Source organism: Uranotaenia lowii, chromosome 3 (genome assembly GCF_029784155.1).
Source record: "Uranotaenia lowii strain MFRU-FL chromosome 3, ASM2978415v1, whole genome shotgun sequence".
In the NCBI taxonomy this organism is placed as follows: Eukaryota; Metazoa; Arthropoda; class Insecta; order Diptera; family Culicidae; genus Uranotaenia; species Uranotaenia lowii.
In genome coordinates, this window is record NC_073693.1 from 153,881,982 (window position 1) to 153,954,070 (window position 72,089).

The following is a 72,089-nucleotide window of genomic DNA, read 5'->3' on the forward strand; positions in this document are numbered from 1 at the left end:
CACAACGAACCGACCCTACTCAGTTTTAAACTTGATTGTTGGATCTCTGAACTGCATTGGTAACTTTATTATGACATCCTATATCATCCTTCTTCAATCCTCCTCTCTACAAATTAAATTTAGAAACCTATTCCATTTTACAAATGTTAACTTTTTACCTAGGAACAGTATTCAGATTAATTTATGAGCAATACTTTCATATTTCTTTGGTAGCAAGTAACAAATATTACATCAAACAAAGAATGGTTCTCTGAATTATTAAGCGGTAATACAATGACATACAACAACAACAACAAAAATTGTGAAAGCCTTCAGCGCACTCATTCAGTTCATACATACACCATCATTCATCAGCGATCAATTATAAATATTATTCTTCAGAAAATGTTGAATACGTTATCAAACAATTGAAAAAAGGAATACTTAGCTTGGGACTGACGCAGCATACTGGGAATCCTTGATGGTTCAAAATTCCAATTGGAAACACTATTTGTCATCTTACTGGACCTAAATACAACACAAGCTTTTCATAATAGCTTTAGAGCTTTTTAAACCATTATGATGTCGAAGCTTCATCCCAGTTACAAAGCGTTACATCACGAACAGGGAGCTTTTGTTGCACAGCATGAGCTTTTAGAACAGAAACTTTTAGTACACAAACCGCACTTTTTCATATTACGATGTTTTTCTTTTTCTGTTCAGATTCAAGCGTCAATGTTTTTAAAATAACACCAAATGTAATGTTTTTTTCATCACAACTTCACATTACACATAAAGAATAACACACTGCGCGTTCGAATCACTATAAGAAACATTCAAATATTGTAAATTACACCGAAATTCAATGAATTAATAACAGCGATCGGAGGAAAGAAGCTGCACTCGACAGGGTTGCCAGTCTCCTCAGACTTGAAATTGGTTTTTTTTTTTTTTTTTTTTTTTTTTTTTTTTTCAAAAATTCATTTGACAGTTAGAAAATATTACTTTTTGCCTATTTGTTACTGGAATGGGTGATTTAAAAAAAAGAAATAGCATTACCTGATAGAGTAATTTTAAAAATTTTAAATTTCTAAGTAATCATATTTATAACTTGGTTTCAAGTGGTTTTTAATTGTTTAAACTAAAACTGGAAAGCTTTGTAATTTTAAGATTCAAACAGTAAGTATGTCCACGTGGACATAACCCAAACCCCTACCCCCTCTCCGTGGACAAGCGTGGACATTTCCATACTCCCCCCCTCCCCCTAAGTTGTCCACGTGGTATGTGAACGGCCCCTTACCTGATATTAAATAATTTTTTTTTTATTTCTTAATTATCATATTTATTACTCGCTTTCAAGTGGTTTCTAATTGTTTGAACTTCAACTGGAAAGCTTTGTAGTTTTAAAATTCAAACAGTAAGTATGTCCACGTGGACATGACCCAAACCCCTACCCCCCTCTCCGTGGACAAGCGTGGACATTTCCATACAGCCCCACCCCCCCCCCCCTCCCCCTAAGTTGTCCACGTGGTATGTGAACGGCCCCTTTGAGAACCGGAGGGATACTTTTCGTCACATTTTTTCACCTCTTCTCAGAAACGGTATCAGAGCGATAAGAGCTATGAACCACCATAACACTTTTTCATGAGAATGAACTTCATACATGGGAGAGCGGTTCTCTCGCTCATTTGAGTTCATCCTTACGATGATTCAAATTATCATGGTAGCACTGTAGCATGCGTCGAATATCTTGGGAATAATATAATACTATATTCCTTTCAAAAGAACACAACTTTAAAACCTACGTTATGTGCAACTTAAACTGCGATTTCGGCTGCTGAAACTGTTTACATATTGAACTAAACGAAGAGATCCATGTCTCAAGTCTCCCGAAAAGTATGGGAGATATTCAGCAACCAAAATGTAAACATAAACAAGTCTCGTCAAACGAAATCGCACTTCAAGTTGCCGAGTGTGGACGAAGCTTTAAAATCCCAGAAAAATTAAACGTTATGTTTAAAAAGAACATTATTCACTTCCTTTAACCTATTGAATGGGAATAGTATAATACGTCGACACGATGTTACACTGATCGTTATAACGAGGACACAACTCCGCCAAGCTTTCAAAACGAACCATAACTTGCCTTCACACGGATCAAATTTATGTTGATTCAGGAAAGTTAAATTGAGCGGTACCGCACGCGCTCTTTCTCTTCACGGACAGCCGACAGAACGAAGCACCGGACCGGAACAAAACATTCTCTATTTAGGACATTTAGGATGGGCGCGCTCGCAATCTCGGTATACAATTTTACCTGGACCAATTCAAAAACTTCATCACGGACATGAAGTATGTCAGCCAGAAGAAGATTATCGTGTTCCTGAGCAGCTTTACGAAAGCCAACTTACTAGTCGATGAAGTAAGCAAAACCGGATCCGTTTACAAAGCTTACATCCCCAGCCACTTGGTATGTATTACGGGTGTCATTGCGGGAGTACCAACTGATATTGACTTGGAAGAGGTAAAGTGCGACATCCAGAGCGATGTTCCGATAGTTAACATTAGTCGAATGTTTAAGGGGAAAGAAAAAGAACCCATAAATCGACTTCGCATCACCTTCCGATCACAACAGTTACCCGAATCAATAAAATTATTTTGCTGCTCGGCAAAAGTGAGACCGTTTACCCCGTCGATAATGGTATGCGGACAGTGCCTGAGATTTGGTCATAAGACGACAAACTGCAGGGGAACAAAACGCTGTGAAAACTGCTCCGAACGACACGAAGAAGCCGAAGACTTTGCAAACTGCAAAAATCAACAAAAGTGCGCACATTGCCGGAGTAACGATCACAACTCTCTTGATGGAAAGTGCCCGGAGAGAAAACGCCAGCAGGATATAAAATTCCTTATGTCCAAACGAAATTGGACGTACACGGAAGCAAAAGAACAAATCGCAGTATCAAATCAGAATCTCTATGCCCCATTATTGAACGCGGAAGACTACCCGACACCTAGTGAAAGTTTTGCCCAAATGACAAAAGGTAGCTATACATGGAAGGACCCTATGCGAGAAGCTTGGACGAAGACTAACATGGAACGCAAACCAATGCAGGCGGCAGTAAAAACTTATCAGGATCACCCGAAGCAGAACAACACGAACTATAAAAGGGCCAGATTAGAAGAGGCTAGCACATCGAAAGTCAAGGAAACATACGATAAGCGCGATGAAATCATTGCCAAACTATCAGGTAATAACCGTGGAACAGCAATGTACAACTCCAGGAAGGTCGAAGAACAAGAGAGATGGCAAAATGCGGTAAGTCAAGCCAAATTAACTTTAGATCGAGACTATCAAGAAAGAATGATGACTTTCTACGCAGATTTTATAAGTCTGCTAGGACCACAGGAAGAAGTAAAAGCTTTGTTCAAAAATTGTACGAAAAAACATTTCAATTTAGCAAACTCTGTAATTTTAAACAAAAAATGAGCCCCTGCAATATTATCGCATTTACCCCTGAATAACAACCCATCTAACCAGAAATGGCTACGACAAACGAACTTAAAATTTTACAAGCAAATGTACAAAGCATTCATAAGAATAAAGCTGAAGTTCAACGAATACTTTCAGCAGGAGGTTATTGTGCGGCAATACTGTCAGAAACTTGGACGAGTAAAGATCTAGAAAACACGAACAGATACAACATTTCAAATTATCATTTTATCCCACATTCACGAAACGACAACTACGGAGGAGCAGGAATTTTCCTTCAAAATACAATGAATTACATTAGATTACTAACACCTTCAAACCTCTCTCCACTTACACAAACAGTAACCATCCAGATTGCCCAGTTAGATCTAACTATTTGCTCGGTTTATGTGAGCCCATCGATCAGCATACAAGATTTTGAGGCAGATATTCAGGCTATTTTTACCAACATTGAGCGTCATTCAAAAATTATATTGGGTGGCGACTTCAACGCACACCACACGGATTGGGGTGATGAGACATGTGACACAAGAGGAGAAAAATTTATGGAAATTATTAACAACAGCAATCTTTTGATACTCAACGATGGTAGCAAAACATTTGTGCCTTTACAGCTAAACAAACGTTCTTCAGCTATTGATGTAACGCTGTGCTCCACAAGTTTAATAGATGAGGTTTGCTGGACCGTTCTAGACTACGGGGTAGGAAGTCATCACATGGGTATGTCGATAACATGGAAAACCGACTCTTACCGAAACAATAAATTTTATTTCAACAAAAAACTCATTTGCAAAGAAATTGCTAGCTTAGAATGCTATGAGTTTGACAATATCTCTGAGTTTTCGTCTAAAATTAAAACAATACATAAAGCCAACAGAATGAAAAGCAAATACACGCCGAAGTTTTGGTGGTCCGAAAATGTAGATGAAGCGTGGAGGGACAAAACAGCTGCTAGGAAAAAATTTAATCAAGTTTCAACTGCAGCTAATCTGTTAGAGTTCAAACGAAAAGCTGCTATCTTTCAAAGGAAGAAGAGGGAGGAAATCCGCAAAAAGTTCGAAGACTTCTCCAACGAAGTTAACCCCTTCACTAGTTCGAAGGAACTATGGCAGAAGGTGGGACGCTTAACTGGTAAACGTTTCTATAAAAAAGAGAACAGCTTGTTACACGACGATGAAGCTATGGCAGAGGATTTCTTGGACACGCATTTTGGTAAGCACGACCCACAACCAGTTGAAAATCCTCTAAGTACATTTACTGGAAGTTTGTTGGACAGAGAGTCCTGGTATAGGATATTAGCCTCTAAAAAGAAAACATCGGCTCCTGGGGAAGATAATCTTTCCTATGAGCTTTTGACTCATCTAAATCCAATTGTAACTGAAAAAATAATTTGCCTTCTAAATGGCATGTGGATGCGAAGCGCTCTTGAAGAAAGTTTAAAAGTAATTAAAATAATAGCTATACCAAAGCCTGGCCGAGACCAGAGCACTGCAGCAGGTAAACGTCCTATTTCTTTAGTACCTACTCTCACAAAAATGGCAAACACAGCGGTACTAGAACGTTTACAAGATTTTCTCGATGCTAATAAAATCCTCCCTGAAACATCATTTGGCTTCCGCAAACACACTTCGACGAATACATGTGTAACCTTTGTTACCAATTGGTTGAAACACAGCAAAAGAAATAAATTCCTGACTGCCATGATCTGTATCGACTTATCGAACGCCTTTAACGCTATAAATGTTGATAAGCTGGAAGAAATATTAAAACAAATAAACACTCCACATGAAGTGCTCGGTTGGATAACATCCTTCCTGAGAAACAGAAAGATCAATTTTCATATGAAGCATAAAACTTTATCGAGAGTAATCAATAATGGGCTTCCTCAGGGTGACGTACTCTCGCCTACCCTTTTTAACATCTACACTATAGATCTACACAAGAACGAACATCCTGACGTAGTTCTGGTACAATATGCAGATGATTTTGGAATTCTGATAAGAGCAAAACAGCTGCACACACTCAACGAAGTCGGAGAAGCTTATTTAAGCAGATTTGCTGAAACAGCCAGAAATTTAAATTTCTCGATAAACCCAGAAACAACGAAAACATTACTTTTTCAACATGGCGTTAAACAGCTCACTATCTTTCTAAACGGTACTCTTCTAGAGTCGGTAAGATGTCATAAGTATTTAGGCATAGTATTCGACCGTTACCTTAGCTTTGGTGTTCATATAAAAGAAGTTAGATCAAAGGTACAAGATCGTTTAAATATGATCAAAGTACTTTGTGGGACAAAATATGGAGCTCACCCAGAGTCTATGATAAAAATACAAAAAGGACTCTTCCGAAGCAAAATGGACTATGGAAGCTCAATATATAATAACGCCTGCAAAACAAATCGGAATATCCTAGCAGTACTGAACAATCTATGCCTAAGAAAGGTGACGGGAACTACAAGAACAACGCCTAGAAATGTATTAGTAGCTCTAAGTGGACAGGAGCCCGTTGATCTTAGACACACATACATCGCCTCCAGAGAAATTTGCCGGCATATATCCAGAAATAACTTAATTGCTCGTCAACTCAAAGAAATCCAACTACCTGAGGATACGAATCAATGGAACCAGTACACTTACTTAGAACGAACATACTGGATGAACAGAGAGGTGTTTGATCGTATTCAAATTATCGAACGCTCCGGCAATGTGCAAAACGTTGAAATATTCCCGAACTTGGAAGGTTTGACCAGCTCGAAACAAAACTCAAATCCGTTTAGACTGAAACAATTGGCACTCTTCGTGATGAATGGCAAATATCGGAGTCGTGGTCGCGTTTTTACGGATGCTTCCAAGGAAGGCGCGATTTGCGGCATAGGAATTTTTGTTGAACGATCAAGAACACGGCTATCACTAAGGCTTTCAAAGGAAACTAGCATCACCTCTGCAGAGCTGATCGCTATCCACAAAGCAACTGAAATAATTGAGCAACAGTGTCTAGAAGACTCAGTCATTTACACTGATTCACAAGCCTCGTGTATGATGCTTTTAAATGCACAGGAATCCAAGGAGGATGAAGGAATTCTGGTAAAAATTCTCCAAAGCTGCTCTCAACATCGAATCACCATCCAATGGATTCCGAGTCATGTGTCCATTGGTGGTAACGAAATAGCTGACGCACTAGCCAAACACGGGCTCCAGTCGGATCATGTGATAGAAAATATGTTCATGCTAACGGATGGTTTTAACGCACTTAAGAAAACTCTGGCTAGAAGCACTACGGAATGGTATCAACAGTACTCACTAGAAAAGGGGAAAACCTTTCACTCCATCCAACCGGTTTTTTCTACATCGCCTTGGTTCGTGGGAAAGAATTTGAACGGAAAAGATGTGCGCCTCTTAAATCGCTTGATGGCTGGCCATGATTTTTCAAGGTACTGGCTGGCTAAGATCAAGGTAATCGATGATGCTGACTGCGACCTTTGTAACGAACCCGAAACCTCCAACCACGTCATTCTTTCTTGCCCACGATTCACCTCTACAAGAGTAAAATATGACTTTAATGGAAAGTACACAGAATTGAAGGATCTATTCAAAGCAAAGAATTTAACTCATTATGAGGAAATAGTTAAATTTATTAAGGAAATCAAAATCGATTTATAATACCATGAACCGAAGAAACAGGGCATATAGTCTTAGCCACTGGCCCTTACAACCCGAACTGCGATGCAGTTCAAGTAGAGAAAGAAGAAGAAGAAGTAAGTTTCTTTTAAATGCTATCAATAAATCGTCTTTGGTAAGAAGAAAGTGTTCAATATTCGTTCGAGTTGTTCCAAGTTTTGCTGCTATATCAGCTCTTTCATTTCCCAGATGTCCCGTGTGTCCTGGGATCCATTGGATGGTAACTTTGTTAATTGTACTACTCTCTATAATTTGTTTAATATTTGCAGCTATATGGTTGTTTGTTACGTGTTTCTTCAGCAGTGTACAGGCGCTTTGAGAATCAGTAAAAATCACGATTTCATTAATATTTTTATTGATAAGATGTTTAAGTACTTCTTGTATGGCAATTAACTCCGCATTCATGATAGTGTATTCTGGCTTAAGTCGACCGCTATAGGACACCTTTTCTTGAGGATCGTAGTATCCGTAGCCTACCTTTTCTTCTATTATTGAGCCGTCAGTGAAAACTTTATATTGGTTTTTATATTTATTATTGTTAAGTTCTGTTATCATAATTTTCTGTTTTTCTTTCGATGAATCCTTTTTAGTGATATTTTCTATTTTATTTTTAATTATTATTTTATTGCTAGTCGTTTCTTTTACTTCAGAGGCTAACTGTCTGAAAAGATAACTGTTCTCTGATGCTACTTTTTCAAGATAACTATAGTGTTTATATGTTGTATTCGTTAACATCAGATCTGAGAGATGTTCTATGATAGGATTATTTTTATAATATAATATTTTTGTTATTTCTTTAGATGCTAGCCACTCCGCTCTCAGTTTAAGCGGAATTTCTCCTGTTTGTTGGAAAACTACATGATTTGGAGTTGTATGTAATAGTCTCGTTGAAAGTCTAAGTGCTAAGAGCAAGACTGGTTCTAGTCTTTGGAAATTAGTCTTTGCGGTGGCTGCATACACAGTTATTCCGTAGTCTAATATAGATTTGATTAAAGCTTTTGTTATTTGCAACATTTGTGCTGGGTGAGCTCCACTTTTTCTTCTACTAATCATTTTTAAAATGTTGATTTTGCGTTTGGCTCTAATTATTGTTTCTTGAATGTGGGTTTTAAATTTGAGTTTATGATCTAATATTATACCTAGGAATCTGTGATTTTGTACTAGTTCTACTACTTGTTGTTCTATTTTTATATTGATTGTCTGTGGAATTTTATTTGTAAATATAATGGAAGCTGATTTGGATGGATTAATTTCTAAATTTAAATCTTTGAATGCCTGTATTAATTTGTTGAGAATAGTGTTTGTATTTCTAGCTGCTATTGTTGCATTTATTGCTCTAACTAATATTGTGAAATCATCTGCAAACTGTATCAAGATATCATTTCCCATCAGATTATGTAATTTCTTCGTGTATATGTTAAATAATATGGGGCTCAAGGGACATCCTTGGGGTAGACCCTTGTTCGTTTTATTGATTATTTTTTCTCCATTTTGGAGTGTCAAAATAGTGGTTCTAGTTTTTAAATAGTGGTAGATCCAATTTGTAATTTGATCTGGTATGTTTTCGTTCTCAAGTATCCCTAGAAGTTTTTCTATATTAACGTTATCGAAAGCTTTAGTGAGATCTAGAAAAGTGGCAATGATAACTCCACCGTCTCTTTTTGTTTCTTGTATTTCGGATACTACCGTGTTAATGCAGTTGACTGCTGAAGTATTTTTCTTAAATCCAAAAGATGTTTGCGGAATGATTTTGTTTTCGGTAAGGTAGTCTACTAATTTATTTTTAACTGTAAAATTGTTGAGCTTTAATAGAACCGACATCATAGATAAAGGACGATATGATGTTGGAATCAATGGATCTTTATTTAATTTTAAAATTGGTACAATTCTTGTTTCTCGCCAATCTTCAGGAATGTTGCCTGTTTCTAATACTTTTGTCAGTAACTCTGCAATTCTTATTAAGAGATCAACTTTTAGATTTTTTAATATATAAAACGATATGTTGTCTGGACCTGGAGTGGAATGATCCTTTTTTGCTCTCAGGATTTTTTTAATTTCTTCTAAACTTATGCTGAGTTGTTCATTTGTTGTTTTATTTCGATATTGGATTGATTTCTCTATTCTAGGAAAGTTCAGGTTCATGAAATTGTTACTTAAATTTGAGTCATTAAGCAGCCATATATTGTTTTTAGCAGGTCTGCCTCCACTTATTATTTTGACTGTGTTCCAGAGTTGTTTACTATTCATGTCATTGTTAATACTTTCAATTGTTTCTTTCCAACATTTTCTTTTTTCCGTCCTTATTTGTTTTTTTTAATTTTGCTCTCGCCTCTTTGTATTCTATAAAATTTCTATCGTTTTGGTTTCTTAAGAAAAATTTTAATTTATTGTTTTTCTTCGCTAACAAAAACTCAATTTCTTTCGTCCACCACTTTTTGGGATTTTTTTTTGAATTTTCTGAAATTTCAAAAGAACATTTATCCATTTGCTCCTTGAATATTGACGTTATATCTTCCGGTTCATGAAACATTTCCGGTTGAAGATTGTTTAAATTTATTAAAAGTTGATTTTTATTTACGATCTTTCTATTGATTGGAATTGTCTTCGTTGAATTCTGGATGATAATTTTAATGACTCTATGGTTGCTAAAAAAATCTTCGTTCAATACACTCCATTCCGATTTTGAAGCTATCGTGGGGGTTGTGAACGTTAAATCTATTGCCGAAGGTGTGGTATTTGGGGGTTTAATTAATGTTGGTGTTCCATCGTTTAGTATTATCAAATTAGTATTTTCGGTTAAATGGCTGATTAATTCTCCTCTAGGACAGTTGACGTGATAAGGATTCCACATTTGGTGGTGCGCATTGAAATCACCAGCCAGAATTGTTTCACAACCTATGGTTTCTATTTGTTGGATTAATTTAACTAGGGGTGTTCTAATATTATTATTGTTGACTGGATATGGAGGTATATAAATTGATATTAATAGTATGGGAAAAGATGTATTAATTGTTCTGATAGCTACCACTTCTACTGGGTTTGATTTATCTATTTTAATATTTTCAAAAATTATATTCTTTTTAATTAGGATGCCTACTCCACCGTAACCTGATTGTCTCGATTGAGTGACTAAATTATATCCTGGAAAATTATATTTTTCATTTGGTTTCAACCAAGTTTCTGATAATAAAACTATATCTACGTCATGTTTTTTAAGGTACTGTTTTAGAAGCTCTCGTGTGTCCATGGGTCTGATACTATTGATATTACTTTGTAATATTATTAAATCCTTATAATTTTCACAATCCATTTTGGTTACCTGTATCATTAATACTATTATCTAGCTTCTAATTGTTAGATTTTAATAATTTTTTTTTTTGTATTTTTTTTAATATTTTATTTTTAAAAAATTAATCAGCATCCATTGTAATCTCAACATTTGAAGATGAAATTTCAGGATTTATAATAGCATTTAAATCTTTACTGACTTTGATGAGTAAAATATCTCTCTCTATTGAGTCTTTGCATTTAACACCATCAATCAAATTGTCGTGGATAGTTTTAATTTTATTCATGAGATTACGTAAATCTAATTGCTTGATTATTTCATTTTTAATTTGTTCTATCATATTGCTCATTTCATTAGTTTTATTTGCCGTTTCCAAAATCGTTGGTTGTTGCTTATTAGATGTTTTTTTTAATTGGAGAATTCAAAATTTGTGTAGCATATGTGCTATTGTTATTTGATTCCAAATTTGTGTTCGATCTATTTGGTAGAGTTGGAAAGTCTCTTTCTATAACTAATCTTTGCTGTACACTTGAGTATTTGGGATATAATTTATTTGCTTCGAAGTAAGTGAGTTTATTTAATGTCATTTCTTTTTGGATTCGTGTTTGTCTTAGTCTTTCTTTACAGTTTCTATCGTCTGCCCTATGTTGCTCTTTGCAATTCCTACAAAGTGGGAGAGATATACAACTATCTTCGTTATGGTTTTCATTACAATTAACACAAGAACTTTCTTTAGCCTTGCAAACTTTGTCCTTATGGCCGAAACGCCAACATTTTTTACATTGCTTAAGCGGGTAGTAGTATGGTTCCACCCTAGCATTTATTCCATAAATTTTAATAGTTTGTGGCAAAACTTGCCCTTTAGCATAAATTTTAATTGAATGAGTATCTATTAATGATTTTTGTTTTTTGTTTTCTCTGTCTATTCTCTTGATTCTCTCGATTTTAAAAATATTTATGTTACCACTTTCTAGGTTCTCAAATATTTCTTTTTCTGTCAAAGTTGGTGGAATACTTTTTACGACACCAATTGTTTCCTTGTATATATTAGGAACATAAACTTTGTATTTGAATTCTTCTTTAAGAAGTTTAGAGTTTAGAAGCATTTCAGCTTCTTTTGGTTTTTGAAAAGTTATTTTAAATTTAGCCCCACCGTTTGATTTTAAATCCAGGTAATTTTTAATGCCAATGCTGTGTAACATTTTTGCTACCATCATAGGATGCGGAAAATTATTTTTGGTGTTCTTGGGATCTTGTGATTCGCTTATTTCTTTTTCTATGAACAATGTGGTATAGTGTGTATTTTTAATCCAACCTTCTGTGTTTTGTGTTTGCTGTTTTTGTTTTATCATTTTTGTGTTCATTTTATGTGTAGGTTCCGATTTTTCGTGTATTGTGTTTTCTTTTCGAATAATTTCCAAATTTTCATTGTCGTTCTCTTCTTCCATAATATTGAGTTCTGATTCCTGAGATGCAATCTCCGAATCCTGTGATGTGAAATCCGAGTCCATTAATGTAATGTCCGAATCTTGTTTACTCAGATTTATGTCAGTTTTTGCTTGTTTTTTTCTGTTTTTTCTATTTCTTTTTCTTTTTTTGTTGTTAGTCGTGTTTTCTTGTTCATTGTCATTAGATTGTTCTAATTTACGTCTCAGAAATTTAACTTTTTCTCTGGGATCATCAAATCCCCTAAAATCTTCTTCCATGGTAGTATTCGTTTACGATCACCAAGGAAGAACAAAAAATTAACATATTAGGCAATCAAAAGGAAATATCTATTTAAACTAATAATTTTATGTGTTTGTGAGATAATTATTTTCTATAATAATAAAATTCAATAGTAAAATGTGGTAAAACGTATATCATTGAAGGTGAATTATTCTAAATGAAAGAAAGATACTGTTTAAATCAGTATCAATAATTAGTTAATATAACTGTTTTTAAATATAATATTAAAGTAAATCAACCGTTAAATTGTAATTATTATTAATGAATTGAGTACAACATCAATCATATAAAGCCGTATTTTAAACCAAAAAGTATTTTTAATCATATGAGCACATGGCTTGTGCCCGCCATCTTGATAGACAAATTTAGATTCTAACCTATATTTTTGTTATCCGACTACTGTAGAATATTTCAAAGAAACATATTTTATACTCATCTGATTATCCAGGTTTTTGGTATTTTTAGTCTTCCTCACTACACTGACGAGATACACCCTTTGTACACCATAAGGGATGAAATTTCACAATGTAAAAATTTTCCATTAATTGACGCTATCGATATCCGCGAACAAAACCGTATCCACAAGAGCCTAGCAGGAAACGATGTTGTCTTGACGGTGGCTTAGGTGAGAGTGGGTTGTGCACAGTTTTCTTGAAAATCCATTGTTGTCGGCATCGAAGCTAGCTAAACAGCTTAAAATGCCCAGAAATACCGTATGGCGTGTTATCAAGCAGTACAAGGAAACATTGACGACGGCTCGGAAGCCGCATTCGAAGCGTCGGAGTGGAACTGTCGACCGGAAACTGCGTGGGAAAGTCATCAAGGCCGTCAAGAGGAATCCCAATCTTTCAGACCGCGATTTGGCCAATAAGTTCCAGGCCGCTCACAGTAGGGTGCGACGAATTCGTCTCCGGGAAGGAATAAGGTCATTCCGAGCCAGCAAACAGCCAAATCGGACGCTGAAGCAGAACAATGTGGCCAGAATCCGTGCTCGAAAGCTGTACGACCAAGTGCTGACCAAGTTCGACGGATGTATTCTGATGGACGATGAGACCTACGTGAAGGCGGACTTTGGGCAAATCCCAGGTCAAAAATTTTATTTGACGACGGCTCGGGGGAATGTACCTGCAAAATTTAAGTTCGTGTTTGCGGATAAATTCGCCCGCAAGTACATGATTTGGCAGGGGATATGCAGTTGTGGACAGAAAACCAAAGTCTTTCTCACTGACAAGACAATGACATCAGAAGTCTACAAAAAAGAGTGCCTACAGAAACGGATTCTGCCGTTTATTCGTGCCCACGACCGTCCAGTAATGTTTTGGCCGGACCTCGCAAGCTGCCATTACAGCAAAATGGTTATGGAATGGTACGCAACGAACGGGGTCAGCGTAATACCGAAGGACCTCAACCCCCCAAACTGCCCCCAGTTCCGGCCGATAGAGAAATACTGGGCAATCACGAATCGGAGGCTTAAGGCAAAGGGAAAACTTGTTAGGAACATGACTCAAATGAAGAACTGGTGGAATTAAATCGCCAAAACGGTGGACGAAAAGGGTGTGCGCCGCCTAATGTGCCGTATTACGGGAAAAGTACGAGAATTTCTTCGAAACAGCAATGAATAATTTTTTAATGTTTTTTTATGAAAGAGTAAAGAAAATGCTACATTTGTATGAAAAACAAATTATGAATTCGTTAATAAATGACTGAACTACACGCAATTGTTTGTGTTCCAATATTAAATGAAGCAGACTTTAGAATTTTATCCTTTTTTCTGTTGATCAAAGTAACAAATTTGAAGGTTTTTTCTGAAATCAATGGACTGTTTGAGTTTTTTGTACTGGAAGAAGATTTAAAATGATTTAGATTTTTTATAGATTTATTTATAAGTGCAGGTATTTCATTTATGAAAAATGCACTTCTGGAATGTCTGCTCTTATGCGAGAGCTTTTTGAATTTTTTTGTAAAATAATCGAATGTATTTCTGTAGGCATGTCTTGCAAGTACCTTTTCATGACAAAATTTTGCCCAATAATTATTAAAAAATAACATTAGGAGCTAATTCCCTGTTCCTAAAAGCTTCCCAAATTCCCTAAACTCTTGTACACCCAAAATTCAGCCTCTGTGCCAATGGCGTGTAGTCAATTACATAGCATCATTGGTACAAGAAGATAACGCGATCGGTGCTGATTCGATTTGCTCCCACCGGCATTAATCTCCCAAGTTAACCGAATTGCGTATGTCTGAAAGAAACAAAATAAAAACGATTTCACGTCCCTCCCTATCGCATCACAAGACGAAGAAGGATGGAAATAAATACCGGCCAACACCAGGCAGCCAGCGAACCGAGCACTGTGCGTGTGAATGTACACCCAAAATTCAGCCTCTGTGCCAATGGCGTGTAGTCAATTACATAGCATCATTGGTACAAGAAGATAACGCGACCGGTGCTGATTCGATTTGCTCCCACTGGCATTAATCTCCCAAGTTAACCGAATTGCGTATGTCTGAAAGAAACAAAATAAAAACGTTTGCACGTCCCTCCCTATCGCATCACAAGTCGAAGAAGGATGGAAACAAATACCGGCCAACAACAGGCAGCCAGCGAACTGTGCGTGTGAATGTAGCAAAAGCAACAACAAAAATATCTTTCCAATTCAATCCACCGGCGCCGGCAAACCACGGCCAAGCTGTGCGTGTGTATGCAGTAAAAGCAACAAAAAAAAACATAGCTTCAATTCAATCCACCGGCAAACAACCACGGCTAAGCTTGCGTGTGTATGTAGCAAAAGCAACAACAAAAACATTCCTTCAATTCACCGGCAAACAATCACCGGTCAAGCTGCCCGGCTTTAGCAGCTGTGTATATGTAGCGTGTGTATGTAATAGCAGGCAGTAAGCACAGTTCTCATTCAATGGGTTTCCCGTTTCCTTCACTCCCGTTCCCTTTCCCGTTTCCATCACAAAACAAAGGAATACTTTGAAAGCCGGGAAGCCGCCGTCGTACGTTTTTTTGTGATTGATCGGTGGCAGAAAGCCTATGACAAACAGCCCTCGTCCTGTATGAAGCTCAAATAGTACACTGGTTAAGATGTCGGACTGGCAAGACGATTTGAATGGTGGTTTAAGTTCGAATCTCCCCACGGCGCTGTGGTTATTATTTTTATTTTCTTGTTTCTGGGATGGATTATCCAATAGGAACGAAATCCCATAAAATGTTTTTCTTGTTTCGCTTGAATGTAGTGGTCATGCATAATTTTGGTTGGAAGCCGAGTCCTTATGCCAGTTACGGTTTTTCAAACATACCGTCTTCGGCACAGTGCACATTTCAGAGCATTATCGGCACAGAGATTTGCTAAAAAGGCATTGGATTTCTGTTACCTCTTCTATGGGTGTAGCAAAAGCAACAACAAAAACATCCTTCTAATTCAATCCCTTCAATCCACCAGCAAACAACCACGGCCGAGCTGTGCGTGTGTATGCAGTAAAAGCAACAACAAAAAAAAACATTCCTTCAATTCTATTCGCCGGCAAACAACCACGGCTAAGCTGTGCGTGTGTATGTAGCAAAAGCAACAAGAATATATTCCTTCAATTCACCGGCAAACAAGCACCGGCCAAGCTGCCCGGCTTTAGCAGCTGTGTATATGTAGCGTGTGTATGTAATAGCAGGCAGTAAGCGAAGCACAGTTCTCATTCAATGGGTTTCCCGTTCCTTCACTCCCGTTCCCTTTCCCGTTTCCATCGCAAGACAAATGAATACCTTGAAAGGCGGCCAAACGCCGGGAAGCCACTGTCGTGCGTTTCTTTTGTGATTGATCTGTGGCAGAATGCCTATGACAAATATCCCTCTTCCTGCATGAAGCCCAAATAGTACACTGGTTAAGATGTCGGTCTGGCAAGACCAATTAGTTAGTGATTTGAGTTCGATTCTCCCTACGGGCGCTGTGGTTATATTTTTATTTTCTTGTTTCTGGGATGAATTATCCAATAGGAACGAAATCCCATAAAATGTTTTTCTTGTTTGGCTTGAATGTAGTGGTAATGCAGCATTTTAGTTGGGAGCCAAGTCCTTATGCCAGTTACGGTTTTTCAAACATATCATCTTCGGCACAGTGCACATTTCAGCGCATTATCGGCACAGAGATGGGCTAAATAGGCATTGGATTTTTGCAACCTCTTCTATGGGTGTATGGAGCACTTTGTAGCGCTACTGTTTGGTTAATATCTCTTCTTCTTCTTCTTCTTCTTCTATTCATGGTTTCTCTGAAACCACTTTTGGATCGGCGGCTATGACCATATATCCGGTTAATATCTCGGATTGGCAAACTTGCATGCCAACCAACGACGATGCATCAAACACCTTGGCAATCGGTAACCCTTCCTTTGTTTAGTTCCGACACTTGGAAGATGTTTGATAGATGTCTGGTCAACATGAAATGTCATCAGTGATGTCGCCGTCGCTGATGTTGACGAAAACTCCAGTTTGGGGATTCAGCGACAATATATGTTCGGTTTTCGATATTCGACCGCCCTATCCCGCCACCCTATATTATAGTGGTACAAGATCGCATGTCAAATTTGGGCCAGATTGGATCACGGGAAGGGGTCGCTCAACGAGCCTGAAGTTTGTATGGGATTTTAAGACATTTTGTTCGGGACAAACATGAAAAACCAGTTTTATATCAATAACTTTCGTCCCGTCTTTTAAAAACAGGTTTTCTTAAAGCCTAAATTATGAAAAATATTTCATCCGAAGACTGCATTTGTATTAGATTTAAGATAAGAAAGTTATTAGGCTTCAAAAATGGGCTAACTTTTGTAAGGATGGTATTCATCACTGTTAATTAGTCCAAGCGTTCGAACATATTGACGCCTCATTAACAGTGATGAATACCACCGTTAAAAAAGTTAGCCCATTTTTGAAGCCTAATAACTTTTTTATCTTAACTGTTATCGAAATGCAGTATTCGGATGAAATATTTTTCATAATTTAGGCTTTAAGAAAACCCGTTTTTGAAAGAAATCGGCCGATAGGAACCAAAGTTATTGATGAAAAACTGGTTTTTCATGTTTTTCCCGAACAAAATGTCTCAGAATCCCATACAAACTTTAGGCTCGTTGAGCGACCGCTTCCCGTGATCCGGGAATTTTTGTCAATTTTAGTCTGCAGCGCATAACTTTTTCAAAAGTCGGGTCATTCGGGGTAGTCTACTCTACATGTTGATCTTGTTTGGTAAGAATATTTTGGGTTATACTAAAACAAGAATAATTTTTGATGGCTATGCTTGATAATCTTTAAAATGTATTGTCTCCAAAAATCTGCAAAACAGAAAATACCTTCGAAAAAATCTGTATTAAAAGGCTTGATTAAGTGATAGATTTTTTTGAAAGAAAATTTGTTCGAATTATTTTAGATTAGAGAATTTTTATTTTAAGTTCTTATTTGTTCATCTCTATTTCAATCGATTCAAAAAATCAATTGTGCCATTTACCATGCATTAACTTTTTATCTTTTCGGTTATCACTAACATTGCCTGGATTTAGTTATTAGTAGAGATGTACCGAATATTCGGTTGGCCGAATATTCGGCGCCGAATACCGCCAAAAAACCGTTAAGCCGAATATTCGGCCCACCGAATAGTTGAGCTAAGTATTCGGCCGAATAGGCCGAATAGGCCGAATATTTATTTTTTAAATCTATACAATAATATAATTGTCAAATTTTTCAAATGAATTTGGATAATTTATAGAATAGCCAAAAGTAATGTTGAAACAGCTACACAATCATCAGAAACTTATGGTTTCAGTTAAGCATCTTAGGTGTATCCGTGTATCTTTCACAGTAGATCGTACAGGAGAATGCTGATAAATAATGCTTTATACTTTGATTATAGTTTATTCCAAATTTTTTTGAAATACTCAGGCTTTCCCATAAATCCAATAAAGAATTCATGATAAGTCAAATCTGGCCAGGAAGCTCAGATGTTCAAATGTTCAAATAATTTGCTAAATCAAATAAAGAATTCTGATTTTTCTTTGAAAATTTCAAGATTTTATGTTCAAACACGATTTTTAAACAATTCCAAAATGAACATTATTTTCGTTTAATCCATACGATACGATTTTAATACTGCTCCTGCTATTCAATGAAAATATTTAATTTCAAGTTATTTTCTTTCATTTTCCTATTGTATGTTTTTGGCGTTGATTTTGTTCACATTTGCCGTTTTCAATTTTTTTTCCTAAAATTGTCCTGATTTAACCGAGGTTAATGCACAGACTGCTAAAAATCATCGTACTTTTTTCAACTATTAGACTTTCATCTAATTCGATATCAAATAAGCAATTTCAAATTGCTTGTCATCAGTTTCGACGTGTTTTTGCCAGAATTCAGAGGAACCCATCTCTTTGATCCTCTGATGTCATTTCAGTTATTGGTGATTTTTTTTTTTAAATTAGAGAGACCCTTACTTGAAAATGATTTTGTAATACATCATCTGGTTGAAATCAATCGACTCAAAAACATGAAAAGCATTAAGATGGAAGAAATAGAAGGAAAATGAAATAATCGCTTTTGTATTTTCATTAAAAACCCAACAGTAAATTCAACCGAATATTCGGTCGAATATTCGGCCGAATATTCGTTTGGCCGAATAGTTGAAAAGGTCAATATTCGGTATTCGGCCGTTCGCCGAATACCACTATTCGGTACATCTCTAGTTATTAGAGTCTTTAATTTAATTTTAATTAATTTTAATTTTAATTTTAATTTTAATTTTAAAACCCGTGAATGCTGCATAACTTTGAACAGGACTTAAATTCAGATATCAAGAAGTAATACTATTCTTATGTTATTTTACCGGCTTGACAGTATGTGTATTCAATAAAGCAATTTATTTTTCAACAGTAATGCAAATTAGTGATAAATAGAAAATTTTGTTTTCCAAAATTTAAGATATAAGATTTGATATCAAACTTATTAATTAGTTCAAGTAAGTGTCCAGAAAACTTTACATAGAATCAAGTGTTTAGTGGAGGTTTGAAGCAATATGAGGCCCTTGGAACCAAATGGGTATAAGTTAAGGTTGCCAGATTTCCCGGTTTTATCCGGATTTGCCCAGTATGGCCCGGTTGCCCGGATTTAATTGAAAAAAGCCCGGATTTTGCCTTGAACTACTCACTTTATTTGCCAAAACAAACAAAATGTGTTGTTAACATTTTTATTTATGCGCCAAAAAAGAAATTTTTTAAGCAAATTTTATAAAAATAATTATGAAAAGTTTTTTCAAGTTTTTATTCTTGATTTTTTGTTAAGAAATTTCTGGGTTTTGACAAAATTTGTCTGGATATTATCCGGGTTTTTGGTTGACAATTTTTTTTATCAAATGCCCGGATTTTGCCAGATAAAGTATCTTGGATTTGTCCGACTCGGGTACATGCTGGGAAAATTCTGGCAACCTTAGAATAAGTGAATAAAAGCAAATTTCGAGAAAACACGCTTTTAATTTGTTATGTTTGGCAATTTTCCATGTACTTTTTTTTTAAAGCATTTTTATTTTGACCAAAATAGTAGGTAAATAAAATTCTAAAAATCGGAAAAATCATGAAATGTTGTTCGAAATATAAGAATCATTTGACATTATTAAATCAAAATCGACCATTTTTACACTTAGCCAAAAGTTAATGGTTTTTTACCGATCAAAATTTATTTTTTTCAATAGATTTTATGACAATTTGCTTAGGGGGGCGTTGAGTTCGAAAATTTTGCTAAAGGGGGCGATGAGTGAAAAAAGATTGAAAACCACTGGACTAGAGTATCGAACTTATTTTGGACCAGGTGACTATTTTGGACCACCTTGTTTATATCTTCATTATTAAAATGAAAAATTAGGAGAAATATATTTTGATCCCGGAGTTCAATAATATCTGCTCAAATTTTTCACGATTTATTGATTAGATATAAATTCGTTGTGCCTAAAGTTCCAAAAAGTTCCTCAAATAGCCTTTTTTGTGATATGTCAATCGCATCCATTCAGTATAAAAGTTACAAATTGGGTCTCAAATAGCCTTCTAGGACTTAAAGTTCCAAAAAGTTCCTCAAATAACAGTTATGAACATGGAATTCCATTTTTTTTTAAACCGATATTATTTTAACGGATGTTTGATTTGTATGCCGTTTCGTTATGTTTCTGAGCCTAATTAACATGCGTCTTCGCTGCTGGCCGCTGGCTGCCCTTGCGGGGTTTCTAGGAAAACTTATTACCACTTCGAATTTTAGCTACCGGTGAGGCAACATCTAGGCGTGGCGTCGTGGCAGAGTGTTTGGCTATCATCTCGAAGGGTCGCGGTTCAAATCTGGTATCAGGACTGATGGACTAATATGGATGCCGAGAAACCGGCAGCAAGACTTGGGCTGGTGGTGACCAAAGTAAGAAAGGAGAGTCGAATTTGTTTTTGTTTTTGCTGATGAAACAATTACTTGTAGGCTGAACAGAAGGCCGTTCAAATCTGTAATAGAACTCTAAAGTTTCAATAAGAACTTAAATTTTGGGCTGAATAAAACGAACTTCGTTGATTATGCTGATTAGGCTGTGTTTTGACCTTTTTTAACAAGACTTTTGGTTGCTTGGGTTGTTATCGTAAATTGGGAGTCAGAAAATAAAAAAGAAATTTAATTTTGTTTAAAAATTCGGGTTTTCTCAAAACTTAGCAGCATTATAAATTTGAGCGTAGAACACGTGGTTTTGTGCACATGGGCATTCTGCCTCATTTTTTACACGATTGATTTTTGTTTAAATTTGTGGAAACACCCACAATTCAGCCTCTGTGCCAATGGCGGCATCATTGGTACAAGGCATCATTGGTGCAAGAAGATAACGCGACCGGTGCTGATTCGATTTGCTCCCACCGGCATTAACCTCCCATGTTAACCGAATTGCGTATGTCTGAAAGAAACAAAATAAAAACGAATTCACGTCCCTCCCTATCGCATCACAAGACGAAGAACACGCAGAGAAAACTTGGATTTTGAAACAAAACAAAACTGACTTTGAATCAAAAAATTCATTTTTTCGATTCAATCTCCTGTTTTCTTTGAATCAATGAATTACTGTTTTGTTTCAAACGAATAATTTTTGAAAGAAAGAATTATTTTTTTGAATCGAAGAATTTTGGACTTTGGTTTTAAACAAATTCTTTGATTCAAAAGACATTTGTTCAATTGCATATTTATTTGGAAACAAAGTAAATTTTCTTTCAAACAAAGAAAAATGTATTCAATGCAAAGGAATAATATCTTAAAATAAAAACTTCAAACTTAGAAGGTTTTTTGCATTGGGCAAGAAGAATTTAAAACGAAAAATCGGTTCAAGTTTTGCTGATCGTGTGAAAATGTGGATCAGAGTTAGCTTAGTTAGCATGATTCAGGATAAAGTATGGTAATTGTATGTTAATTAAATAATAAATATTGAAGAATTTCAATGAGTGCTTGCAATTTTACAGGACCACGGCCGATGGATGATTTTCTAAGTCCCTGGATGCCTCAACCGAGGTGACACCGCTCCAAACCAGCGATCAGGTCAACGAAAATTGACTCCAGATGATCCGATTAAAGTAAATCAGTTTGTGACCTAGTGTTTAATTTATTTGTGAATAAAAATAAATTTTATTTTTAAAACTGTTTCTTTTTATTATTTGAAATTCCTAATAGGAATTTCAAAACAACAGCAAATATTTCTTCCAATTCTAATAAATAGAAAATGGTTCAATGAATAAATGCAGTTAAATCTAAATTAAATTACCTTGTGGCAAAACAAAGCAACTTTGAAACAAAAGAAACTGTTCTTTGTATCAAAGTACTAGTATTTAAAATCAAAGATTTTTCAAAAGAAAAATTCTTTGAAACAAACGAAAATTCATTTGAAACAAAGAAATTTTTATTTATCCCAAAATCAAAGGAAAAAATCCTTTGTTTTTGCGGCACTTTCCTTCGAAATAAAAAATCTTTTCGCTGCGTGAAGGATAGAAATAAATACCGGGCAACACCATGCAGCCAGCGAACCGAGCACTGTGCGTGTGAATGTAGCAAAAGCAACAACAAAAACATCCTTCTAATTCAATCCCTTCAATCTACCGGCAAACAACCACGGCTAAGCTGTGCGTGTGTATGTAGCAAAAGCAACAACAAAAACATTCCTTCGATTTACCGGAAAACAACACCGGCCAAGCTGCCCGGCTTTAGCAGCTGTGTATATGTAGCGTGTGTATGTAATAGCAGGCAGTAAGCAAAGCACAGCTCTCATTCAATGGGTTTCCCGTTCCTTCACTCCCGTTCCCTTTCCCGTTTCCATCATAAGACAAAGGAATGCATTGAAAGGAGGCCAAACGCCGGGAAGCCGCCGTTGTACGTTTTATTGTGATTGATCGGTAACAGAAAGCCTATGACAAATATACCTCGTCCTGCAAGAAGCTCGAATAGTACACTGGTTAGAATGTCGGACTGGCAAGACGTTACAATTGGTGATTTGAGTTCGATTCTCACTACAGCGCTGTGGTTTTAATTTTTATTTTCTTGTTTCTGGGATGAATTATCCAATAGGAAGGAAATCCCATAAAACGTTTTTCTTGTTTCGCTTGAATGTAGTGGTCATCATTTTGGTTGGGAGCCGAGTCCTTATGCCAGTTACGGTTTTTCAAACATACCGTCTTCGGCACAGTGCACATTTCAGGGCATTATCGGCACAGAGATATGCTAAATAGGCATTGGATTTTTGCAACCTCTTCTATGGGTGAAGTAATTAAAATACAACAAAATATTTATAGTAGCAAAATAGCAAATTTATAGTAGTATTTATGGTAGCAAAAGAGCATACGAGTGGAAAAACGATAAGCTGTGATTTCATTAGATTGCGCAGACTGCATGGTTAACCATAAAACCTTAAATGTTACCCATGAAAAATAACAATTTTCACGCTGAGTTCATTTAATCCTTCTGTTTCTAAGAACTAAACTCGTTTTTGTGGAATTTTCATCCGACCAATGATGGAAAAGCTTGATTGCTACAATAAAAATGAAATAAAACATTATTCGAAACCCGAGGTAAGTGTATTTTTGAGAAAGAATGGCATGGGCCATCTTACCTCGCTGGTGCGTCTTGTACAGTTTTCCCCTATATTTACATAATTCAAAACAGGAATCGCGAAATGTCAAAAACAGTGAGGCCAGGCAGTGCATGAATCGACCTATAATGTACTAAGACTAGGATCAATTTTAGCCTGCAGCGCATAACATTTCACAAGTTTTGAATTTCCCATACTAATTTGGGGCAGTCAAATGTAGAGCGTATACAAAATCAGTGACAATATAAAACAAAATATTTTAGTTACATTAAAAAATAATGATTGAGATACTGGAACGAAAATTTTCTTGCAGGCCTGTGAAATCATATATATTTTAGTCTTCAACCTGATGTCTAGTTTTGTAACGTTATTTCATTTTTTGCATCGAACTAACTCGTTGTCATTCCAAATCTACTTCCAAATCTACTTTCGAGATTTGTGAAAATGTGAATTACGACCTCACCGCCCCCCTAAGCCCTTCCAACGCCCCCCAAATTTCAACATTGAGCTCACAGCCCCCTGGAAGCTCTCAACGCTCCCGAGGGGGCTCTAGTCGTTCTAACATCTTTGTGTCATTCGCGATTAATTAAAAAAATTGAACATTGTAAAATTGAAAAAAAATTGAATAACCTTTTGCGTAAAAGAGATTCGGAAAAGTCAGGTGAAATTGATGCCATCATTTGCATAAAATGCCTATTTGTTTTTTATGCATACATGTATCCTAAGTGCGAATATATGCGATCCAAACAGTAAATGCTTGTCAGTAAAGAAAAAAAAACAGTGAACGACCGCCGCAGATTTCACGTTATGCTCTACTCTCTATGTGGAACTTCAAATGGAACTTCATTTTATTCCACGATGAATGATTATTGTAGGTAAAAAAATGTACACTCCAATTCGAAAGCGCCTGAGAAATGAGAACGATAAGATGATCAGTTCAACTGGTATCTCGTGAGTCAATTATCACGCCTGCCTGTATCTTGTGGCGGGCCAAGATGATGGGATCATCGTACAGATAACCGGTTTTTTTTTGTATCTTGTCTTCAAGAAGAGAAATTTCATCGAAAGAATTTTTCTGACGTTCGTCCTTCACACCAAATGCAAACAACAACAGAAAAAAAAACTTTCTATTTGGGATTGTACGTGTCTAAGCGCTTCCTAAAACTGACCATTTCCATTAGAAAAGAAGTGGATCGTTCTTAGCTTAATAACTGTGAATCTTTCTTACCGCGCGTACAAAGCATGGCGAGAGGAAGACTTAATGCTATGTACCGTCAATTATCAGAACAACTTTTTTAAAATTATTTATTCTCAACATAACGTTTAGAAACATTAGCATTATTCGGCCACTGAATTTGAAAAAAGATTGTTTATTGAATCACAGCTTTTGATGTTTCATATTTTAGCAGGTGACCGTTATATACACTTGTCATCTTGTTTGGCACACACACGCTCGGCAATGCATGACCTAAATCAAACACCAAATCGGCATCCCACAAAGTCGAGTTGAGGTGGAATAGTAACCAAATCACCGATACCAGTTGTTGACTGGTATCGAGAAGAAAATAGTATCTATACCTACTTACAAACGTCGTTGTGAAAAACGAAGTTGCAACATAAAAAATGAACTGTGATAAAGTGAAGTTTTGGAAACCTAATTACTTCCTGAGTAATTTCAACGCTGGTTAATCATCGAAACTCTATAATCCAATAAAGATTTTTTTGGAGGTAGTTTTCCGAGCAAGAAAAAGCTCGCGTAACATAATTTTATGACCATCGATTTTAAACGGCAGAACAAGATAGAGTTTTTTTTATAAGTATGACACATACAACAATTGAAACGATGCTAATGGTAGTTTAAGTATTGTACTAAAAAAACTTGGAATCGAAATTAGTAATATTATGCATCGGAAAATAGTTCGTTTCATGAGTTTTATGGCTAACAATTTTGCGAGGTTTTCCATTCCACACCATAAAAACCAATGTTGCTACTTTCTCCCTAACGTTGTCGGATGAAACTTGTCCCAAATCAGACCGTGGCATGGGAAGCAACGAGTTCAACAATAGCCGTTTGTTATTCGTTACGGCTGTTTCAAAGTCCGCGGTCCGTCTTCAATTTAGTCAGACGGACACATTCTGAGACCGGAATCGGCTTTTGACTCCGGCTGGGTGACCCGTACTAGATCACACTCCGAAAACTGTACGGAAATGCAACTGACCGAGTATAGCTCTATCATGTTTCATTTCCCTTGGTTTCCTGCCCACAGGTTTCGATTCGATTCAACAGGTGCTGGTGCTGGCTGGTGGGTGCCGTCTATCTTATACACCCTGAATCGTTGCTGGATAAGAGATGAGTTGTATAATGAGACCACAGTTCTTGTCAGAAACCATGGGCGTCAGAATACCCAGCATGAAATTCGTTTGTTTGATTTATATATAACCAACGTGGTTCTAATTTTATATTTTAAGTAGAATACCTGAAGTACAATTTTTTGTTTATAGATGATGAAATTATCTTACTTCAAGTATTTTTTTTAAATTGATTAAAGCATGGATCATCTTAAATCTGAACGCACTGTTTATTATACCACAGCGCTACTAGTTGTTGGATCTGGAATGATTTGACAGTACTTTGTCTTGGAATGTTTCCTCTATCAGTGCTGAAAATTTCATTACGATTTGTTTCGTTTTAAAAAAGTTACACGTGATGGAAGCCGCGAGACGGAAATTAATATTGAACACCCACGTCAAAAACCCGACGGGATCGGGTTAAAAAAAAAACGCGTAAGCATCGGCATCGGCAGGCTCATACCAAGTGTCATAGTGGAACTGAGGATCGGAAACTGCATTTGAAGGTGTTGAGAACGATCAAGGCAAACCCAGGGCAGTCGGACTATGACATCGCTAAAAAAAATCAACCGGTCAGAAGGATTCATCTGCACGAAGGAATACGATCTTATCGGGCCAGTAAGCAATCAAACCGGGCATTGAAGCAAAATGTAGCCAAAGGACGTGCCCGGAAGTTATATTACAAGGTTCTAACGAAGTACGACGGATGCATCCTCATGGATGACGAGACGTACGTGAAGATGGATTTGGGCAGCTTCCTGGTCAAAAATTTCATAAAACCAATGGTCGGGCTGATGGACTCCAAGATGTACAAGGAGGAGTGCCTGAGAAAACGTATTCTTCCGTACATTAGATCTCACAAAGGACTAGTAAAGTTTTCGCCAGATTTGACAAGCTGCCACTACAGCAAAGAGGTACAACAGTGGTATCGGGACAACGGGTGGATTTTGCCGAAAAGGAAATCAACCCACCCAACTGCCCTCAATTCTGCTCTTTTGAAAAATATTGGGCAATTGTCAAGCAGAAGATGAAGAAGAATGGTGGGACGACTCGTGATGCAACAGAGATAAAGAGATGGTGGAACAAAATAACCACTGAGGTCAGCGAACAGGGTGTCCAAACTATGAACAGTGGTATTCCGTAGCTGATCTACAGTCTTTTTCGAAGCATGTTTTTTCGGAATTTTTTTTTCCAAATTTTGAATAAGGGAAAACTGAAGATTTATTTGTCTGGTTTTTCGTCTCACGCCAAAACCTACACACAAAATTTCCGAGGCCGAAAATTAGCAAAATTTTGCTCAAATTTGACCAGCTAAAAACTTAGCAATCAATTTAGCAATTTTTTTTTACTAAAATTTTAGCAAAATTGAAAAGAAGGTGTCCGGACTAAATTTTTGCTAATTTTTCAGTAAAAAAAAATTATTTGCTAAAATTTAAGCAAAAATGATTTTCCAATTAAATTTACTAGAATTTAAGTAAATTTTAATTTTTAAAGATACCGTTGGTTTTCTTTTATAAAAAAGTAAACTTAAATTGGATTTTAATTGTTTTTAATTTATTTAATCAGGAAAGGTAGAAACGTCTTGTTTCATTTATTCACGCCGGGAAAATTATATTCCAACAGTTTATGGTATCCGGAGTCCGGAGCCTGAAATACCATGCGAGTTTCCATGCCGGTAGGAACGACGCTACTGAGGACGTTATCAATACGTCGGCAGATTCTGGGTATAAGGGCGATGCTGTTCTGTAAAAAATAAATGGTTTGAACAAAATTTAACTAATCATTAACGAATTTCGAACTTACACCATTTCGCTAGCCCGCTTGATTCGACGGTTTCTGGTTTCATCCAAAGCATGACCGTGACCAAAACTTTGATAAAAGCGGAATACAGTCATTACAGGCCAGACCAATAAGCTTACCTGAAATTTTGTAAAAGAGTAAATTTTAATATTGTGTTAGACACCTTCCTTAAGTTTATAAAATGGAATTTTAAAGTTTGCCGGTACTCCCGGATTCCTAGCTACGCTGATTTTAATTAAGTATGAATCATATGAATGGCATATTTCTGATTCAGAAAAAAATTTGTGTGACTCAGCATTCAACCTAGAATTATATGATAATCAATTTAGGATCATACTTTATTTTTCGATTATCCATTCCAGAACTGTAGGGATGAATCATTCGGGATGAAAATCCCGAGAAAAAGGAAAAAAATCCAGAACTGTAAATAGTTTTTGAGTTTTGAAGATGAAGAATTATGAGACTACGAATCTCAGTTCAAAGTTCATGCTGAAATTCTTAACTTTTTTTTTCTTTCTGATAGACCTACATGAACTGGAAATTCATTGCTTAAATTTAATTCTAAGTTCTGAATCTGAGTACTTAAAATTTGAATTCTAAATTTTAAAACTGCGTAGAAAATATGTATTTCAATTATCACTTTTTTAAAAAGAACCATTTACAAATAATTTGAAAACAAAGGTTTGATTTTTTTATCCTTGTGATTTAATCTCAATAGTTTTCTTTTTTTTTTTTTTTTTTTTGTTTCGATTATAGTCGTTTTACCATCTTTATGGCATTCGCGACTTTATCAACGTTGCAGTTGGCGGATTGTTATTGAAAAACTATCCGGTACAACTGTGTTCGATGTTTACTCTTGGGCTCGAACTCGCGGACATATAGTTTTCTATATTCTGACTTTGGTACATAGAAATTTGGAATCCAATTTTTTATTTTAAATGTTTAAGTGAACTGACTTAATTTTGACTATTTCTTTAAGATTGCAAGAAGTTTGGAATCTGAAGCTCTACCAAATTATGACGACGCAGATTTAAAATTAGGCATACGTACCATACTCGTACCACTGTGGTAGAATTTTCGTATGAGTTTAACTAATTCCCACCTGGAAGAGCTTTTTCCGGTGACTTCCGGGGGAAGGTAATTAGGCGTCACCAGTAGTCGTATGTTCGGGAGCAGCAGTAAGCTAGGGAAAATTATGTTTAGTAAAATATTTTTTTAATTAAGGTTAACTGAGGATTGGTACCTGTCAGCTTCCGATGTCAACTAGACCGGTCGTCCAATGGACACATTAAGCACAATCATAATCGTTTCCTTTTCCGGAACCAAACAGGAAATTAACCATGGAAACCGCCAATGCAGCTGCATTGTTACATTCTTCGGATGTGCATTTTGTTCGGCATCTTTCCATCCAACCCGCTCAATGCAGTTCCGTACTTTCGATTTCAGATGAAGTTCCATGCATGGATGACGAGTCAACTAAAAATAATAAAACAGTTATCATCGCTGAAAATTTCAAATCTGAAATAAAATTTAAAATGTTTCTTTCAAATTCAATGTTTCGATTTATTTGTTTCGTTGAATTTATTTGTGATACACATTTCATTTATTTCGAAACAGACTTACCTTTCCGTCTGACGACATATAGAAAAGCGCTGGTTGGCCTGGAAGATTAGCCAGATTAGCAATTCGAAAATACAGCTCGGAAAAGGATCTGGTCATTGGCTAAGTTCGAACAGCAACTTTAGAAAGTCACCCTTTTATGCGCTATCTACCGTCAATACCAGCCGTTTCCGAATCGCCACACACCTACTTTTCACTGTCACTTTCATTCTAACATCCCGGTGGAAATAGCGACCCGGGCCGAAATTTAACTGGAAACGAATAGGTACCGGGATCAATAACAAATTAAAATTTTCTCGCGACCGAATGGATGAAACACAACCGGTTTGGTAAACAAAACAAAAAGACGACCGTGGGTTGAGTACAGACTAAACGTTTGTGTCCATGCTGCTATAAATGCTGAAGTTGGTAGCAACTGAGTTATTTTAACTCAAATTGAGCAAATCACTCGATGGAATGGGGAATTGCTAACCCATCAGTAAAAAAATATTTATGCTAACGGAAAGTAACAGCGAAATTTTGCTAAGTGGAGCCCCGAAAGTTTTGTGTGTAATGAATAATATTTCTTCAATTTACTCGGTTCATGGCAACCAACTTCTCAGGCACCCTACTTACGCTCCACTTGGTCTAACCACCTCGCTCATTGCGCTTCTGCTCGTCTCGTTCCTACCGGATTGATAGCGAACACCTGTTTTGCAGGACAAGCATTTGTAAGATGCTAGCCATCATATCCTCGAAAGATGTACGCTTAGAGTTAAGAAAAAAAGAATCTCTTCGAGGAAACATCATGTTTCATTGAGATCCTGTATGTGTTTGTGTTCGTTTTAAAAAAAAGTATCAGGCATTCTTGCAACATGTCCTGCCCAGCGTATCTGTACAGCCTTCACCACCTTTTGGATATTGGGCTCACCGTAGAGTCGCGCGAGCTCGTGGTCCTTTGCCTCCACACTCCGTTCTCCTGCACGCCCCCAAAGATGGTTCTTAACCCTCGTCGCTCGAATACTCCGAGTGTACGCAGGTCCTCCTCGAGCAATATCCATGAGTCGTGCCAGTAGAGGACAACCGGTCTAATGAGCGTCATATACAGGTTACACTTCCTGAGAGGGCTAAGTCTTCACGACCGCAGTTGCTTGTTGAGTCCATAGGTCCATAGGTGGTTTCACTGTCTGCAGTCAACAGTGAGCCGAGATAGACAAAGTCTTCCACTGTGTCCAGCTCGTCGCCGTCGACCTTGAAAATCTGTAAATTTGGTAAAAATCGATTGGGAAACGAGGGAGCTATAGGTTTTTCAGCGAAGAGTCTTAAATTGACATTCAAGGTCTGATTAGGGAGTTTTTTTGTCTGGTCTTTTCGAATGCGTACATTAAAACAATAATGATGCAAAATTAAAGATTTTAAGGATTAATTAGGGTCCCCTCAATAAAGTTACAAGCCGCCATACTTCCAATAGTGTTTTATTGACACAAGAGCGGATTACATTGGGGTTGAGAGAGGTTCTAAATATTTGTTTCAAGGCATTCACCGGGAGAGGTGAAACGTCGATTTCAAAGCAGATCAGTGTTTTTGGACTCAAATTTATGGACCGTTGCTGGTAGCTGGACACCTAGATTATCGTTAACATCATCTATCATGCGGCCACCAAATTGAAATAGAAACAGTTCCCCGGGTGATGTTCCCCCGTGATACAGGACGATTGTTCGAGTACCTGTGCATTCGTGGAAATTTCGTCCCAGATTTCAGAAGAAGTGGAGCGTCTCGAGATTCAGGAGGGTTCCCATTCGAACCTCGTATAGATTCAGAAATTTCCTGGTGGTTCGGAGAGTCAATATCCCGAGGAGAATCATTGCATTCTTAGTGTGTGTGTATAATCCATAGACGGATTGAGAAACATGCTACAGAAGCCAACACCATGAAAAATTCGAATAAGTTTAGTCGAAAGTGGCACTTAAGGTCACCATCAAAGTTATGCAAAATTTTACAAAACTTTACAAAATCAAATTTTACACTAAGGTTTTGGAAGTCAAAATGCATCAATTGATGTCGTGGAGTTGATGATGTCAGACTTTCTTAACTCATCATTGGGCCGCCTGAAGAGGAGATACGATAAAAAATTGATCCTTAAAATAAGCCAACTGGGCAGTATTTAACATTGCAGAACAAATTTCGTCGAGATTGCAGTGTGCTGTCGAAACTTTTAAAACATTTAAAACACACTATATAACGGAGGAGTTTTTCTGTTTTCACTCAATTCTTGGGCATAACCTGAATTTTGTTAGCGGCATACCACTCCAAGGCGTTTTTTTTCATAATGGCAGAATCCATAATCCGGCTAAAACAGCACAGAAAAGTCATGTTTCTTCAGGAAATGCAGCAAACGCTTTTGAAGACACTCTTTCAAGTGAATTTCCTGGTTGAAGGTCCTGGTTGCAACAAAAATGTAGCTTTACAAGCAACTGGTACAGATAGCATGCATGCCAAACCAATGTTCCGAAAATCAATCATTTTCGATCAGCCGTGCTTTACTGCATTCAGAGCCAAAAAATCGAAGCAGTCAATTTTTCCTTCTCTTACCAAATCATATAAACAATCATGCATGACAACGACGCTTCTGTATTTGAAACATTCCCGCAAAACATGATGTAGTAAAGAAGGACGCAGACTATCAGCAACGAACGTCTCGATGGTGATTGCCTTCCTTGATGACTTTCAACCTTTTAGGATCATTGCTGATATACATATATCAGTTTTGAGCGATCTATGTAGGCTATCAGATGATTTTTTATTTTTCGCTTTGCGTAGAAGGACAAAATCATGACTAGTTAACCGCAAAGAACTGTCCAGCATGTGCTACGGCTTTTTTGAACATGTGGTCCTGGTATTTCTTCAGATTTTTCCTTTTGAAACATTCATGATCGTATGGAAATACGTGAAACACATCAAATATATGCTTGTTGTGTTTAAATACGAGCACGTGGAGACAAAAGGAACCAACACCAATTTGTTGCACTTAGTTCAAGCTTCAATGTGGTTTATTAGTTTTAAAAATCCACTTGCACGTTTTTGCAATAAACGCTCGTGAAGTTGAGTAAAAATAAAACTGAAAGTTGCAATAACTTGGTTAGAAAACGTCGTAAAAAGCTAAAATCTTGTGCAAAACGTGTGATTTAAATGCCTCAACAAATGTTCAGAACATCTTATTCATGTAAATCCTCATCTAACTATAGTTAAGTTTAAAAAACTAACTTTTAAATAACTTTCAAAATAAAACCTTTATAACTCTGCTCTGAAAAGAGATAGAGTTTTGATGTATTCAACAAAGTTTCGTATTTTCACGTATTCTACAACTTTGTAGTATAAAATAAAGCTATATCTATTGAAATAAAAAAGTTAGAATTTTCAATTTTTTTATAGTGGACTTTGACTAACTTTTGATGCTTTCAAGTTATGAAGCATGTTTGAAGAAGCAAATGTTCTGAAAACACTTAAGAGATAAGATGAAAGACAGAGGCGCTACGAAAAAAGTTCCACTTTTAGCCCTTTCGGACCACTGTGAGCACTCGGAGGTATATGTATTCTAGCTTGAAACGAATCCTGATTGCTTTTCTTGAGCGATTTTCCGAACATTGTGCCAAACGATATATTTCTTAGCACACTTTGATAATTTAATATGCTAGAAAATGTCTGCAACCTTTCTCCTTCCGGTTGCTATAAAATACTCTTGTCCCGGAAGCTGTCTGAAGTCTGCCTGGGCTAAGGTTTCGTCGTCCATTATTACGCAATCTTACTTTGTCAACAATGTCGTATACAGCTTCCGAGAGCTTGTTTTTGCCGTAAGGTTTTGATTTTCATTGCGATTAGCAGTCACTATCTTCTTATAAGTTGATAGTCCGGTTTTTAAGCTTCATCCAGGGTTGTAGACGATATTCCCTACTCATTGGCGACATCTCGAACGGAAAGATTGGAGTTTAGCTTGAAAGTGCTAGCCACTCTCTTGTTCGTCACTGCGGCTCCCGGATTTCGATTTCTCCCAGATCCCGGCTTTCTAGTAGTCGAAATACTTTCTCCGAACACTTTTATTACTTTGGTAACGGTTGATATCGCCACATTCAATAATTTTGATATTTTTGCGTGCGTGTAGTTTGGATTTTCACGACGCATGTACAAAATTTTGTCGAAATACTTTCTCCGAACATTTTTATTACTTTGGTGACGGTTGATTTCGCCACATTCAATGATTTTGATATTTCTGCGTGCGTGTAGTTTGGATTTGGAGTTTTCACGACGCATGTACAAAATTTTGATTCGTAGTTCCTCTTGCTTTGACGCCATTTTGAAAACTAAAGAACTATGTCAAAAGCTCAAAAGAAACATCATTCAACACACACATACACACCTACAAAACGAAGGGTGTCCAGGTTTTTTGAATGAATGAATAAAAAAAACGGCGAATTTAAGTTGACCACTTTTTTATCCGAACACCCTTTAAATAGAGGCTGGGGAAGCGATGATAAAAGTTTGTTCAAGAATAAATTCACGTGAACAAACAAAACTTGACTACAGGAATAAGACAGGAAAATATTTACTGAATTATTCGCCTAATTGTGCATCAACCACTGCAATTGTACATCAACTAAATAAAGCAAAATTTAGGAAACAAACTTATTTAATTTAAGGGTGGTCCAAAATAGAAACCTGGTGGTCCAATATACCGACCAGAGAAAAAGCCTTGATCTTCGTAATGAACGGATAAAGCAGTCGAAAATTGTAACATGTACTTTTTTATTTCAGAAAACAACATAGCCAGTTCCCAAAGCGGTCCAAAATAGGTCCGTTACCCTATGCTTTGTTAAAATAGATAATTCCATTTTTAAGAAGTAACATTCTGATTGAGTTGTGGTCTGACTTCAAATTTGCGTGTCATCTCCATTAAGGACGCCCGCATAAATGAGGATTGTAAACAAATGTTTTCTGGAACATAATAACAGCACAAGAACAGGTTGATATTTCATGGTCAGCTTAATAAGCTTAGTGACAGCAAAAGAAATTTGAAGTATTTTCGGAAGATGTTTGCTAAGATGATGATGATTTGATGGACACGTTTTCTATAGTAAAAGTTCAAGGTTACCTTTTCCGGTACACGCCCATGGCTTTGAAGATAGCCGAGAAGCGCGAATGAGAGCGCTAAACAAAGGTGAACAGCCTTGGCGTGGCGCGGCGGGTTAGACCAGGAGAAAATTTCTTCTTTCACCAAATTGGCTTCTGGCACGGCAATCAGACGGTCGGGAAAAACAGTACTCTTTCAGGTCTCGAACGGTCCACACCGATTAAACTTGGTTGCGCGTGTTCCGTACTTATTTATTTGTGCCCGTTGCTGGAAGCCGATTTCTTGCGTGGAAATCGAAGAGTCGCGTTTTATTCGAAAAAACTATTTAAATCGAAATTATCAGGATGAAATATGTCGTATTTTTGGTAAGAATCCGTTTTCGTTACAATAAGCTACGATTAGTATTCCCGAGCATATGTGGCATCGCTGCTAGAAGAAGTGCTTTTTACAACAAAAAAATAATCTTCAAGACAACTTAGCGGGTTTTCCATTCAGCGGTCTGTTAGGTGCAGCAAATGAATCGTTGAACACATGTCTTGTTTTGCGAAATGAGTTAAGAGACTGGGTGAGGTTTTCGATTTGTGGAAAGTGAACAGCAAACGGGACTTCCGATGCGGACAAACTTGTCTAAGTGAAATGTGTTTGTGGGTCAAGTTGCGGCTCGGCTTGGCTTCGTTAGTTTTTTTTCATGTAGGTACCTACATGTGTGATACGGAACATTGTTTCTGGTTCATTTGGGTGGATCGAATCGATAGCCATCTCAACATCACCTATTTGAAAATAATGCCCACGATCGCCTCAATCAGCATAATCCTGAATCGAAAGCACTGCACTGGATTCGGGGCTTTCGTTGGACATTCTCGAAATTGTTCAGTAAAAGTGAAATTTGGTTTATGCCACTCCATTGGAACCTGTTCTTCGGCTCCCAGCACAGCGGGTTCGTAGCTGTGAATGTATCGAGGTCTCCTCCTGTCGCATATTCATTCTTGTTTTTCCGCTGCATTCATGAGGAAGCCTTCACTTTCTTCGGTTTGGGATTTGGGTGACGTGATATCCGAACGTTTGGACGACCATCCCACCAGCCCTATTGAGTGAGACATGTGTTGCATTCAATGGGTTGAGCCGTTGATGGATATAAATCGAATTTTGGGTCGTAGAAAGTTGAGTTTTTATAGTAATCTTACAAGATTACGAAAAAAAATGCAACACAAATTATTCTTCTTATGATTCTGATTTCTATGTTAAGAAACATTTTGAATTTTTAACCTCAGTTTCAACTCGTACAGAAATGATCTTGTTTGATATTGGTTAATGAAAAAGTTTAGAAAGAAACTCTTTAAAACTTCCATCACCAGCATCAGCACCATCAACAACATTCTCTTAAATTTAAACACAATTTTGCGGAAAAATAGTGTTATTTAATTTTAGAAAGCAGGAAGTTTGAATTTGTTATTTCCATGTTACGGTAATAATATTCAACTAGTACCTTGAACTTAAAAAATGCTAAAAAAATGATAAGCAATGTGAAGATAGTCAATCACCTTGGTAATTTATTTCTTCTAAACTTCGATCCGTCTAAAACTTCCGAAGCTTGAAATTTACGTACTGAAAGAAACATTAACCAATAAGTTTGTAAACTTAATTCTCTAACGTACTACGTACAGTACTTGGAATATTTTCGCTCAAAAAAAAAAGTGTTGATTCGCGAGAGCCGTGAAGAAGAACCGTACCCATGACAAAAAAAATCGTGTAAAAAGAAGCCGTGTTAGAAAAACTGAGAAAACGAATATCTAGCTAGTAATCGCAATATTAAACGTCAAAACCGATAAAAATTATCGGGGAGAAGCTAATTTTTTAAATAAATATAAATAAGTATATGCGGTGCGCCACACCAGGTACATATTTGCCAAACGGGACCGCTCCATTTTCTTACTCATCCAAATCGGACTTTTAAAGCTACGGGATGGGTGGTTTAGCAGGAATTCGTGTTGGCCCGCCGACAGTGCTCCGCGTGTGAGGATAACCTAAATTTTCCAACCTGATTTGCTTTGCTATCGCGCTAGAGAGAGCGTTAATTTGAGGCTGTGGGTTTTTATCTGCAAACATATTTCTGCTGTTTGAAGTACAGTTTTTTTATAGTTACGGTGTTTTATTTATAGTTACGGATTTGATTGTCTTTTAATTTTTTTTCATGCCATGAAAAAACAAGTTTTATTACCAAAAAATACAGAAACTAACATAAACTCGTGGCAACTTCCTCTAAATTAGAATATTTTTTAGACTCTGGACAACGTATTCTAAGTGTGGAGAACAAATTTCGAAGTTTTCTCCTATGTTTTGCAGTGAATTCTTAAGATGTTTCATAAGGTCTAATGGAAGCGCACACGATATCTCGAGATATGTTGATTTTTTTTATTAAAGATGAAAAACAAACTTGAATGATCTATCGAAGGCCAATTTTCAAATTCATAAGTGAAAATTGAACGAAATGTGCGGTTTTTGTAAAGCTCCCTGTCGTTTCTGCTAACAATTGCATTTTTTTTATTTAGAAATATATTAAAGAGTTGAAACGGCATGGAACTCAATAAGCTAGCTATCTGAATAAATGAAAGTTGTAGAAATCAAGGTAGGAATTAAAAAACCTTTATTTTATATGATAAAAACTATTTATAGAAACATCTGTGACATAATTCGAAATCAAATTTTTGAACTGAAGGCTCACTCCACTTTCCTTCACTGAACAGGCAATTCACAATAATATAGTAAATATCTAGTACGCAATTACGACGAGTGATGAAAAAATTGAATTTTGCAACAAATTCCATACACACATTTTTTAAATCTCAAGAAATATCTCTAAAATCTTTAAACAAAAAGCGCATCTTAACAAACAACCGCATGCGAACGACCTCGCCAATGATTGAAAATTTCTGATCGAGAAGGTCGTGGAATGTACTTTTTCTCAACTCCGCAATAAAATATCAGGTACGAAGCTTAATTCTGAAGGATATTTCGTCTTTTTTTGGCTGGGCCCACTGTGTTGTATTGGATGCGGAGACAACTGGAACCAGGGCACAGTGGTCCAAAATAAAAACACTAACTTTTATGTTTGAGGAGATAGAGACAAAATTTGTTCCTCAAAGTTGTAGATATAATCAAAATATTAAACTTTGCTGAAATAGTAAGAGCTTTATCTTTATTCTGTGCAAAGTTATAATGCTTTAATTGAAAACATACTTAAAATTTGTTTTTTTTTTAACTTTTGCTGGTATGAACTAACATAATTATGCCGTTCACAACATTTATTGAGTCACTTAATACGCACATTTTGCACTAGATCTTAAGTCTATACGACCTTTCCATCCGAAGTTTTCTCTATTTCAAGTATTATTTTTCCTTAATTCTACGAACTTCAAGGGTAAAATGGGCTAGTGAGCCAATAAACTTTATACCACATCTTAAAACTTGATATAAGTACTACAAATTTAGCCAAAAACTACTCGCCTCTATGCGCCCGTTTTTGAGTACGGTTGGTATAAAGTTGTTGAATTCCTAGTTTTTAACGAGAAAATAGAGATTGTTTCATCTAATTGAAATTGAAAGTAAGAATAACAAAAAAAATGATAAGTAGTTGCACGAAAACGTTTGAAATTTACGCTTTCAAATGGCTTCGCGAAATAAATCAGTAAAAACAAAAAAAAATAATAATAATAAAATAAAGCGACAATGATCCCGTAAATTGTTTCATCTCCTTTTTTAAGTTCTTTGTGAAGCAAAATTTTTTGATCAAAAGAAAAATTGAAAAATTCCAAACAGAAAACTTTTTTGTTTATATTATTCATAACCTTTCTGCTAAACCTTTCATCCGTTTAATTGATAATTATGCCAATCTGTGTTTATGTTTGCTCAAATAAAAATGTATAAAAATTAAACGGAAACAGTTACTTATCCAAGGAATATTTAAAGAAGGTACTGCCAAGGCAGCCCTGCTCTAGTATTGGTATAGGCTGAGACAATCATGAATTGATGTTACTTGTTCTATACATAAGAATTGTATATGGTAAACCGGTTGAATTAAAATCATGACAATCTGTTAACCACTCAATATTTACCATCTACACCTTCTTGAAGCTGATATTTTCTTCATTTTTGCATGTTTTAGCTTCTATGCGACATTGCATTCATTAGTAAATTGAGAAAAAAAACATAATGCAATCTTCAAAGGACCAAAAAACTTCATAACACAGTGAAATAGAGGCTTTACAACAAAATCAAAATGAAATTGGAATTCGAATTTGTTCTAAAACGTGTTTTTCTTTGAAATTCCTACCATTCTCACATAAATTCCGGATACAATCGATTTTGTGACACACATATTTTTTGGATCAAGATGATTTCATGATTTTTTGGATATTTGGCAATTGATAATTTTTCTGTCAATCATAGCAATCATTGCATTCCATGAAATGTTCCATCTAACGGCAGCTGATTACCACCCAGCAGGTGGAGCAATATAACGGAAGGCATTTGTTTCGAAATAAAGCTCTTTCTCAACAAATTCCATAATTTGCAAAACAAATTGTAGTTGTAGTTGTCCAACTCGGCAAGCCTCGTTGTATACATTTACGACTTACGGCCAAACATTCATTCGAGTTTTTAAGAAAAAACAAAAGCGATTATTTATTTCAACTTCCTCCTATTTCTTTCATCTGAATGTTTTTGAGTCGATTATTTCCAACCAGATGTGCAGTACCACTTCTGATTTTCAAGTATGAGTCTCTCGTCTATCCAAGATTTTAAGAGTTTATTTTCATCTCAGCGCGATCCTTTGCAGTTAAGGAAAAGGAAAGATCGGATGATTTTCAAAATGTTACCTAGGAATATTTGAAAACACATCAGATCAACGATAATCAAAGTATAAAACGATGTTTGTCAGCATTCTCCCGCCCGATCTACAGTGAAAAATACACGGATACAACTAAGATGATTTATTGAAACCAAGTTTTTGGTAATTGTGTAGCTTTTTCAACATAATTTTTTGGATATGCCTATTCGTCCGAATCCTTAGCTCAATTTATATGATATTTTAATACTTTTATTTTTTTAAGATATTTAACAGCTAACTGTCATTCTTCCCAACCCCATTTTTGAGTTAAGGAGAATCATTTAATTGTTTGATTCAGTAGAATAATTTAACCTAAGTTCATTTCTATTGAAAGCACTCGAACGTTTAATTGATCATCATATCAGAAGAATGCCTTGTCCAACATCCGCTTAATGCGACACAACATGCATACCAAACAAGAAAATCAAGATTAACTCTTTTGTACAAAGTAGTACCGTAATCCGGGGTAAGATTTATAACTTGTTTCAGTATATTTCGATTATTTTATCTGTTAAGGGGAATGTGGCATGTTTTAAATTTTTGAAAACCAGTACTGGACTCCTATGAACGTAAAACATGGATGAAGAAATTTATTAGAATCAGTCTCTATTTTGACGGCTGTAACGAGTTTTCTTGATCATAAAGGATACAAACCATCTTCATAATATTTAAAAATGCTAGTTTATCAGTTTTACCTTGATTTTTAACGTTTACTTTAAAAATATTTATAATCGAAAAAAGAACTATGATGCTGCCTACATTTAGGGGCAAAAAATTTAATAATTGCTAAATAGTTTGAGCTTCAAAATACAAATGAAATTTCACCTTCACACATTCCCCTAGGCCTTCCTACTATTTCCATTTTCATTTTTTCTTCAAAGTTAACGATTCGATAAGGTTCCTATCCATTTCTCCAAAACGAGCTTACTCTTGGAAAATGTCCTTATTTTTTAAATATAAAAAAATTATCATTAAATGACTATAAAAATAGCACTATAACTACTCATATTCAAAGAAAAAAGTTGTTATCTCACATTAAACAACCCGTTTGCTTCTAAATGTTTTTTGGTATCATCAGGAGAGCTGTTTGTAAGCCAGCCTAGGAAAAACATCTATTTTAAGACTTTGAAATAAGATTTTTACTAATAGAAAAAAAATGAAATACAAACCAAATTTTGTCTATTTGATAGTCAATTTATAGGCTTTCAAAAGTTTTCAAAAATTCAAACTATAGACTAAGTTATTGATGATAATGTGGAAAAAATTATTGTTGGTCAAATTTACCACGGTGATCAAAGTTACCCCGTTTTACGGTACACTATATTTAAAAAAGTTGTTTACAGAAACAATCATGTTTGGGAGTATTCCTTAACATAGAAGAACCATTAGTTGGATTAACTGGATCGGCAAAAATCTGGGGACTCAAATCCAAACATATTCACTGGATTTACTCCACAATAGGAAGACCAATTCTGGCCTATGAGTGTCTAGTGTGGTGGCAGAAAGGAGAAGTTGCAACAGTTCGGACAAAACTAAATCACCTTCAAAGAATGTGTCTTTAAGGGATGTCCGGATCGTTCACAACAACTCCTACTGCAGCACTAGAGGCTCTGTTTTCTATCAACCCTCTACACTGCCGTTCTAAGCAAGAATGTCCCATGTGACTTTTGGGTCATTTTCACTTTTTTGCTGGGAACGGTCTCATTTAGTGTTAACTTTCGAATAGAAACACAAACAAGTATACTTTGTTCTGAACTTATACGAAATTTTCATCAAGGTGGTTGTCTCTATGTTGATAGTTCTACGCAAGAATGTCACACTAGAAAAAATTCTATGAAAAATGCAAATTTTATAAAAAATTGTCTTAAGATGAGTTCAAACTGTTGAATTTAATGTTATTCACTGAAAAGAACACTAAAATAGAGCGCAGAGGAGGAGCGAGAAGCCTTGAGTGTTTTATTCAGAGAAATTTTTACTAAACACTTTTCGGTAGGCACTACTTAAAAGATCCATACTCAACTATACATTTTTATAAACAAAGAGGAACGTATTTCTCAAATTACGGTTTAGCATGAGTTTTTGGGAAAAAAAATAAACTACGCAAGCTTTTAAAATGATAGAAAAATTGTAGCCGTGTGACAGTTTTTCGTAGAACTAGCATCGGCATGCCTTCTGATTCTACGCAAAAGTGTCACACGGAGCATTTTTGGCTCTAATTTGCTGTTTTTTATGTACTGCTCCTATTCGCATATGAGTCCCATGTGTAAAAACTGCAAACCGAGAAAAACGCTGGTAAAGTTTGAAACTTGTTTTCATAAAAACAATCGTTTAAATCATTTGTTGGTAAAACCTATCAACAGTTCGGACAGAAAACACCTCAAAGAATACTTCTGTTTACTTTTGCGCTAATACTGACTAATAATTATGGAAAAATTTCAAAAAAACACTCATGTGACTCATATGCGAATATTCTTAACCCTCGAACAGAGATTATTCGCAAATAAGTCTCTGGTTCTAAAGTTATCGGTAAGTGGCAAGTACTTTTCTAACATATTTTTTTCATTTGTTTACCATTCTTTTTGATGACAGAAGAAAGTTATCGAAAGATCTTGATTCCAAACGCATTTCAATCAAGGTTTATTCGCCAAGTGGGATGTGTTTTCCAGTGTTTTTTTCAAAACTTTGTTTTCATTCGTGTGAAATTGCTGCGAATCATCATCATTTAATTCAATGTGTGTTACGGATACGTAGATAACACCGAACAAAAGTCTGCTGGATTCAAGACAAAGAAGGAGATTTCTTCTGGGAACATCTTCCTAGGTAATAAACGAAAACAGTGGTATTGATATTGTTGTGCATATAGAAAAAAGTATTGAAAAAGTTTGTTATTTTGTTACCGAAACAACACTTCAAGTATCATCCACCCGATCACACATTAGATCGTCAAAATTACCCACGAAGGAATTATCCTGACCGAAGACTGATCTATTGAGCGTTGTTCATCGGTTGATTTTTGTCGAAAAAATAATTTTGGTTACCAGTTACTTATTAATGTTTTTTGTGACTAAGAACAAAATTTCTTCGGAATCATTTCGCAACTACACGTTAAATTTTTATGTAAATTAATGTTGTTTTAAGCATCGAATTATTGATTTACTTCATTTTCTATCTATCCTTTCCTTCAATTGTAAGCTCTGGCGCTGAATTTTGGTCATGGGACTCATATGCGAATATTTTTCACATGGGACACATCAGGGGTCATATTTTTTTTCGAAATTTTGGGAACAAACTTCGAATAAAAACTTGTTTTATAGGTAAATTGGAGCACAAAGAAGCGTTTTCCATCGATAACTCAAAAACGGTGAAAATGCACATGGGACTCATATGTGAATAGGGGCAGTGTAGGAAATGTAATTTTTTTGGCAGAAAACATTGTAAAATGATTAACTCGAACTGTTCACTACGAAAAACCTGTCGGTGAATTTTTATTTTGAGAGAAAAATTGGAAATATAGCTGATATTTCAATCGCGTTTTTCTCGTTTGCACGTTTTTCCACATGGGACAATCTTGCTTAGAACGGCAGTACACTTGTTCCTAAAACAGGAAGCCTTCTCATGTGCTTTTCGTCTACAGGCAGTTGGGTTCTGGCTGTTCAGAAATATCGAAAGTTTAATTTAGTGCCAAACGATTTAACACTCTCAGGTAGTTTTCCCTACATGGCCTTTAAAGTCCAATTTCATTCTCCTCAAGAATGGTTATTAGGTTTCGTAGAGGACCAAATGTCCTCACATATTGTATTTTAAATTGACGGTTCATTATCAAACCGGAGTGATGCACCCCAAAAAGAAAATTATGTTCAGAACAATTTATTTTTGTTCAGATAGACAAGCAGCTATTAAATCACTTAGTGCTTCCAGTTCTAGATCAAAACTGGTAATTGTGCAGACCTGTCCGGAGGTCTGCAACCCGGAAGCAACACCGGTGAGCAACCCGATCTCGAACTGCCGAGGAAACTGTGCGCTACTCGGCTAGTACGCTTGCTGGCCGACTGACTGACCGACTGGTTCACTGCACGCTTGTGACGAATGACGCGGTATCGGGTTAATTCATTCACACAGTAATCTCATGCCGGAAAGCAATCGAAGAACTTGCTGAAGGAAACGGATTAAAACCTTCTATGGGTACCCGAACATAAAGGAATTTTTGGAAACAAGCGCGCCGACGAACACGCCAGAGCTGGATCGGAAAAGGAATTTTTTAGACGAGAGCCGGCTGTCCCAAATCTCCATGTTGTTTCAGAAACCAAATTCAAACTTGGTCCTCTAACCAGCATGAACGATACTGGGAAGAGTTGGACACTTATCGCCAAACAAAATTATTTTTAGAAAAATCATCTCCAATAATATCGAGTTAGTTGTTAACTTTAAGTAAATCTCATTGCAGCTTCTGATCAGAGCACTCTTCGGTCATTGTAGCTCAACTACCACATGCCCAAAATTTATGAATTATCAACATGTGTCAAACATTTCTGTAAAAGTTTTTTTTTTATTTAGTAAAAATTTATTTAGGCAATTTACTTTTAGGCAAGTTTCTCTGTGCCGAGTAATCCACTTAAATTAAATTATAAAATGGAAATTGGGAATGATAAGGAAAGGGGAAGGGGTATGTTATCGGGGCTTGCGAATTTGTTGTGCGATAGTACTCGCACGGAGATCATAATTGGTCCTTTCATCACTGGTAACTTCATTTGCTGAAGAAGGGTGAGAAGGGACCTGTGGGGAACTGAGAGGATTTCCTTCGACGATAACATTTTTATCCATAGCTTCTACTGGTGATGAAACGATCTTCTTCCGAGGCGGAGAAGCGCAATCCGTAAAGTTAGTCTGCTGCGTAGGCTGTGCTATTGTTGTTGGCTGGTGGTGAATTTCTTTCTGCTAGGTGATTTGCTGCTGTTGTTTTTTCCTTCGGTTTGTGTTTTCTGCTGCGGTGTGTTGGTTGAAGTAATAGTCTGTCTTTGCTGATTTTTTGTAATACAGACCCCGTTCGATTTTGGCAACACGCCCGTACATTTTGTGTTTTTTCAGTTATTTTTACAAAATAACTTTTACCATTATCAAAAACGATATTTTTAGTCAATTCTCAACCATTTGTATTCATTTCTATTTTTTTTATCATGTTTTTGATGCATTTTGCACTTTTCTTGTTTTGTTTATAATTTTTGTTATCATTTGTCATACTTGCTGATTTTGTCATTCTTCATCATTTTTTAGTTGTTTTTTTTTGTCATTTTCAGTCTTTTGTTTGGATTTGATTTTTAACTTTTCATCTTTTTGTCATTTTTGAGTACTTTATAAATTTTTTAAAAAACTTTTGTTTTTATTGTTGCATTTAATCACCATTTCAGAACATAGAAACGTATTTATGGTGTTTGTCAAAATCAAAATGGTCCTGTTATAACGAAAACAAAAAGGTAATGTTGTTTATAAAAACCGTTCGATTTTGGCACATGTGCCAAAATCGGATGTTGCCAAAATCGAATGTTGCCAGAATCGAATGTTGCCAAAAACGAACGGGGTCTGTACTTGCGTAAGTTGGTAATGCATTTCTATTGGTTACGGCTAGTTTACGGGCGGACGAAATAGAAATATTGCTGTCGGTGCTTAGCTTAAGAATTGCTTCTTCTCTTCTCCATATCGGGCATTCACGAGCAACGGGAGCGTGTTGTCCTTTGCAGTTTTGGCAAAACGGTTTGGATTTCGATGTGCAATTATCGCTTGCATGCTGACCAGAGGAAACATTACAGGCTGTTTCATTATGGCAGCGGCTCTTCGGATGACTGTACTGTAAACAGTTTCTGCAGAGCAATGGTTGGGGATAGTGAGGGCGAGTACGTACACGAAGGAGACCAAAGTCAATGAACTCGGGTACTACTGTTGAGTTGATGGTCAAAACAAGTGTGGATGTACCTTCTATTCCTTTTGGAGTTTTTTTTGTTATTCTGCGAACCTCCGTAATGTCTTACGGAGCCAGTTCCTTTTTGAGTTCTTCATCCGTCATTTCGTCCACTTCTGAGCATCGGATAACAAATTTACGGAAGTTCAATTTCGGATGGCGCAGAATCTCGATTGGAGTATCATCGAGAAGATGCTTTAAGGAAGCAATTTACCAATTGTTCTTTCTCTCAAAAAAGGCACTTTCTATTTTTCCTGCATGCTGCTCGATTGTTCTGCCGATAACAAACGGATTTTTTGGAAAATTTACTCCTCTAAGTCCTCGTAAAACAATGGATCCGATAATAGATAATAATCCGTCCATGGACGTTATTTGGATTCATCCATTCCGGTACCGTTCGACTGGGCTTGTCACCCGGTGACGGGCTCATCTTCACAACTTTTGCACTTTACGCTCAAATAATCAGAACCTTTTGACGCGACGAGAGAGAAAAAACCATCCGATCGCGTTGAAGGCAGGGAAACGAATGGGTTCAGTCAAAGCTATTCAAAAAGTTGATAACATTTTTGTAAAAAGAATGAATTTTAAAACAAGTTTATACTTCGACAACTAATAACATGTTAAACGCCATGTGTTTGATACTTATAATTTATTTCAATAAATTTTAAAGGACATTAACAGAATGTTTATTATAAATACATACCTGCATAAGTCCTGGATTCAATTGACTTTCTTCGTTCACATTGATGACCGACCTTTTTTTTACTTTTATTCAAAACGGCAACCCCAGCTCATTGCTTCACCAAAACGTTATGAAGTGAAATAATCTGGAGATTTATAACATTATCCGTGTAGGCTGTAACAAATTTCAACGCAGATTCCCATTGAGATGCCCTGGAGAATGAATAAACGATGTGAATAACCTGAAGGCCTGTTTTTATTCCAGATCGTTTCATTATTTTTTAAAGAAATTTAATAGCAAGTTGTCATTCTTTTAAACCATATATTTATTTTTGTTTGTAAAGAAATGAATCCAACTGTGTTAGATGAAATTTCAGGGACTAGATAAGAGAAAATCGATGTTGAAAAACATGCGAAAAAAATTCGCCTTGTCTCCCGGTAGGACTTGAACCCACATCTTGCGCCTCTCCGGGGCCCATGTATTAAAATTCTACTACAGGAGACCAACCTGGCGTATGAATACTGGTTGAGTGTCGATGTCTATCGGAATGAAGGGATCTAGTCCCTGTCTAGTCCCTATCTCGTCCCTGAAATTTCATCTAACACAGTTGGATTCATTTCTCTACAAAAAAAAAGTTTCGCTGACTGAATGTTTGAGTCAAGACACATCTCTGGGTCGCAGTTAAGAAAAAAACCATATATTTATTTTTATGGATTTTGTGCTATAACATGGCATACAATATCTATTTTTGTCTTGTAACAAAGATTTATTGTATGAAAATATCAATTAGAAAAAGGTCTTCTCAATAAAATTGAAATAATTTTTGTTTTGAAATTTTTATAAAAAAAAGTTTTGTTTTAGGCCTGATATTTATTTTATGTTTAATTTGTGTGTAGTGTATATAAAAAAGGACAAAAATTTGATGTGAAATCATTCAATTTTGTTTGATTTATTCTTTACAGACTTTGATGATATGTTTCTTTGATTTTTAAGTACAATTTTGGGGACCGATAATTATTGTGTATTACATTTCCCTATCTATCTTCTATCTTTTCTTCAAAAAGTGAACTAGATATAAGCACACAATTGTAATCAAACAAAACGAGTTTGGCTCCTTTAAGCCTAAAGGTATGAGCCGTTTCAAGTAAAGAAATTACAAAAAAAATTATTGTGTATTAGACAAGAATCTCATTAACGTATACCTTTATCTTTTCAGTTGCTTTTCGGTTACGCCGTGATAGTCCGTTCTGACGATTTACTCGACTCGGAAGAACCTCCAGAGGGGTTTGTAAAAATAATTGATGCATGTTATTCCGATGTATAAACAACTATTCTTTTAGATATTATGCCTTCATCGAATCACCATCGGCTGTGCCTCCAAAGGTACGCTCACCTCCTTACACTCACATCAATGTGGACTGCAAGGATGCCACCAATCCGAAGCCCTACGTTTCTGCCAATAACCTTTGCGGTGATTTGAACAAAGGGAAAATTCCACGCAATCCGATGCGTCAGGTCGTTTTGGGGGAACCTTACCCATTGTAAGAAATCAATTTATATTGAGCTGTAATCAAATGTTTGAGTAACGTTTTTTCCACAGCGAGCTCATCCGTAATCAAACTCTGAAGTTCCTGTCCAAGACGTTGCCAGTTTTGAAAGCTGATGATACGCTACCCAAAGTAACACAAATCATTCCCGAAGAACCGGTGGAGCAGTTCGATGACAACGGGTAAGAAAGATAACATAAATTTGTCATTGACGATTCTTATTTCTCGATTCTAATTCCAGCATCGGTCGCCGTATGGGCAAAGGCATTCGCATGACTGAAGAATACAAAGGTGAGGAAGAACCAAGGACGCCACGAAAATTCTGCGATGGAGGCGGTGTATTCTGTGCTCTGTATCGTGCGATTCAAGGTGAACCTATCAGTAGTAAGTTGGTCGCTGAAAGGCGTGAAGAAATTCCTGGAGCGTATCCACCACCTCCAAGGTATGAAGGTCCTCCGACTCCTTGCCCAGCAAAGGTCGAATATGCTACGCCAGTGTTTGCCAAGAACTATCAAGGCTCTTGGCGCTATGTAGTTCAGATTCCGTACGAGGGATACTTCACTCAAACCGTCGAAGTAACGCGTTGTCTGCAGGCAAGATGTCACTACCTAGACGGAGGATGTCTTTCATCGCCTCGTTGGGTAAGCCTATTGGTTGCGGAGATATTCTATCCCAATGCTGAAGACTACACAACAACTACCTCAACGACTACTGCTCCGTCAATACAAGACTTCCAGGCGTATCAACAGTATTTGCAGAAACGAGCCGGTCTGCCAACAGCTTCTGATTCGTCTTCTTACGAAACCAATAGCAATCATGCTACTCGCAAGCAGGAACAGCATTGCGATGGTCACGACGAAATCGGATGCTTCCAGGTGCGTTTGTACTACGACTGGTTCCTGATACCCGGCTCATGCAAATGCTGGAGACCAGATTACTTCTCAAAATATGTCAGGAAACGACCAACACCGGAGCTGTAGAATAAAGTATCATTTTCTCAATGAGCATTTTTACGTACGAGTGTTGAATGGACTGCATAAGGTTTATTTATTTATTTATTAACTTATTTTTGTCTTACAATAGCTGTGTAAATGCTGGAGATTCAAGTTGGAGCTTATTCGGGTATATTGAAACTCGCGTGCCGCTCTGCTTGTTTGCGAATGGCTCGTGTACTTTCTCATCTATCTTTCCTGTACTTTTCCTTTCTTCCTCTTAACGATTCTATTGCTTTCACTATATCACTACTGGGATTTGGTTCTTTACGGGAGAATGAGTATCACTCAACTGCAATTGCGCACATTGTCGCGCACTCTTCCAGTCGGATTTATTTTTAGTTCACAAGGGTTCTAAGAGTATGACTGACCAATTATTTGGAAAACAATATTAAAGGCTCTTTATAAGAAGACTACTTGTAAGCTATTCTAGTTTATTCAAATGAAAGCTCTTTAACTAGATTAAACTTGATGAAAGTGCAGCATATCATATAGTGTATTTGTAAATAAAAATACTTTTTTTAAAACAACAAATATTTACATTATCACATTTTTACTATTTACTGAAAGAAATACTTTATTTTTATTATAAACAGCTGTGCTGTTTCCATATGTCTTGAGAAATTCAAACAATGTATTTATTCATTTTTTAGTATCATACAGCAGGGCCTGAATTGATTCTTTCATGAAATGATGAACAAACCTGGCCTTTTAAAAGGCAACACGAAAATTTTCAGTGTAATATTGTATAATACAATCGATAGATTGAATTATCAATTAGTATTGAGATTACACTGAAAAGAAAACAAATCCATAGGCTTTTGATTACAAAATTTTAAAACACAGCTCAAGAAAATAAAATTTAAATTTTTTAGAATCAGAATTTACTATCAGAGTTTAGAATCAGATTCAGAATCTTAGTTCACATTCAGAATAAAAGTTAAGAATCAAAATTCAGAATCAGAATTGATAATTCGTAATTCATAATTAATAAACAGAATTAATAATTTATCAGAACTCAAAATTCAGAATCAAATTTTATAATCAAAAAGCATAATTAAAATTCGTTTTTTTTATTCAGATATAGAATTGAGAATTCAGAATAAGAGCTGATCATCTTAATTCACAATCAGAATTATAATCGAAACTCAAAATTAAAATCAGATATTAAAATCAGAATGCAGAATTTCTCACTAAGAATCATAGTAAAAAAATTGTAGGCAGTCAGAATATTTATTCAGAAATCATAATTTTCAATTTAAACATCGAATAAGAAATTGATTAACCCTTATCCGTCCCTGATTTTTTTACCCGTTATAGCCCCTGGAGTGTCAATTTTCTACTCCTCGCTTAAAACGTTTTAACTTTGCGCTGCTACGATCAATTTTTAACTTCAGCTTTCATGAACTCTGAAGCAATATTTTTTTGAGTAAATCATATGTGACTAACGGTAGTTTTTGCACTGATAAACAGATATAACTCTGCATCACATTTCCATCAACCTTAGGTTCGTGTCTAAACTGCTTAGAGCATCTGTATTCGTGGTCTATTCTTGGGTCTTAGAACATCTGTATCCGTGGTCCATTCTTGGGTCTAATTTATACAAGAATTGAATCAACGAAATAAGATCCAGTCCAGTGAAAAAACAGGCAACCCCACTCGTTCTCAAACGGCTTAGAACTACGTAAAATTGGATCCAAATTTCATCAATTTTGGAGCAATCCTTATACCAGTTTTAAAAAAATGTGAGATGAAACTGGCATAATGGAACACGGATGCGGTTGCTCGGGTTGAAATTTGGGTCTAAACCGGCTGTTTGGACCACGGATACAGGTGCCTCATTTGAAGAAGCGAACCAAAGAAATTAGATCCGAACCTATGAAAAAACTGGCAACTGCACTCGTGTTCCATTAACTGTCAAACAGTTTAGAACTGCGTCAAATTGGATCCAAATCTCATCAGTTTTGGATCAATTCTTATCAACCAGCTTTAACAAAAGTTGAGTTTAAACTGGTATAATGGATCACCAGTGCGGTTGCTAAGGTCAGAATTTGGGTCTAAACTAGCTGTTTGGACCACGGATACAGGTGCTCTTAGTAAGTGATTAATGCACTGGTTGTGATGGCGCTAGTATTCAAAAATTACTCCACGTACTCTAATGACACGTAGAAAAATATATGGAATTTTCATTTCCTACCGAGCATTTTCAGCCTGCTTCAATTTTTCTGCGTGTAAAAGTATACGTTGCTATGGAGTTCATTTTGTGTTTTGTTTTCTTTCGAGCGAAAAAAGGTCCCGATGTTTGAAATGTACTAGATTCTCTGAGCTTTCAAATTTGAGGAACAAAATTTGATACATACCTTCATATGAAAATGGAATCTTCGTATTTGAATCATATTTCAATCATTGGAATAGTATAATTAGAAAAAAAAAGAATTTCATAATTGATTTGAAAATGAAGTTCATCATTTTTTAATAAATTATTTTAGCAAATGTATAAGAGTCAAAAATTTAAAGATTTTCAAAGCAAAAATATACTCTTTAAATTGTCTGAAATTTTCTTCAATTTTCCCCTTTGGATAAAATTTTCAATAGTTCAAAACACTTTGGTACCTATTTTATTTTTACGGCTTTATCGGTGAATTAAAAAAAAACATAGATGAATTTTTAAAATTTGAAAAAAAAAAACAAAATAGTTGATCCGTGCTGAACAAAAGTCAAGTATGTGATGTAAATGCCTTTTAAAATCATGTTCTATCCAACTATAATTTACATGAACAATATTTACGAATTATATAAATTAAATGATTTACGAAAAAATCGAAATTTAGTTATTGGAATCATTATATGATCGGGAAAACGAAGCTTTGGGAATGATGAACTAGTTGGCGCCAGGTGTTTTAGGCGATCAATAATTTTCAACTCCGCAAGCTGAGTTATACCTGCTTATCAGTGGTTTTAGTAAGGGATATTTTTTCGGATTTTTTATTTTAGAAGTTTAATTGCAAGGAAGCAAATGAATCTTTCTATTGATGTGTTCAAAAAAAATTATAGCAGTGGAAACGATTTAGATCTATCTTACTTTAGGAGTGTCAAATTGACACTCAAGATCTGATAGGCTTTCAGGGAGCGTCCAAAAACTAATGATGCAAAATAAAAGATTTTACCTATATATTCATCAGGGCCCCCCGAAGGAATTGTTTTGTTTTGAAGCGCCTGAAAAAAGTAACAAGCCTTAAAACTTCCAATAGTTTCATATTCACAATCAACAGCTGATTAGGATTTTCAACCCTAATCCGCTCTTGACTGTCACACTATTGGAAGTTTTAAGGTTTATACTTTTTTCCAGGCGCATCAAAACAAATTGACATTGAATTTAATTCATTTGAGGTTATACGTATGTATTAAACATAAATTGGATTTAAACTCAAAACTTATATCAAGAAGAATTCATGATTTTTTGTACCATTGTACTCTGATATTTCCTCGCTCAAAGTCTCAGTCTATACTTTGAGATTTGCAAGTCACAGGCGTTTTCAATATATGGATTATAATAAGAATATGAAAAAAAATATAAGAAAGCATCCTGAATTTATGTTTTTTATTCAGATTCGAAGTCTTTAAACTTATTTCTTTAGTAGAGATCAATCAAAACAAACCTAAAAATTGCGATCCTGAATTAAAAACTCAGAATCATAATTCATTTCAAAATTTGAGCTTTTCAGAATTATTTTAGCACGTAGCCTGGCCGGGAAACTCCGGGCAATTTTTTTTAAACCTAGCAAAAACCGAGTTATAGTTTTAAATCTAACATTCCAAAACTCGGGTAATATCCGGGAAAATTTGAGCAAATTTTAGGCTATAATGAAAAATATATTAGGCAAAAAGTGAAAAAAAAAAAATTGAAATTTAATGTATTTGTCGAAGCAGCGTTCAATTCGTTTAAGGCATCCGAAAAAAATGGTTTATTTGGATAAAACAAACTTAAAAAAGAACTTTTCGGGCGTATAAATCAAAACTACGGCTTTTGATCAATTTACCAATTTATGTATGTATGTATGTATGTATGTATGTATGTATGTACCACCAGTGGCTGATAGATCTTTCGACCCGAGCCGGTACGGGAAGTCTCGATCGCACATTCAAATATTGTTCATGCTTAACTCTATAAGTATCGACTAGCTCAGGCGGCTACTTTGTCAGGGTCGGCTTCCACTAGCTAGCAGAGAAACAACAACAGGGTGGACAAGGATAAGGGTACGGCAACCAAAGAATTTCCAATAATATGGGCTCTCGGAGAAACTAACAAAACCTGATTTTTCATTTTATACGTTTATTGGAAAGACATCACAACATAAGGAATTAGGGAGTGCGTTGCGGCCGTTGACGTCCTGGTCCCGGAGCGAATTCCCATGGTTTCAGCTGAAGTAGTTTGAGGTTAGGTTGATTGAAGACAGGTGGAGGGCTTGGGTTGATTGAAGACAGTCCAAAATGGTTGACGACGAAGTTCTTGAGGGTGGTCAGGGGGTAAAGAGCTTGAGGGTTGATGGTGGTAATGGGCAGACGACTCAAAACTTGGTTTTGGCAAACGGAAGAGGTTGAAGGTGGTTTGCTGACAGATTGACGACTTGGAGGGGGGGCTTAATGACGAGCGGAGCCACACACCACAAAAGGTTTGTCAATTTTACCTGTCTTCCTTTTCTGCCACGTGTTGGAATTCTGGTCGTCCAGAGCCCGAGGAGGCCGCACAAATGGCTCGGATGTTCGTAGTGCCCCTTCTTCGCCCCCTGACGTCCTCGAACGGTCCACGACTGCCGCCAGCACGAACCTTCCGGCTCGCAGTAATGTTGGTTACCCGGTAGTCCTTCCGGCCACGTGCTTCCGAGATAGTCGAAAAGGTGGATGTCGGAAAAGCACGTCCTTTCGATCGTTCCTCCTAGTTGGCGTCCGGAGTCTTGACCAAAGAAGGAATCCGGTCAGGCTGAAACAGGTCCGATTAAAGACGGAACGGACCTTGAGCTCGAACTATCTGGATCCACACGCGCTGCTCTTCCTTTTACTTGAGCACAAATTTCACGTGAGCTGGGAGTGATTTAAAAGGGCGACTTCACTCTTCGAGCGTTCAGCACTGAATGCCCGCTTCCTTTCCCAGTTTTTTCTTTCAGCCTCCTACTCTCCAAACTTCGCCCGATTCTCGCCCGAGTTTCCGGCTGTCAGGTTGTACTCGGCGATAGAGTTGGGAGCTCCTGGTTGTTGAGTTCGACTGGTAAGGATGGAGCTAGGGTGACCAAAGACACAGAATCACATCATGTTTGCACTATCGGACCACGGAGGAGCCCGCATCATGTCAATCGGACCGGAGCACCAGTCATTAGTATGGCACTAAATCGTGTCCCTGGACTCTCCTGTCTCAGGGACGCCCCAGCCAGATGATCTCCGTGGTGCAAACACGACGTGAGACCGACCCTACAATCAAAGCTAACACACACATATATTCATAAACTTTAACAATAATAAAGAGCCAATTGAAATATATATAAAAAAAGAATACAATGCAAATATTGAAAAGAATATCTTGAATTGTCTAATTAGACATATAAATGGAAATCGTTTAGAGTGCCATTGTTACCGTTCGACGGTAACAATTATCCCCCTCCACAGAAAAAAAATACAAAGTATTTTTTTCTGCTTTTTTGATCTCCGTGCAATTTCAATCCAACCCATGAGAATCATTTTGGCGCTTCATCCGGGAAGTTTATTTTTTTATATTTTTTTTTAAATTTTTTAATTTTTTTTTTTTTTTTTTTTTTTTTTTTTTTTTTTATCTACAACCTAATTTTGCTTAATTCATCACTTGTTTCATTATAATTTAATTAATTCAAAAGTTTACCAACATAATTATCATTATTCCTTATTACTATTTGGTTTTTATCTAATTCTTTATTTTGGGAATGTATTATCCTATAAACTACTTTATAACTTAACCTACCAAGTTTCATTCATGCTTTCAGTGGTATATATATATTTTTTTCTTTCATTCGCACAACATTTATACGGGCCCGTAATAACATTCATTCACACATTCAATCTTCTTTCACTCATTCATTAGATACCGCTGCATAAATATTATTTAATATCCCTAACCTAAATTCTCAATGAGGCTTATTCAACGGCCTTCATTGGAAATGTTCTCATCGAAATTAAAGTAATTTTCCTTACTCTAATTCTCAATGTGGCTTATTCAACGGCCATCATTGGATCCTTTTGCATTATGAAACTTCAAATTTAAGAGCTCTATCATTCTTAAACTCTCAATGTGGCTTATTCAACGGCCATCATTGGATCTGATTTTACTCTGTGGATTTAGTTACAACTTTCTTCACGAGATTTTAGTCCTACTATGCAATTTGATTTCCAAATATGATATTTTAGGTTATCCCTGAAGTGATTAATCCCAACAATGGGCAGGTTTTATTTTCTTTGAAAAATCTACGATTATTGAATTCTTCTATTAATAATTATTCTTGCTCCTAAAACTTGTATGCAAGTCGACCTACAGTATTGGTTGCGACATTTCGAAAGCTTTTCCAACACTATTTTCGCCCGAGTTGATCTGTCAGTGGAAGTTTGTTTTGCTTTGTATTTTCGCGGCAGCGGAACGAGAATCGTTCCTTTTCAGTTTGTTGTGAGGAAGTGACGACCTGTACTTACCGAATTCAAGTTAATTCAGGTAAGTTATTGGGTTTATATGCTACATGGAAGACCCCTAATCCGTTTATATTCCAGGGAAGGAATCCCCTAACACGGCCAGTACAACAAAGATGATACGATTCATGACGGTGATCGCGACGAAATCCGGTAAGTAATATTTACATTTTGTTGTTGTTGTTTTATCCATTCCGTTTTACCCTTTTCGTTTTAGGTGTTGATAGAGTGAACCGGCTAATATATTCTATGTTATGACAATGAAATTTTTGTGGGAATAAATCGAACGGGATGATGAACCATTAATGACGCGTTATGAATGGAAACACAAGAGAAATTCCTCACTAAGGTTTCAAGTGCTCCGCAGGCCAAATGCCTAATGATTTTCCCTCTAAATCTTCGATTTCATAGGACGATGAACCGACTTTTCGTACAACTCGCGCGGGAATGTACTGCGGTCCATATTTCGCGTTATAATTGTCGGCCGCACTCGACTGCTTCATGTTACGCCGGAAAATGACCTGGCCTACTTCCAATGCTTTTCCGTATTTACGATGTCGTAGATTATAGTTTTTTCTTCCTTCCTCATGCGCTTTACGTAGGTTTTTCTGAACTAATTCATTGATTTGATGAAAAAGTTGTTTTTGTCTAGCTTGTTGCTCGTCGAGAGTTAATTCTGACTCGGACCCGATTCGGTTGTGATCTGTTCCCTGAAGGACGAGTTCATAGCCATGAGTGGCAAAGAAGGGAGTAACTTTCGTTGCAGAGTGTACGGAGGAATTTATTATAGCCTCAATCTCGGACAATTTCACATCCCAAAGCTTTTGATCCCCCCGGGCGTAGGTTCTAATAGCAGCATTGACTGTTCGATTTACCCTTTCCACTGGGTTGGCCTGGGAATGGTATTTCGAATTCAGCCAATGCCGTATGTTGAACCTTGCCAGTAGGGATCGAAATTCTTTCGATGTGAAACAGGAGGCATTGTCAGTGATCATAACTTTGGGGACAGAGTTCCGATAGAACCACTGGTCACGAATCGCGATTGAAACGGCTGCGCTATCTATTCTGCGAAAGGGCAAGAGCATGACCCATTTAGTGTGTAAGTCGACAGTGGACAAGATATACTGATGTTGCTTCTTACTGCGTGGGAGCGGCCCGATGAAGTCAACGGCTATGATTTCCCACGGGTGGGTGGTAATCCGTTGTTCTCCCATGGGCGGAGTTAAGGATATATTGGGCGCCTTACATTCTTTACAAGTTATACAACGGGATACGTAATCCCGAACCTCTGTAGCCATTCTTGGCCAGTAGAAATTCTGACGAATCCTAGCTAAGGTTTTCTCAAAGCCGGTGTGCATGGCCTCATCATGCGAATCGGTGATTATGGCCATACGTTCGGAAGGTGGTGGAATTTGTTTCCAATCATAGCTATTGTCGTGAGGATCCGAAAAATTACCAACGAACTTATAAAGGATGTTATTATGAAATCTATAATCGACATGTTCATCTGGATTGTTTAAAACATTGTGAAGAAGTTCTTCATACCAATCTCCTGGAGTCCTTACGGTGACTGCCGAAACACTCCGGGAGAGCGCGTCAGGGACTATATTTTCCTTTCCCTTTCGATGAACAATTGACATATTGTAGTGTTGTAATTGCAAGCACCATCGGCTGCACCTGGAGGCTGTTTTCCATTTGGTGGACATTAAATGGGTCAACGCTGAGGAATCCGTCACTAGGGTAAAGTGCGATCCCTCAACGTAGCCTCGGAACGCCTCTATCGAAAGAAGGGCTGCCAAGGCCTCTTTCTCGCAGGCGTGATAATTCCGCTGGGGTGTAGTAAGCTTATGAGAATAATAAGCGATAACGTGTTCTGCCCCATCTTGCAATTGAGTTAATACGCCAGCGACGGCGACGTCACTGGCGTCCGTTTGAATTGAAAATTCCTGGTTAAAATTTGGACACGCGAGAATGGGTGCTGAAACTAATTTTTCCTTTATAAGGCTGAACGCGTTTTCAGCCTCTTCCGACCAACCGAGGATTTTAGATTTGGTCTTGAGGAGGTCTGACAAAGCCGACGTCACTCCACTAAAGTCGCCTATGAAGCGTCGGTAGTAGTTTGCCATTCCTAGGAACCTTCGGAGTTTGGTGATCGTATTTGGCCGCTCAAACTCTACGATGGCACGAATCTTCTCCGGGTCGGCCCTCAAACCGTCTGTCGAAAGCAGGTATCCTAGGAATGGCAGTTCTGGTAATCCAAATTTAGATTTGTTAATGTTGATGGCTAGATTAGCGGATGACAGTCGTTGAGCTACATCTTTTAGAAGTCGTGCGTGATCCTCGAACGTCTCCGTGACTATTATAATGTCGTCTAAGTACACGAAGACGTTCGGTTCCAGTTCACCATGTCCCAGAACTCGGTCCATGAGACGGGATAGGGTAGCTGGACTGTTAACTAGCCCAAAGGGGAGTCTGGTGAACTGAAACAACCCCTTGCCCTGGACACTAAAAGCGGTGTATCGTCTGGAGGCTTTCTCCAAAGGAATTTGGAGAAAGGCCTCCGACAAGTCGATAGTACTTAGGTACCTCGCTCTTGGCAGTTGACCTAAGATCCGACCAGGGTGGGGCAAGGGGTAGGCGTCACGCACGGTTCGCTCGTTCACCTTACGAGCGTCTAAACATAATCGAACCTTTCCCGATGGTTTGATTACTGGGACGACATTGGAACACCAATCGGAATTGGCTCTTTCGATTACGCCGGCATTTAACATTCTCCTTAGTTCAGCGTACACTTTTTCCTGAACCTTGGGTGACAGAGTGTACGGATATTGACGTACGGGTGGCTTACCACGCCATTCGTCCGAGATCTCGATGTGATGTTCTGTTAAATGAGTCAAGGACAGTTCCTCAGTGTTGGCCACTTTGAACATGCTCTTGATATAGTCTAACTGTTTCTGTTCTTGGGGAGTTAGTACTGATGATAACGGTGTGTCTGACTCAGTATGTTTGGCTTCTACTACCATACAGGTTTGGACAGTCGGCCATATCTGGAACCGCTGCCAGAAGTCCATTCCAAGTATACAGTCAGTAGTCAAGTCCTGAATGACTAACGTTGGGATTATTTTAAGTTGTTGGTGGAAATTATAGGGTATATCTAATTGACCAAGAACCTTAAGAGTAGTTCCGTTAGCAGAACGTACTGTTACAGGGTTAGCTGTTGTTTTAAGTCTTTGATTACTAAACTTATTGTAGACCTTCTGACTAATTAAAGTTAGTTGGCTACCTGAATCGAGTAAGGCCTTGCATTTAATGCCGTAGATTTTGATATCAGCGTAGGGGCGATTATCTCCAAAATGAGAAAGGGAAATAGTAAAAGTCTGTGTTAAGCTATCATTAGTTTCAACTGGGAAAGGTTCCCAGAACTTAGACGGAGTATCGTTCAAAGGGAAACAATTCACGCGGTGGGGTTCGGCGGTCCGCGGTTTTGGACCGTCTGCGGCACGTTTTTTTGGCAAAACGGGCAGTTATGGGTTTCGTAACCTCTAAATCCGCAGTCTCGACATATCAAGCCACGGTAGCTTTTGCATTGTTCTAATTTATGACCCGTTTGGCGACAGAAAAGACACTCATTAACCCTGGGTGGCTGATAGGCCGCGATCATATGTTCTATGGTTCTAGGTTTTGAAGTTCCTTCTTGAGGGTCCTGTTGTGGTTTACTCTGTTTCACGTTCTGATATCGATCTTTTCCGGTATCCTTCCTGATTTGAGACTTTCCCTCTTTAACCCTGGAGTCCCCGATATGACTCGAAAATCTATTAGGAGGTCTATTTCCGGTGGAAGTGTTGGTACGCGTTTGTTCCCTAGTATCCATCACGGCAAGGATGGACTTTTCTGTACCGAAGAATTTAGGATATAAAGAAAAGTTCGAAGCATCTATACGATGTCCGGCTTCTCTTAATTCTGTTAAATTGTTGATAGGGGTCCATAAAATCAGTTTTTTATAATCGACTCTCATGTTGCGTTTAATAACGTTAAGCTTTTCTTCGTCACTCATGGGGTGCAGCATGGAACGAAACATACCCTCCATTTCAAAATAAAAATCTTGAAAGGTTTCGTTACGTTGTTGGCGTCGAAGATAGATACGAGTTCGTAGCAATGAATCCAGCTCGGGATGCACGAACGTGTTGCGCAACTCTTGAATCAGATGCTGCCAACTTGATAAGCGACCGGCTGACCTTAGGGTCATATACCAGTTTAGCGCTGGGCCTGTAAAAAGGTGAAAGGCTGAATCAAACAGCTCGTCCTCTGATATTCTTTCTGATAACGCCAACTGCGATACCAGCGTAAGGAACTCGTTCAGTTTGAGTCCTTGATCATTTCCCGCGTACTTTTCTAACGCCCATTTTGAAACCGGAAGTGAGTTATGGGAACGACCGCGGTGTCGCTCAAATTGCCCGTTTCTATCTGAATATCGATCGAAATTAGCTTGCGTATATTCACGACGGTTCCCAAACGATACGGTTGGAAAATTGGGATCTTGATAATCATGTCGATAACCGAAATCATTTCGAGAGGGTTCTTGAGGTACAAAAGGGTAGTAAGGTGGAACATTTTGCTCCCGACGATCCTTGGGTAAGGCGAATTCGACACGCGGCGGCTCATGAAGCATAGTTTCCAATTGGAACGGCTGTCGATAGCCAACCGAAGTATAAGGGTAAACGTTGTTCGTTGATTGTCGAATGGTTTCAGATTTGGTTACCGGCATATGGGACGGAACATTCCGATTCGAATAAGAAGAATAAGGTACGAAGGTATCGTTTTCTCGAGGGTTCAAGTAGTCGAATCGCGGTTCCCGAAAACTTTGCTGGGCCATTCCCGACACGTTTGACCAAATAGTGGATGGTAATTCTGTTGATGTAATCGGATCTTGTTGGTATCGATGTTCCTTGGGGAACGTATTCCGTACTGGAGAATAATTCGGACCGCTTGGTAAACCCGACCACGATGGATTATAATTCACGGACACAGTGGGCCGAGTGCCTGTTGTAAAAATCGGGGGATTCGTAACCGGAACCGGATATCGGTATGTACTGATTTGGGGATACGACAGATTTTCCGAATCATTATGTAAAAACGAATTTCGGGGATTACAATCCGGATTGTTTAAATACGAACGCGCGTTATTCCGAGTCATTCCAGACTGCAACGAGGAAGGAACCGTTGATTTGGGAACTGTTCCCGTACGATTAGCTGATGTCGCGGCGGATAATTGGGACTCATTAGCATTCGTAACCGGACGTTGAGTGTTAATCTGAGCTTCCTTAAACTTTCTCAATTCAATCAATTCCTGTTCCAAACTCAATAAAGCATTCCTAAACCCTCTTTTATCCACGTCTTCCGAATCAATCAACCCTAATCTGGCTAAAGAATTAGCAATATCTAATTCTTCAACTTCTTCTCTAGAATGTTCATGCTGAATCGCTACCACGTCGTCTCTTATTGGGACGGTCGACAACGGTTGAACATCTGATGACGCAACCGGAGCTTCTTCAAAGAATTCTTCGAGATCGATTTCATTCGCGGCACCATCCTCTTTTTCTCCCATCCAATTACAGTAATAATATTTGTTTAACACATACAAAACCCGTTGTTGTAACGTCTCCAAGAATTGAAGATCGTGTTGATCGGATACCTTTTTCTTCAACAGCACTATTCGACAGCCTAGATGTAGAAGTACTGAGCGAAGTCTTGGGGGAAGTCGTTTCACATTTGTGTAACAGACTTCTTCGATTGTTACTAGTTTTGCTTCACAAATTTCGATTTCTTTCTGTGGGTTTCTATCAAATATTCTGTTTTCTTCCGAACTTTCTTCCCTCTCTAACTTCAATCTTTCCCGCAACGATCGTCTTTTCCGCGCAATGTTATCACTTTCCCCAAACTTAATTCCTCTGATTTCGAGTTCGAATGATAGTTCGTCTTCTTCCAGATGATCAACTCTGAGGTCGAAAAATCGTGTTCCTAAGTCATTTTCGGTTAAAACCGTTGTTGCTGAATCTGATCGGGCCATTATTGCTATCTGGATTAAGGAACCGTTAATTATCTGTTAGTGTTGTAACCTTTAAATCCAATAATAAAGCTCAGTGAAATGTCAATTATTATATACCACTGCTGAAAATAAATTATACATCCCAAAATATTGTTTCCTTTTTTTTCATTTAGGGTCCTTTTGAACGAATATTCGATCTTAAATTATACGAAACAAGTCTGAAAATAACCAAATTTAGAGATGAACATTTACCATACTTATTAAACAGACTACACGCTTCCAACAATCCTATGAATCAGACGGAAACAACCAGAATATCGCGAAAACAACAGTTGTCGAGAATCTCCCCTAGCTAGGGTAAAAATATTCAAATGAAATTTGAATATTTTTTATTCACGCAGATCGCCAAGTATAAGTATCGACTAGCTCAGGCGGCTACTTTGTCAGGGTCGGCTTCCACTAGCTAGCAGAGAAACAACAACAGGGTGGACAAGGATAAGGGTACGGCAACCAAAGAATTTCCAATAATATGGGCTCTCGGAGAAACTAACAAAACCTGATTTTTCATTTTATACGTTTATTGGAAAGACATCACAACATAAGGAATTAGGGAGTGCGTTGCGGCCGTTGACGTCCTGGTCCCGGAGCGAATTCCCATGGTTTCAGCTGAAGTAGTTTGAGGTTAGGTTGATTGAAGACAGGTGGAGGGCTTGGGTTGATTGAAGACAGTCCAAAATGGTTGACGACGAAGTTCTTGAGGGTGGTCAGGGGGTAAAGAGCTTGAGGGTTGATGGTGGTAATGGGCAGACGACTCAAAACTTGGTTTTGGCAAACGGAAGAGGTTGAAGGTGGTTTGCTGACAGATTGACGACTTGGAGGGGGGGCTTAATGACGAGCGGAGCCACACACCACAAAAGGTTTGTCAATTTTACCTGTCTTCCTTTTCTGCCACGTGTTGGAATTCTGGTCGTCCAGAGCCCGAGGAGGCCGCACAAATGGCTCGGATGTTCGTAGTGCCCCTTCTTCGCCCCCTGACGTCCTCGAACGGTCCACGACTGCCGCCAGCACGAACCTTCCGGCTCGCAGTAATGTTGGTTACCCGGTAGTCCTTCCGGCCACGTGCTTCCGAGATAGTCGAAAAGGTGGATGTCGGAAAAGCACGTCCTTTCGATCGTTCCTCCTAGTTGGCGTCCGGAGTCTTGACCAAAGAAGGAATCCGGTCAGGCTGAAACAGGTCCGATTAAAGACGGAACGGACCTTGAGCTCGAACTATCTGGATCCACACGCGCTGCTCTTCCTTTTACTTGAGCACAAATTTCACGTGAGCTGGGAGTGATTTAAAAGGGCGACTTCACTCTTCGAGCGTTCAGCACTGAATGCCCGCTTCCTTTCCCAGTTTTTTCTTTCAGCCTCCTACTCTCCAAACTTCGCCCGATTCTCGCCCGAGTTTCCGGCTGTCAGGTTGTACTCGGCGATAGAGTTGGGAGCTCCTGGTTGTTGAGTTCGACTGGTAAGGATGGAGCTAGGGTGACCAAAGACACAGAATCACATCATGTTTGCACTATCGGACCACGGAGGAGCCCGCATCATGTCAATCGGACCGGAGCACCAGTCATTAGTATGGCACTAAATCGTGTCCCTGGACTCTCCTGTCTCAGGGACGCCCCAGCCAGATGATCTCCGTGGTGCAAACACGACGTGAGACCGACCCTACAATCAAAGCTAACACACACATATATTCATAAACTTTAACAATAATAAAGAGCCAATTGAAATATATATAAAAAAAGAATACAATGCAAATATTGAAAAGAATATCTTGAATTGTCTAATTAGACATATAAATGGAAATCGTTTAGAGTGCCATTGTTACCGTTCGACGGTAACAATTATCCCCCTCCACAGAAAAAAAATACAAAGTATTTTTTTCTGCTTTTTTGATCTCCGTGCAATTTCAATCCAACCCATGAGAATCATTTTGGCGCTTCATCCGGGAAGTTTATTTTTTTATATTTTTTTTTAAATTTTTTAAATTTTTTTTTTTTTTTTTTTTTTTTTTTTTTTTTTTTTTTTTTATCTACAACCTAATTTTGCTTAATTCATCACTTGTTTCATTATAATTTAATTAATTCAAAAGTTTACCAACATAATTATTATTATTCCTTATTACTATTTGGTTTTTATCTAATTCTTTATTTTGGGAATGTATTATCCTATAAACTACTTTATAACTTAACCTACCAAGTTTCATTCATGCTTTCAGTGGTATATATATATTTTTTTCTTTCATTCGCACAACATTTATACGGGCCCGTAATAACATTCATTCACACATTCAATCTTCTTTCACTCATTCATTAGATACCGCTGCATAAATATTATTTAATATCCCTAACCTAAATTCTCAATGAGGCTTATTCAACGGCCTTCATTGGAAATGTTCTCATCGAAATTAAAGTAATTTTCCTTACTCTAATTCTCAATGTGGCTTATTCAACGGCCATCATTGGATCCTTTTGCATTATGAAACTTCAAATTTAAGAGCTCTATCATTCTTAAACTCTCAATGTGGCTTATTCAACGGCCATCATTGGATCTGATTTTACTCTGTGGATTTAGTTACAACTTTCTTCACGAGATTTTAGTCCTACTATGCAATTTGATTTCCAAATATGATATTTTAGGTTATCCCTGAAGTGATTAATCCCAACAATGGGCAGGTTTTATTTTCTTTGAAAAATCTACGATTATTGAATTCTTCTATTAATAATTATTCTTGCTCCTAAAACTTGTATGCAAGTCGACCTACAGTATTGGTTGCGACATTTCGAAAGCTTTTCCAACACTATTTTCGCCCGAGTTGATCTGTCAGTGGAAGTTTGTTTTGCTTTGTATTTTCGCGGCAGCGGAACGAGAATCGTTCCTTTTCAGTTTGTTGTGAGGAAGTGACGACCTGTACTTACCGAATTCAAGTTAATTCAGGTAAGTTATTGGGTTTATATGCTACATGGAAGACCCCTAATCCGTTTATATTCCAGGGAAGGAATCCCCTAACACGGCCAGTACAACAAAGATGATACGATTCATGACGGTGATCGCGACGAAATCCGGTAAGTAATATTTACATTTTGTTGTTGTTGTTTTATCCATTCCGTTTTACCCTTTTCGTTTTAGGTGTTGATAGAGTGAACCGGCTAATATATTCTATGTTATGACAATGAAATTTTTGTGGGAATAAATCGAACGGGATGATGAACCATTAATGACGCGTTATGAATGGAAACACAAGAGAAATTCCTCACTAAGGTTTCAAGTGCTCCGCAGGCCAAATGCCTAATGATTTTCCCTCTAAATCTTCGATTTCATAGGACGATGAACCGACTTTTCGTACAACTCGCGCGGGAATGTACTGCGGTCCATATTTCGCGTTATAATTGTCGGCCGCACTCGACTGCTTCATGTTACGCCGGAAAATGACCTGGCCTACTTCCAATGCTTTTCCGTATTTACGATGTCGTAGATTATAGTTTTTTCTTCCTTCCTCATGCGCTTTACGTAGGTTTTTCTGAACTAATTCATTGATTTGATGAAAAAGTTGTTTTTGTCTAGCTTGTTGCTCGTCGAGAGTTAATTCTGACTCGGACCCGATTCGGTTGTGATCTGTTCCCTGAAGGACGAGTTCATAGCCATGAGTGGCAAAGAAGGGAGTAACTTTCGTTGCAGAGTGTACGGAGGAATTTATTATAGCCTCAATCTCGGACAATTTCACATCCCAAAGCTTTTGATCCCCCCGGGCGTAGGTTCTAATAGCAGCATTGACTGTTCGATTTACCCTTTCCACTGGGTTGGCCTGGGAATGGTATTTCGAATTCAGCCAATGCCGTATGTTGAACCTTGCCAGTAGGGATCGAAATTCTTTCGATGTGAAACAGGAGGCATTGTCAGTGATCATAACTTTGGGGACAGAGTTCCGATAGAACCACTGGTCACGAATCGCGATTGAAACGGCTGCGCTATCTATTCTGCGAAAGGGCAAGAGCATGACCCATTTAGTGTGTAAGTCGACAGTGGACAAGATATACTGATGTTGCTTCTTACTGCGTGGGAGCGGCCCGATGAAGTCAACGGCTATGATTTCCCACGGGTGGGTGGTAATCCGTTGTTCTCCCATGGGCGGAGTTAAGGATATATTGGGCGCCTTACATTCTTTACAAGTTATACAACGGGATACGTAATCCCGAACCTCTGTAGCCATTCTTGGCCAGTAGAAATTCTGACGAATCCTAGCTAAGGTTTTCTCAAAGCCGGTGTGCATGGCCTCATCATGCGAATCGGTGATTATGGCCATACGTTCGGAAGGTGGTGGAATTTGTTTCCAATCATAGCTATTGTCGTGAGGATCCGAAAAATTACCAACGAACTTATAAAGGATGTTATTATGAAATCTATAATCGACATGTTCATCTGGATTGTTTAAAACATTGTGAAGAAGTTCTTCATACCAATCTCCTGGAGTCCTTACGGTGACTGCCGAAACACTCCGGGAGAGCGCGTCAGGGACTATATTTTCCTTTCCCTTTCGATGAACAATTGACATATTGTAGTGTTGTAATTGCAAGCACCATCGGCTGCACCTGGAGGCTGTTTTCCATTTGGTGGACATTAAATGGGTCAACGCTGAGGAATCCGTCACTAGGGTAAAGTGCGATCCCTCAACGTAGCCTCGGAACGCCTCTATCGAAAGAAGGGCTGCCAAGGCCTCTTTCTCGCAGGCGTGATAATTCCGCTGGGGTGTAGTAAGCTTATGAGAATAATAAGCGATAACGTGTTCTGCCCCATCTTGCAATTGAGTTAATACGCCAGCGACGGCGACGTCACTGGCGTCCGTTTGAATTGAAAATTCCTGGTTAAAATTTGGACACGCGAGAATGGGTGCTGAAACTAATTTTTCCTTTATAAGGCTGAACGCGTTTTCAGCCTCTTCCGACCAACCGAGGATTTTAGATTTGGTCTTGAGGAGGTCTGACAAAGCCGACGTCACTCCACTAAAGTCGCCTATGAAGCGTCGGTAGTAGTTTGCCATTCCTAGGAACCTTCGGAGTTTGGTGATCGTATTTGGCCGCTCAAACTCTACGATGGCACGAATCTTCTCCGGGTCGGCCCTCAAACCGTCTGTCGAAAGCAGGTATCCTAGGAATGGCAGTTCTGGTAATCCAAATTTAGATTTGTTAATGTTGATGGCTAGATTAGCGGATGACAGTCGTTGAGCTACATCTTTTAGAAGTCGTGCGTGATCCTCGAACGTCTCCGTGACTATTATAATGTCGTCTAAGTACACGAAGACGTTCGGTTCCAGTTCACCATGTCCCAGAACTCGGTCCATGAGACGGGATAGGGTAGCTGGACTGTTAACTAGCCCAAAGGGGAGTCTGGTGAACTGAAACAACCCCTTGCCCTGGACACTAAAAGCGGTGTATCGTCTGGAGGCTTTCTCCAAAGGAATTTGGAGAAAGGCCTCCGACAAGTCGATAGTACTTAGGTACCTCGCTCTTGGCAGTTGACCTAAGATCCGACCAGGGTGGGGCAAGGGGTAGGCGTCACGCACGGTTCGCTCGTTCACCTTACGAGCGTCTAAACATAATCGAACCTTTCCCGATGGTTTGATTACTGGGACGACATTGGAACACCAATCGGAATTGGCTCTTTCGATTACGCCGGCATTTAACATTCTCCTTAGTTCAGCGTACACTTTTTCCTGAACCTTGGGTGACAGAGTGTACGGATATTGACGTACGGGTGGCTTACCACGCCATTCGTCCGAGATCTCGATGTGATGTTCTGTTAAATGAGTCAAGGACAGTTCCTCAGTGTTGGCCACTTTGAACATGCTCTTGATATAGTCTAACTGTTTCTGTTCTTGGGGAGTTAGTACTGATGATAACGGTGTGTCTGACTCAGTATGTTTGGCTTCTACTACCATACAGGTTTGGACAGTCGGCCATATCTGGAACCGCTGCCAGAAGTCCATTCCAAGTATACAGTCAGTAGTCAAGTCCTGAATGACTAACGTTGGGATTATTTTAAGTTGTTGGTGGAAATTATAGGGTATATCTAATTGACCAAGAACCTTAAGAGTAGTTCCGTTAGCAGAACGTACTGTTACAGGGTTAGCTGTTGTTTTAAGTCTTTGATTACTAAACTTATTGTAGACCTTCTGACTAATTAAAGTTAGTTGGCTACCTGAATCGAGTAAGGCCTTGCATTTAATGCCGTAGATTTTGATATCAGCGTAGGGGCGATTATCTCCAAAATGAGAAAGGGAAATAGTAAAAGTCTGTGTTAAGCTATCATTAGTTTCAACTGGGAAAGGTTCCCAGAACTTAGACGGAGTATCGTTCAAAGGGAAACAATTCACGCGGTGGGGTTCGGCGGTCCGCGGTTTTGGACCGTCTGCGGCACGTTTTTTTGGCAAAACGGGCAGTTATGGGTTTCGTAACCTCTAAATCCGCAGTCTCGACATATCAAGCCACGGTAGCTTTTGCATTGTTCTAATTTATGACCCGTTTGGCGACAGAAAAGACACTCATTAACCCTGGGTGGCTGATAGGCCGCGATCATATGTTCTATGGTTCTAGGTTTTGAAGTTCCTTCTTGAGGGTCCTGTTGTGGTTTACTCTGTTTCACGTTCTGATATCGATCTTTTCCGGTATCCTTCCTGATTTGAGACTTTCCCTCTTTAACCCTGGAGTCCCCGATATGACTCGAAAATCTATTAGGAGGTCTATTTCCGGTGGAAGTGTTGGTACGCGTTTGTTCCCTAGTATCCATCACGGCAAGGATGGACTTTTCTGTACCGAAGAATTTAGGATATAAAGAAAAGTTCGAAGCATCTATACGATGTCCGGCTTCTCTTAATTCTGTTAAATTGTTGATAGGGGTCCATAAAATCAGTTTTTTATAATCGACTCTCATGTTGCGTTTAATAACGTTAAGCTTTTCTTCGTCACTCATGGGGTGCAGCATGGAACGAAACATACCCTCCATTTCAAAATAAAAATCTTGAAAGGTTTCGTTACGTTGTTGGCGTCGAAGATAGATACGAGTTCGTAGCAATGAATCCAGCTCGGGATGCACGAACGTGTTGCGCAACTCTTGAATCAGATGCTGCCAACTTGATAAGCGACCGGCTGACCTTAGGGTCATATACCAGTTTAGCGCTGGGCCTGTAAAAAGGTGAAAGGCTGAATCAAACAGCTCGTCCTCTGATATTCTTTCTGATAACGCCAACTGCGATACCAGCGTAAGGAACTCGTTCAGTTTGAGTCCTTGATCATTTCCCGCGTACTTTTCTAACGCCCATTTTGAAACCGGAAGTGAGTTATGGGAACGACCGCGGTGTCGCTCAAATTGCCCGTTTCTATCTGAATATCGATCGAAATTAGCTTGCGTATATTCACGACGGTTCCCAAACGATACGGTTGGAAAATTGGGATCTTGATAATCATGTCGATAACCGAAATCATTTCGAGAGGGTTCTTGAGGTACAAAAGGGTAGTAAGGTGGAACATTTTGCTCCCGACGATCCTTGGGTAAGGCGAATTCGACACGCGGCGGCTCATGAAGCATAGTTTCCAATTGGAACGGCTGTCGATAGCCAACCGAAGTATAAGGGTAAACGTTGTTCGTTGATTGTCGAATGGTTTCAGATTTGGTTACCGGCATATGGGACGGAACATTCCGATTCGAATAAGAAGAATAAGGTACGAAGGTATCGTTTTCTCGAGGGTTCAAGTAGTCGAATCGCGGTTCCCGAAAACTTTGCTGGGCCATTCCCGACACGTTTGACCAAATAGTGGATGGTAATTCTGTTGATGTAATCGGATCTTGTTGGTATCGATGTTCCTTGGGGAACGTATTCCGTACTGGAGAATAATTCGGACCGCTTGGTAAACCCGACCACGATGGATTATAATTCACGGACACAGTGGGCCGAGTGCCTGTTGTAAAAATCGGGGGATTCGTAACCGGAACCGGATATCGGTATGTACTGATTTGGGGATACGACAGATTTTCCGAATCATTATGTAAAAACGAATTTCGGGGATTACAATCCGGATTGTTTAAATACGAACGCGCGTTATTCCGAGTCATTCCAGACTGCAACGAGGAAGGAACCGTTGATTTGGGAACTGTTCCCGTACGATTAGCTGATGTCGCGGCGGATAATTGGGACTCATTAGCATTCGTAACCGGACGTTGAGTGTTAATCTGAGCTTCCTTAAACTTTCTCAATTCAATCAATTCCTGTTCCAAACTCAATAAAGCATTCCTAAACCCTCTTTTATCCACGTCTTCCGAATCAATCAACCCTAATCTGGCTAAAGAATTAGCAATATCTAATTCTTCAACTTCTTCTCTAGAATGTTCATGCTGAATCGCTACCACGTCGTCTCTTATTGGGACGGTCGACAACGGTTGAACATCTGATGACGCAACCGGAGCTTCTTCAAAGAATTCTTCGAGATCGATTTCATTCGCGGCACCATCCTCTTTTTCTCCCATCCAATTACAGTAATAATATTTGTTTAACACATACAAAACCCGTTGTTGTAACGTCTCCAAGAATTGAAGATCGTGTTGATCGGATACCTTTTTCTTCAACAGCACTATTCGACAGCCTAGATGTAGAAGTACTGAGCGAAGTCTTGGGGGAAGTCGTTTCACATTTGTGTAACAGACTTCTTCGATTGTTACTAGTTTTGCTTCACAAATTTCGATTTCTTTCTGTGGGTTTCTATCAAATATTCTGTTTTCTTCCGAACTTTCTTCCCTCTCTAACTTCAATCTTTCCCGCAACGATCGTCTTTTCCGCGCAATGTTATCACTTTCCCCAAACTTAATTCCTCTGATTTCGAGTTCGAATGATAGTTCGTCTTCTTCCAGATGATCAACTCTGAGGTCGAAAAATCGTGTTCCTAAGTCATTTTCGGTTAAAACCGTTGTTGCTGAATCTGATCGGGCCATTATTGCTATCTGGATTAAGGAACCGTTAATTATCTGTTAGTGTTGTAACCTTTAAATCCAATAATAAAGCTCAGTGAAATGTCAATTATTATATACCACTGCTGAAAATAAATTATACATCCCAAAATATTGTTTCCTTTTTTTTCATTTAGGGTCCTTTTGAACGAATATTCGATCTTAAATTATACGAAACAAGTCTGAAAATAACCAAATTTAGAGATGAACATTTACCATACTTATTAAACAGACTACACGCTTCCAACAATCCTATGAATCAGACGGAAACAACCAGAATATCGCGAAAACAACAGTTGTCGAGAATCTCCCCTAGCTAGGGTAAAAATATTCAAATGAAATTTGAATATTTTTTATTCACGCAGATCGCCAAGTATAAGTATCGACTAGCTCAGGCGGCTACTTTGTCAGGGTCGGCTTCCACTAGCTAGCAGAGAAACAACAACAGGGTGGACAAGGATAAGGGTACGGCAACCAAAGAATTTCCAATAATATGGGCTCTCGGAGAAACTAACAAAACCTGATTTTTCATTTTATACGTTTATTGGAAAGACATCACAACATAAGGAATTAGGGAGTGCGTTGCGGCCGTTGACGTCCTGGTCCCGGAGCGAATTCCCATGGTTTCAGCTGAAGTAGTTTGAGGTTAGGTTGATTGAAGACAGGTGGAGGGCTTGGGTTGATTGAAGACAGTCCAAAATGGTTGACGACGAAGTTCTTGAGGGTGGTCAGGGGGTAAAGAGCTTGAGGGTTGATGGTGGTAATGGGCAGACGACTCAAAACTTGGTTTTGGCAAACGGAAGAGGTTGAAGGTGGTTTGCTGACAGATTGACGACTTGGAGGGGGGGCTTAATGACGAGCGGAGCCACACACCACAAAAGGTTTGTCAATTTTACCTGTCTTCCTTTTCTGCCACGTGTTGGAATTCTGGTCGTCCAGAGCCCGAGGAGGCCGCACAAATGGCTCGGATGTTCGTAGTGCCCCTTCTTCGCCCCCTGACGTCCTCGAACGGTCCACGACTGCCGCCAGCACGAACCTTCCGGCTCGCAGTAATGTTGGTTACCCGGTAGTCCTTCCGGCCACGTGCTTCCGAGATAGTCGAAAAGGTGGATGTCGGAAAAGCACGTCCTTTCGATCGTTCCTCCTAGTTGGCGTCCGGAGTCTTGACCAAAGAAGGAATCCGGTCAGGCTGAAACAGGTCCGATTAAAGACGGAACGGACCTTGAGCTCGAACTATCTGGATCCACACGCGCTGCTCTTCCTTTTACTTGAGCACAAATTTCACGTGAGCTGGGAGTGATTTAAAAGGGCGACTTCACTCTTCGAGCGTTCAGCACTGAATGCCCGCTTCCTTTCCCAGTTTTTTCTTTCAGCCTCCTACTCTCCAAACTTCGCCCGATTCTCGCCCGAGTTTCCGGCTGTCAGGTTGTACTCGGCGATAGAGTTGGGAGCTCCTGGTTGTTGAGTTCGACTGGTAAGGATGGAGCTAGGGTGACCAAAGACACAGAATCACATCATGTTTGCACTATCGGACCACGGAGGAGCCCGCATCATGTCAATCGGACCGGAGCACCAGTCATTAGTATGGCACTAAATCGTGTCCCTGGACTCTCCTGTCTCAGGGACGCCCCAGCCAGATGATCTCCGTGGTGCAAACACGACGTGAGACCGACCCTACAATCAAAGCTAACACACACATATATTCATAAACTTTAACAATAATAAAGAGCCAATTGAAATATATATAAAAAAAGAATACAATGCAAATATTGAAAAGAATATCTTGAATTGTCTAATTAGACATATAAATGGAAATCGTTTAGAGTGCCATTGTTACCGTTCGACGGTAACAACTCATCAACAATATTTGCAGCACAACCAAGGGGTCCGTTACCACTGGCTTGGGACAGGTTGGACTCATCTCACTCCCTTCAAATTACTCGAAACAAATGAAGAATCCTGGAAAGGTACCGAAGCTACCTTCTCAAGATCCCAAATTTGCCGAGATATTCCGGCTGGCTTGAACCCACAATCCATTGTATATCAGTTTTCCGCTCGTTTGATGCCCTGTCCTACCCCCA

The 72,089-nt window shown here is 38.0% G+C and overlaps 1 protein-coding gene across 3 annotated transcripts; it reads left to right on the forward strand.

Moving 5' to 3' along the window:
* The first annotated feature begins 7,239 nt into the window (after positions 1 to 7,239).
* LOC129751095 (uncharacterized) lies at positions 7,240 to 48,752 on the forward strand. 3 transcript variants are annotated; one of them, XM_055746388.1, is made up of 6 exons: positions 7,257 to 7,267; positions 7,342 to 7,372; positions 46,896 to 46,963; positions 47,020 to 47,220; positions 47,280 to 47,408; positions 47,468 to 48,752. In XM_055746388.1, the coding sequence occupies exons 2-6, from the start codon at positions 7,370 to 7,372 to the stop codon at positions 48,204 to 48,206; spliced, it is 1,140 nt and encodes a 379-aa protein (XP_055602363.1). In that variant the 5' UTR covers positions 7,257 to 7,267; positions 7,342 to 7,369; the 3' UTR covers positions 48,207 to 48,752. The 3 variants fall into 3 exon arrangements, with proteins under 3 accessions (XP_055602362.1, XP_055602363.1, XP_055602361.1); XM_055746387.1 differs by having other exon boundaries at positions 7,240 to 7,372; XM_055746386.1 differs by lacking the exons at positions 7,257 to 7,267; positions 7,342 to 7,372 and adding an exon at positions 34,329 to 34,524.
* Positions 48,753 to 72,089: the final 23,337 nt, after the last annotated feature.

What these genes read in the sequence shown, in the direction of transcription:
- LOC129751095 (XM_055746386.1), top strand. Translation starts at nt 34,504, where the DNA reads ATGAAATATGTCGTATTTTTG. An exon ending in TGAAATATGTCGTATTTTTG is followed by an intron (nt 34,525 to 46,895) that starts GTAAGAATCCGT and finishes TTATCTTTTCAG; the next exon opens with TTGCTTTTCGGTTACGCCGT. An exon ending in GAGCAGTTCGATGACAACGG is followed by an intron (nt 47,409 to 47,467) that starts GTAAGAAAGATA and finishes TTCTAATTCCAG; the next exon opens with CATCGGTCGCCGTATGGGCA.